General features: G+C 37.0%; 2 protein-coding genes and 1 non-coding gene across 3 annotated transcripts; 2 read left to right on the top strand and 1 right to left on the bottom strand.

The window, feature by feature from the left end:
• The first annotated feature begins 14,510 nt into the window (after window positions 1-14,510).
• Window positions 14,511-15,602, top strand: LOC140170752 (neuropeptides capa receptor-like). Its single transcript, XM_072193981.1, has one exon. The coding sequence runs from the start codon at window positions 14,511-14,513 to the stop codon at window positions 15,600-15,602; it is 1,092 nt and encodes a 363-aa protein (XP_072050082.1).
• Window positions 15,603-18,271: 2,669 nt separating this feature from the next.
• LOC140170751 (uncharacterized) lies at window positions 18,272-62,223 on the bottom strand. The gene is made up of 3 exons (XM_072193980.1): window positions 62,210-62,223; window positions 59,502-61,386; window positions 18,272-18,418 (listed from the first exon to the last, which is right to left on the bottom strand). Exons 1-3 carry the CDS (start codon window positions 62,221-62,223, stop codon window positions 18,272-18,274), a joined length of 2,046 nt encoding a protein of 681 aa, XP_072050081.1.
• Window positions 43,873-43,945, top strand: Trnaa-ggc (transfer RNA alanine (anticodon GGC)). The gene has a single exon. It is a non-coding gene; the product is annotated as a tRNA-Ala (tRNA).
• Window positions 62,224-72,089: the final 9,866 nt, after the last annotated feature.

Raw genomic sequence — 72,089 nt, 5'->3', positions numbered from 1 at the left:
ATCGCATTGCAAGTACAAATTGCAAATTTGATATGGTTGTATAATGCTTATAAGTACTATATTAAAAGAGTACATTCGAGAAAATGAATTCTACTCATTTATATGATGATTGCGACTTAGTGCTTTCAGAAGAAGAAGCTGTTCCGTATTTTTACACCATATATAAGAAGATCTTCATCTTAGTTGTCGTACCTATTGTGGCAGGATCGGGGATTCTCGGAAGTGCTGCGCTATTATTTGTTGTATATCGCGTGCAAGAAATGCGGACTGTTACCAACTTCTACCTATGTAATCTTGCTGTTAGCGATGCAACATTGCTAATTATAACTATAATAAGGTTTATGTGGACTTATTTCAATACTCCGATTGATTTTGCTTTATCGTCGTTTCACTCTGGTGCCGGTTGTGCTCTAGTCTGGCTTATCACGTACCTTTGTTATTTCACATCCGTGTTTTTAATAACACTCGTCACCTTTGAAAGATATTTGGCTATTTGTCATCCATTAGCGCATCGAATGCTCAAAGGCAGTACCTGGACTGTACGAATGACAATAAGTGCATGGTTGATTTCATTGGTTTCGGCTTGCGTGAGTTTTCATGTTCATGAAACAGAAACGATATGCATGGATTGGTCTAACAACACCACCTTTAAGAATATGGCGGCAAAATTCATTGTCTGCAAGTTTGACACAAGTTGCTCGTGGTGTTGGCCAACTCTTTTTGCAATTGACTTTGCACAGTTTAATCTCGCAGTGATCATGTCTTCATACATGTACGGTAGAATTATTTACGCCCTTAGTACAAGGACCGGTCTCACTGGAGAATGCGGCTCTGAACAGCAAACGACGGCAATGCTTCGCGCCAGAAATCAAATTGGAAGAATGTTGATTTTGAATGGCACGGTTTTCTTCATATGTATGGCGCCAAATGCAGTACGCAATCTTGATTATTTCAAGTATTGGTTGGTTGGTGAGAGAATGTTTGAAGCTAAAACGAAGACGTTAATCCTTTGGTGTAGTCGCGTTATGTGGCTGTTAAATTCGGCAGTAAATCCGCTCTTGTATAACGTAAGCAACGAACGATACAGGAGAGCATTTGCTGAAGCTTTTGTGTGTGTTGGTAAAGAAAAACAGAGGACTTGATGGCTCATTCTCCGATAAAGCGTTCAAGTTTGAGCTTGGTAATTGCAAAATTCCAACCACGAAGAATTCATGAAAATCATTCAGAATCGTAAACTTCATTAGTTTCAGAGCACAAAACAATGCATGGGTGATTTTTCAACAATACTTTATTTTTGAGCAATATTACGCATTGGTGGTAACGTATCAGTGGTAACGTATCTGTGAAGCCCTTTCACACTTTTGTCTTAATCGTACAAGTGTAAAAACTTACCGACTTAATACTCATACTTGAGCAGTCATCACCCAATGTACTAAAGTCTGATATGGTATTTGGCTTCATTTATCACAGCGTTTTTTCCGAGGGGAGTAGAATTTAGGTAACGTATCTGTGACGCCATGAACGTAACGTCAGGATTTTTTGCCATTAATAGACCTGATTTTTTTTACTTTGAAACCATTGTGTTATGTACCGCATATATAATATGACTATGGAGCCTGCTTGATCCATCACATATGAGAACATTCATATAGCTAGTTATTTTGACAGATTGCTATCCATTAGAAATATGGTAACGTATCTGTGAACAATTTTGGCGACATAGTCTCAAAGACCTGTTGGAAAAATTTAATAACCTGCGTTGTGATTTTTTATAATTTATAATTAGGGCATGATACCAGCTAATGAAAAGTACCTATAATCCATTATAATGCGCGCATGTATAGCGAACAGGGACACATTATACGGAACGCACCTTGGCTGGCGACATTGAGGAAAACAATGGATATGCATAATCAGCTTTATTGTTTTATACTTTCTAGGCATGTTACAACCTCTAGCCCCACATACTTTATAAAGCAACTCCTAAGTATTATATATATTAATAAAAGTCACTTCTTTCTAACGAAACAAGTCTGAATACGACTTAAAACTATGGGCGACAAAAATAGGTCACAGGTAGCAAATACAAAATCAACTTTAACCTGCATCAAAAACTTTCATATATAACATCATGGCATGAAGATGTTGGTTGAAGTTGCGTGCGAAAACCGGGGGACCATCCGATCGGGGAAAATAAAAGTAGGGAAACGTCGCGGAATACTCAATGCCGGTTTGAGGATTTCTTTATCTGTTAAGGTTTCGGGTGAACAATTATGACTGGCATTGGCATCAGGAGTTATAATAATTGGTTTTTTTCAGATTATCCTCTAGATGTTGATAAAGATTCTTCCCTTTTCCCAAAATACTAAAATCATTTATAGTCGGTTTAAATGTTGGTGGGCAACTGTTTTCATATTCTGATTTGAGACACAAACACGTGTATGTATTAAAACCGCCCATATAATACAAAATTTAGTTGGTTGTTATTACTTTTTACGACGTCTTTGTTCGCACCATCTAAACGAAGCAAGTTTCAGGGGTTACATTTTACTGGGTGTAATGTAAAAAACATGAGCTTTCTTCTGATATTACCTATATCTGCACGTGCTAAGCAGTGTATTGGGGTGAAAAAAATATACAATTAAATTCTGCGATGTACCTGGACTTAATCGGTTTTGATGAGGAAAACTGGGGATGCACAACATTGTTGATCCAGTCACACACCTTTAGTGCATGCTAGAGCAATAGAAAATTGAATTTGCAGATTATAATAATGGAGATTAAATAAGTATGTTGACACTAATTCAATATCGGGATTAATTCAATCAATATGATACAATCATACAAAATTAAAATAGTCCACGGCTTTATTGTACAGTAGTCTATGCATTGTTATGTTCTGTGAATCCATTGTTGTTTTTCAGGCCATATCTGTACTTTTATCTTACTAGATAATTTTATTTAAGACTTCCTGTTGACCTTTTGGGGAATGCAGAAATACAAATTCACGAGTACGCATAAATGTATTAGGCAATTTAGTTTATTATATGAATTGTATTTTTTTGAGAAATACAACTCTGCAGTCATGGCAGTTGAGCTAGTGCTATCTTGCTATAAGAAACTTAAAAGTGTACAATGTAATTGTAGTTATTGTACAAAAATGTTCTTCTGATTTGGTTCACACCTTTAAAGGTGTACAACCAAATTAATATGATATCACCATAATACATGTATTACAGTACCTAATTGTGATCACATCACAGACACAGCCTATATACAGCATATATCAGTTAATTAACACATTAGCTTATGGTCAGTAATTTAATTGATTATGGTTTCCCAAATATTTGTCCGGTAGTCACCCGCTATCTATCTAATTTGCATGTGAAATTTATCGGTGTGTACCCGGTGACTATTGGGAAGTTATCCGCAAAGGTCTAATTTTTTGATATGGGTTGTCTCTCTATCCCAGTATCCTCGTTTAGTTGCTTTATGTAGTCCTTTCGTGGCTGTCCACTTTATTGATCTTTTACCATCTGTAGGCTGCCATAGCAGAACTCTGGAAGCTGCCTCTGTTTCATTTCTGGCGCAGTGTCCAGCGAATCTCAGCCTTTTTGTCTTCAGTCTTTCGGAAATTGGGTGAGCTTGCAGTACAGCCCCTTAACTCCTTTCTCAGTAGTCTTGTGTAGCAACCATCAAGTGCCTTGCTAAACTAATTGTCCAGATTTCTCCAGGACTGATTTAACTTTGGTGGTGAAAAGCTCAATGTTTAGATTTCTAGGAATGTTGGCCTTCCATATCTTGCTCATGCTGTGGTAGCGCCCGGGGCAAGAAACAAAATTGGCGTCCCCACCCGAGAATATATTAGACCCGGGCAGTGGCGTAGCTAGGGGTTGTGGCGCCCAGGGCTAAAGGTACATAATCCCAACATTCTTGAAACAATTGCACGCGGAGCAATTGATTTTGTAGTGAAATGCGAATATTTTGACTTTCATCGCTTGATTGGGTGCAAAATCGATACTGAATTGATCAATTTTGCGCAACATAAGTTATACCTGAGATATGGCAAACGATTGTATTTATTAAATGCTTTTGCAAGCGGAAAAATATGAGACCACTTTTTCTTATCAAAATCAGATCATCTTTCATTTTGCCCCCCCTGTACTAGAGTACAAATTTTGACATTTGACTTTTTCCGTTATAACTCAAAAAAAGTACATCAGAGATAGGTCAAACTATACTTTTTCTGAATCCTTTACGTAACTCTTCATTGAGCCAGGGAGGATCTTCTGCCTTACACTTGAAGAGTTTGAGAGGGATACATTGGTTCATAACATCCATATAAAATGTATGAAAATGATCCCAAGCATAGTTGATGTCATTACCGTCTTGAGGTTGATAATCACTGAGTTGCCTGTTTGCATCAACCCAATCGGCCTTGCTGTATTGCAAGATGGTGCGAGAAACAGTCTTAGGTTTGTTTGGCCGGATGTTAAGACCACAATAGATAACCGAATGGTGACAGGCACCGATTGGAGAGAGGTTAGCAACTCCAGTGATTAAACCAGGGTCATTACTATAAATGTGGTCAATGAGGGACGGGTAAATACCTGGGCTATGAAAAGTGGGCTGCGAGACAAATTGATGAAGATTGTGGTTGGCAGAAAAATCTGACAAATCATCAATAAAAATTCCTTTAAAAGGAATAGGGTGGGCAAATGAAAAATTGTCAAGAGAAATGAAAGAATGAGTAAGGCAAGTTCACAATTAAAAACAGGGAAAATATGACACAACATCGATTTCCAATAGGGGAATAACACAAAACGTATAAGCAAAGTTAAAAGAGTTTTTAACTTTATACGTTTATAGGCCTACGTTTGTTATTCCCCCATTGGAGGTTGTGTTATATTTTCCCTGATTTTAATCTGATCTATGGCTTATCCAATGTTCTCTGCTGGTCAGTTGGAACAGATTTTCCCTGTTTTTATATTAACCCTTCACATCATAACACAAGACGTTTTATGTTAACATTTTAAATAAAACATGGTTATAAAACTTTTGTAGATAATAGTTATTTAAAACATTTTCGTAATCATACCTAGAGGTGTTTTTTTTATCATCAGATAGAAAGACATCTGCTCATCTTCTCTGGTGAGACAACAGGGCTGGGGTATCTTTCCATATCAAAGTTTAAAAATCTGTCATATCAATTTCCTCAATATGTTGTATTGCAACTTATGAGGGGAAATGTTTGATTTTACAATATTTCGATATTATTTTTTAACTTTGTAACTTTGTTATGATTAACATAACTGTATTTCAAAGCGTCAAACTAAATCATTATTTTGTCCCAACAAAAATAATCCAGGGAATAAAATATTCATTCATATGTTTATTTATTTTATTCAACCTGGGCCATTTCTACTGGTGCACATGCATTCTAATAATTTGTCTATAATACCTTATACAAGCATCACCAAGCACTATTTGTCACCAGATTTGAAAGTAAATAACCTATGTACACACTGAAAACAATGCACATACAAGCTGTGTGCAGTATAAAATGATATATATGACCTTCACGATGCTATTAATTTAGCCCAAAGATTAGGAAAACTAGCAAAACTGGTGAACTGGTACTGTTCAAATAAAAACATCTGCAAATCTTGCTGCAATTTCCAAATAGTATTTCTATTACTTAAATAATTATTTTTGTTATTTCTTTTAATACAAACACATTACTGCCTATGACGACTTTATCGTATTACTTACATATCAAAATCAAGTAATAATTACAAAACTCGCCGTAAACTATCACCTCTGTGGGTGTTTGGGATATAACCGGCACGAATATTTTCTCAACACTGCGGCATGTGAAAAAGTAGGTCAATAGTCAGAGAATACAGGGTGGGTGCGGCACGCCGCACCCACCCAAAAAGGTAGTGGCCTTGATTGAGGAGATTAACATTAAAGTCACCGATGACCAGAAGTTTAGAATCGGGGGAATTTGAGCGCGAAGCAAGCGCAATGCTATGACTTAAATCAGGAAGAGTGTTACTGCTGCGATAGGGAGGACGGTAATAACAACAGATCTTAAGGTTGCATTTATGCAGATTGCATTCAGCCCAAACCACTTCACAGTTCTTAGATAAGAGTTCATTACATAAGCGAGGTTTAAGAGAGTTCATAATTAGTAAGCATACACCACCGCCTCTTGTTTGGCGATCGCAACGGAAAACAGTGTATTGAACATTTATGGAGAATTCTGAGTCGTTTATGTTGGACGATAACCAGGTTTCTGATATGTCAATAATGGCAGGTCTAATATTGAAACTATAAACTAAATTGACAAGCTCATCCAATTTGTTGCCAATGCTGCCTGCATTGAGCAGGAGCATGGATAGATCATTATAATTAACACTACAGTCAAAGTAAGAGTTTGCTTCAGAGGAGGAGTCCATGGTAGAGTTTTCAGAACTTCCTGTCAAAAATGAAGCATCCGCAAAAGGTAGGAGTTGAGTAGCACACCGTGAACATATACTCTTCGGTACTGGATGATCCTTTAGTTTTAGAACAGAGTTAGGAAGAGAAGAACACTTAAGATGTAGAGGCTCGAGGTAAGTAGAACATAAAGATCTACGATGGTCATGTCGGATTGGTCTACTGCAATTGGCGCATCTGGGTCCCCCTTGTTGATTCGAGGGCCCGGGATTTAATTCGATGTCGCCACTAATGAGTAGAACTTGAAACGTAGACATTGAGTTTGCATAGTACGAGTAACGGCATTTAGTGAAACGGCCATAGGGTGAGAAGTATCGATGAGTTGGTATGGTATCGGTAATCAGGGCATTCATGCAATGGCGGGTAGGCCTATATGTAGGCCCACTAATAAGTTCATCAGGCAGAACGGTGACTGACCTGGAGTGGTGATTTAGTTTCCATACATAGATGCTGGTATATAATATAATAGTCCATACACAGAACAGCTTTACCCACTTGGATGGGTAAGGTTGATTGATAACAGTCATGGTGAGATTTGGTCAATTGATCAAAAGAGTGAAAATATTGATCAACACAGGATTTAGCTGTAACTGACCTTGGTTATTTGATCCATCTGATCTGCACATATAGTATAGCACTATAGTACTAGCTAATTAATGTTGATGAAAATATCCAACAAAATCCTTTCAAAATGTGGGTTTTGGGTGACGAACATTCAACAAAATGTATCAAAATGATCCATGTGGTAAGCAAAATCCATCAGTCATCACCAAAATTGTGAGAAATATGTAATTCCATCATTTGGCAGGAAAATGTGAGAGAGTGTCCATAAGGACACCTTACACCAGTAGGTGTTGCCAGTCAAAAAAAAAGTAATGGTGTTTTGGTCTTACCTGCGTTTAAGCATCACGAATATAATACTTAATACTAATCCTTACTCTAACAATAAACCTAACCCTAAACCATAACCCTGATCCTAAACTCTAACTCTAAGCCCTAAAACCTCAACCTTAGAATTCCCAAGGGATAATTATGGCTAACATGAGTACTCTTGCATAAATCTAATAACACCTTGTTTTAATGGATTGATCTCCAAGTCAAGAGAATTGATGCATTATATCATTAAGCAAAGATACGAGCAGGTAAGACACTTAAGGTATTAGATTTTACTCTCACTTTCTATAAGTCATTATGATACTTAATGTCTTAGTTTTTAATATAAATGTCTCCCATACTGCCGTTACCATGAGGACATCTGATTAAAATATAAATCGATAGTGATAGTGAGAGAAACAGGTAGAAAACCAAATGTCATTTAACGTCAATAATTCGCATTGTATCTATGTAAACATCTAAAAAAAAAAAGTAACTACCCCCCATAAATAATGGCCATTATTCAAAAGGTATTATAAATCTGAAAAATACGTTGGAAGCAGCATTTATTTCTGCGCATTTTGGTATCTGTTTTGAGACAACTTGTATAACATGTCTTTCTGTACGGGTGCGAGTCATGGGTAATCACTTATTCACCAAGGGCATGGAAAACAAGATCAATACAGGGTCATGTTAAACCTCAAGCGTGTGGAGTGGATTCCAAATGAAGCCATCTACAATCTGACCAACACCACCCCACTGATTGCCAGAGAGAGTCAAGATTCATCAGCTCAAATTTCTCGGCCATATACTGCTTCTTAAAGACGAGCCTGTAAAATTATTCCACCACATGTGAAGAGGAAACCAGGACGGCCGCGTACACTGTACTTGCAGTATGTCCAGCACCTCCTTGGAGATGCGGAAGGGATGCTGCAGCCAAACAAAATTGGTTCTCTTGTCCAAGCTCGCAATAGTTGGAGAAGGATTGTAGTCGCCTGCTCCGCAGCCGACTGATGATGATGATTTTGACACCTCATTTGATACGATATTCCAGAAAACAATAAAACACCGTTCAATTTAATGTAGTGAGGTCCAGATTTGAAAGTTGCTCTTTAATACATACAAAACAAAAACACACAGATATCATTACTCAGATTTCCTTCCTTTATACTGAATACAAAATCAATACAATCTACTGCAACTTTCAAATCTTGGGTTACATTGATTTAAATGTACGCTGTGACGTCAATTATTTAGTCAATTGCTGTAAATGAGGTGTCAAAATGTGCAGAATTAAATTCTGCTTCCAATTATTCTGGAAGTAATTACTTATTTCTTCTTGGTTATTTTATTGTCTTATTATGTTTCTTACTTTCTTACTTTGTTGTTTCTTGCTTTCTTTTTATTTACAACAAGTCATTTTTCTTTTGGGATAAAAGGTAGTCTTGACAAGTGCTGTTCGGTTTGCCTTTGGTCTTCTGAAGTGAGTTTACTGTTTTGCTCTGTCCTCAACCTGGATGCCTCCTTGGCGAATACAGGTTTCAGCCCTGCTCCTTATTGCATCATTTGTGTTGCGTGTAATCCTTGTGCGGCGGATACTTGCAACTTTTGGCGAGGCATTTGAAAATTTTACCAACCCACGGGCTCGTGATTATTGCACAGTCCCTTACTGTTTAATACACAATGTGTTCATCTATATGTCTTGAAAAGGTCTTTCAAAGATGCGTCATCTCTATATGCTTGAAAATGTTTTGTAAATCACACTGAGTGTGTGTAACATAAATAGCTGCAACATTACATGGAGACATAATGAAGAAAAAGTGATCTTATGGTAAAAAGCATGGATTCCTAAAGTTACATTTGAACTTATAAAAACAACATTTCTCAGCTTTTTCCTTGAAAAGGTCTCGCAAACCACACGGTGGATTTATCAATATATTCCTACACATGAATCAATTACAAAATCAATAGCTGAAACATTATAGAGAGACATCGAAAGTAATAGGGATATGCGTTATAAAAATACACGGATTCCTAAAGTTTCATTTTTTACTTATAAGAATAACTAACAATTTAATACAATGAAAATCTTTTAATTTTTGACCCTTATACAAACTAGAAATTGACCTCTGGCCTGTTGCGGCATGTAACTTCTGAACCATAAGTGGTGTTGAGAAATAAAATATATATTTGTGATCCTGGGCATAGACAAATAACTTTATATTCTTTGAGGTGATATTTGAACACTTTAATTTTAGACCCCTGTATATCCTTAATATTGAGTCATTTTGCACTTTACCATAATTCTCTATATTAATGATGAGGTTGATTTAATTCTTGGTTTTTTCATTCACCTTTCTGTCTCTGATCCTTCAGGCACCCATGCAACAATCATTCAGTGCAAAACACAGATTTGTTGAACTTAATTTTGACGTAAAATGAGATTTTCTTTGAAGTTTTTAATCAGTTTCAAAATGATAAAATCACTAGGAAGGAGAAATGAGCTCTCCACGCATACATTTGACATAAAGGGTAAAAATTTACCTGTATTGGGTCGGTTGAAGCATCTTACATTTTGATTGAAAATGGTGGCTTTCTTGGATAAAGGTGTAACACTCATGATGTGGCCACACGAGATTGGCTGCATGCAGTTAATTGGCTGGATGCTGACTTCCAATCTCTGTTGGCTATGTGTTCTTTAACATGTACGCCTTTATTCAAGAGAGCCATGCTATAGATCTTTGCAACTGTTTCCGTCCACCATTTTGCAAGTAATTTTTTCATCTCTTCCAGCCAATGAAAGAAATAAGCATGACACTACAAACCTTATTTCTACTCCTATAGTGATTTTACACTTTTTGAAACACCGACTGAAAACGCGATTCATGTCAAAATTCATGTCATGTCAATTCAAATCAATCAAAATATTGATCACGTTGATATCGAGAACGTTTTTGTACATTACATGTATAGGATGTTGAAAAGTGCAACTTTTTCTGAAAGCATCATTTTTGGAAAATGTGATAAGTTTTGACCAACAAAAATGATTTTAAAAAAAGAAGAAGAGTGGGAGGGTAGCAAAACGATTATTCTATTCCCAGGTTTTTTAATTTTTCAAATCAATAAAATGTATGTCAAGTTATGCAAAGAAATGTTTCGTAATTTTAAGGGGGGAGTTATTTCTTTTGAACCCTGTATTACCTATAACATACACTAAAACACCAAAGTACGAATATTTCCAAACATCTAAATTAGCTAAAAATTTAGGACATGTTACAAAACTATATTTTCTAGAATTTTAGAAGAGTACTTTTAATATTGGCCGGTTATTTTTCACACAGCGACGTTAACTAGGCAAATACCCATACTTCTAACATACGCTATTTGTAGAGGTTACGCGTCAATGGTAAGAGCACTGTGTATTGTGTATAGGAAAACGGACAGTAACTGCAGTATGGACCTTTTTGAGATTTTGTTGCGACACAGAAGACTACACCTTTTTCACACGTAGCCACGTACCCTGTATTCAGATGTAAAATTTGATATTGTTTCACTCACTAATAAAAGACCAGCCGAGAGGAATACGACATTTATGCAGATCCAATCTGCATTTTGTTGTTTGACTATCAGATATAAATTCTAAAAGGAGCATGTCCAGACATCAGCGTTAATTACATTTTAAGCTTAAGCTTAAAACGCATTGAAACGCCCAAATGCAGTCACAAAATATATAATTATCGCCGAATCTAATGGTAGCGTAGGTATGTCGCTTTCTTGAAATATCACCAAAAATATCAAATTTGGGGAAAACGCATGTACTTTAACCCTGCTCATTAGTTAGCCCTTAAAGTGTCGCCATCAGAGTAAATAAAATGACCCTTATTGAATAAATAATAAATATGAGATGGATGAAGAGCGAGAATCTTAATGCATTTTTCAAACAAGGTTTCGCGAGGATTGAAGAGCATACGATTTATTTATTTATTATTACTTTATTGCATGTATTTCTACAGGGTGAGTAAAAAAAGGGTTGTAGGGCAAAGAATCTATCTTGTTTTTAGAACCAGATTGAACTTTTAAGGTTTTTAAACGTTATGTAACTGATATATTCATCAGAGACTTTATGTGAAAAAGATAAAGTAATTAGCATTTTCCGTTCTGTTTTTATGATACATTTTACAGCAACGTCCAGTTTTAATGTTTGTCCACGAGACATCTGAATTTTGAATATCAGCACATGATGCAAAAGCGTCTTTGTTATATTGGGGATTTTTTTGCCCGTTGAAATTTGAAATCTAATTCTCTGCTAGGTAAATTGCACTATTGACTATTTCATTGTTGTATTATGTTCATTTTGTTTGTAGTTTTGAATTTGTAATAATTTATACCATTTGATCTGGACCTCTTGGGAGATCACTACTTATGTATTAAAAGTGCTTTGTGAATACATAATGTTTTTGTGTACAGAGTAGAGGACCGAGAGTATTCACTTTATCATAATAAAAAAGATATTGAAAGAAAGCAAAGACGTTTTCGGGTAAAAATTATAGTGTAATGACTGACTGACGTAAACAATAAAAATATCATTGCGATTCATCGAAAAACAAACCTTTAATATCGATTCTAAATTTAGCCTAAGTATGTCAACACCCGTTCAAAAACACGTACCATGGTCTTTTTCAAATGTGTGCCACTAATCGCGTTCTGTTTTTTTTTTTTGGGGGGACTTTGGGGATCTTGCATGACAAAACATGCTTTATTCTTTCTTTCCTTCTTTCTTTCTTTCTATTCTTTCTTTTTCTTTTATGTTATTTCATGGACTTTTATGCAGTTCATACTTTTCAGCCTGCTGTTAACAACGCCCTTGTACTAAGTAAAATATTCTACCGTACATGTATAAAGAAAATTACACTAAAATGAGCAAAATGTGCAAAGTCATTTGCAGTAAGGGTTCACCAACACCACGATCAATTTGTGTTTAGTTTGCAGGTGATAAATTTTGCCACCATGTTATGTGCTGTGTTGGTGCACCAATCTATGCACATCGTATCGGTTTCATGAATAATGAGACCCGTAAATACCGAAATCAACCAAGCGCTTATTGTCATTCGTACAGTCCAGGTTCTGCCTTTGGGTATTCGCTGCGTCAACGGGTAACAGATGCCAGATATCTTTCTAGCTGACGAGTGCTATCAAAATACAGATGTAAAATAACATATGTACATGATTAGATCTACCAGAGCTGTAGCAATACCTGATTGGAATCTATGTGTTGCATGAACCAAAGAGACGAAAAGCAAATTTGTTACAAAACTGGCACCAAGGATAATCTAAACTTAATCCAAGCCGAAAATCATACGATCCCGAGTAAGCATACTTTGGCTCATAATATGTTAGTTATTTTCAACGTAAACAATAAAAATGCAGCTTTATTAAAAAAGGGTTCAAGAGCATAAAATTTGTGACATTAAATAAATAAAGTTCTTGTGAGTGGTTGGTGAATGCTGCATTAAATTTGGAAAGTATCATCTGTGCGAGGATTTTATTCGCAAAGGATATAATTATACGTCTTCAGTGAACTTCGCTGGTCAGTGATCCTCGCAGGGTAAGTGAATCAGGATATACATCAGTCAATGAGTGCAACAGAACTTTGTAATCATCAAGACGAAGACTGCCTGAAAGTAACATTCCTAATCCATGTATTTGATTGATTATGAAGTGCACGTATTTATATTAATGTATCAGATCACTTTCAATCATATTTTACTTTTCGTTAAAGATTCAGATTATTGTTAACGTGTTTTTGGACTTTAAATCAACGACTCGTAACAATATGTAATTACTCTTTTTTTTTTAAATTTGCGTTTAGCGGCCTTATGTAGAGCTGGATTGATTTGAAAGTTTCCCGTCCCCGTGTTTTAGTAGATATTTTGTCATGATGATTACCAACTGACAAAATGTGTAGCTTTTACAATCTTTTCAAATACATAAAATGTTGTATCAAAATGGCAATTAATAATAATCTTGATTATCTCGGACTGTCTGTCTTTACAAAATACAACATTAAAACCACTTGAAATCTAATCTAAATATTATTTGTTTGGGACATTTTGCTACAGTAAGTCTCGTCTAACTGATGTATTTTTGGTCACATACTTTAAGAGGACCAGGGACGGGAGAGGCCTTCTTCGATCCAGAGATATGTTAGAATCGAGTAGTTGACAATAACATATTCCATGACAATTTAAAGTGAACCATATAGGTCGGTGTGCTGCATGCATGTGATGCATTGGTATGTTTCATGAAATTCGGAAACAAATGAGTTGCTAAATAAACCAGCAATTATGATTCCTCAATAATATCAACACTTAGTCTCAGACGATAATATCGCATTTTGTGATGCAATTCCTTGTATGGCGTGTGCGTTTAATTCGGAGGTGGTGTGATGTAGCATAGTCAGGCGTATGAGGTTAGTGTTTGATGTAAGTTATAGAACCGCTAATCACCAAAAGGTTAAACAACCAGATGCATTACATACACGTATGCTCAAAAATACTATAGAAACACATTTACGTCAAGAGAATGAGAACAAGGCAGACGGATGAACACAAAAATAAATAATAAATATAATTTGAATAATGAACGAGAGATAGAAAAAAAGGATTGAGAGTGGTATGCATTAAATACAGGTATGCTCAAAAATACTATAGAAACACATTTACGCCAAGAGAATGAAAACAAGGCAGACGGATGAACACAAAAATAAATAATAAATTTAATTTGAATAATGAACGAGAGATAGAAAAAACCAGATTGAGAGTGGTATAGAAAGAGAGAGAATGTTAATATTAAGCTCTGTTAAATCAAGATTTTGCGTGCATTCATATTATTGTTGCTTGATTGCGGACATTTCTGTTCAAGTTTGGTTATACCTGCATACAATACTTAACAAAATTTAGGCAAAGTTGGTTTGCCTTGATTTTACCCCACTGGATTCTAAAAATTGATGCACACTTTCCACTTGCTGTACATTAATTCAATTATCGAATAGTAAGTATAATTTGCAACAGTCGGCATATTTTAATATGGTGTTATAGTGCGTACAAGTGCTTAATCTAAAGGGTTCACTCGAGAAAATGAATTCTACTCATTCAGATGATGATTGCGACATATTGCTTTCAGAAGAAGAAGCTGTTCCGTACTTTTACACTATCTATAAGAAGATCTTCATCCTTGTAATCATACCCATTGTGGCAGGATTGGGCATTCTCGGAAATGCTGCACTTTTATTTGTTGTATATCGCGTGCCAGAAATGCGGACTGTTACCAACTTCTACCTATCGAATCTTGCTGTTAGCGATATAACGTTGCTAATTATAACTACAATAAGGTTCATGTGGAGTTATTTCAACACTCCAATTGAATTTGCTTTTTCGTCGTTTCACTTCGGTTGTGCTTTAGTCTGGCTTATCACATACCTATGTTATTTTGCATCTGTGTATTTAATAACACTCGTCACATTTGAAAGATATCTGGCAATATGTCACCCGATAACGCATCGAATGCTCAAAGGCAGAACCTGGACTGTACGAATGACAATAAGTGCATGGTTGATTTCATTGGTTTCGGCTTCTGTGTGTCTCCATTTTTATGAAACTGAAACGATATGCATAGATTGGTCTAACAGCACCACATTTCAAAATATAGCGGCAAAATTCGTTGTCTGCAAGGCAGTCACAAATTGTTCATGGTGTTGGCCAACTCTTGCTGCAATTGACTTTGTACAGTTTGTTCTTGCAGTGATCTTGTCTTCATATATGTACGGCAGAATTATTTACGCGCTTAGTACAAGGACCGGTCTCACTGGGGAAACCAGCTCTGAAAAGCAAACGACAATACTTCGCACCAGAAATCAAATTGGAAGAATGTTAATTTTGAATGGAATAATTTTCTTCATATGTCGGGGCCCAAATGAAATATACAATATCGATGATTTCAAGTATTGGTTGGTTGGTGAGAGAATGTTTGAATCTAAAACAGCGACGACAATCCTTTGGTTTAGTCGCGTTATGTGGCTGTTAAATTCGGCAGTAAATCCACTCGTGTATAGCGTAAGCAACCAACGATACAGGAGAGCATTTGTAGAAGCTTTTAGGCGTGTTGATAAAAGAAAGAAGAGATCTTCTTCGCGAAATGGGAATGAAAATATTATGATATCTAGATCATAGAAAGCAAATCAACTTTAGTCCGTAGCCAAAACATTCATATGTAACATCATGGTATGAAGTACCGGACTTGAGTCCTGTTTATTAAGAACAGTCTGTTTAGCTCAGCGGTTAGAGCGCTCGCCCGACAAGCGAGAGGTCTGGGATTCAAGTCCAGTTTTTTACTCTGGTATATCTGCCTATGCATGTCATGTTTCCATTTGTAAATTCATGTTTAATTGTTCTAGTGTGCGATGCGTAATTCTTCTTTCCCTGTATATTGGTATATTAAGAATAACGATGAGGCATCAATAATTTGATCTCGTGCGCTAGTTGTTGTAATGTTTGAATGTTTCCATGTTCCAGTGTATGATGCGTAAGCCTCTTCCTTTGTTTGTATGATTATATTAGGCTGGCGGTTAAGTATCATTAATTGATCTCGCACACTGGTATGTAATGTGTTGTTTGCTCATATCAATAAGTACCAGACTTGAGTCCTGTTTATCAGGGAGAGTCTGTGTAGCTCAGTGGTTAGCGCGCGCTCCCGGCAAGCGAGAGGTCTGGGGTTCAAGTCCTCACACAGGTAGGTTTGTCCGGAGTTTTTACTCTAGTGTATTTGCCTATGCATGTCATGTTTCCATTTGTAACTTGATGTTTAATCGTGCAACATGCGGTTATAAACCTTTCTAGTATGATATGTATGTTTGAGAAACCTTTGCCAATTTTAATTGTGCTAGTGTGCGATGTGTCATTCTTCTTTCCCCTGCATATTGATATATTAAGAATACGATTAAGCATCATTAATTTGATCTCGTGCGCTAGTCTGTAATGTTTGAATGTTTGAATGTTCCAGTTATGATGCGTAAGCATCTTCCCTTGTTTATTTATAGTCGGTTTAAAGGTGGGTGGTCAGATTATTTTATACTCTGTTTTCTATCTTTCATTGAGGCATGCCATTAAAATATTAGTTTTTATATGAGAGAGAAACACGTGTATAACAACATAATACTTCTGCTGGTGGTTACTGCTTTCTACGTCTTTTTTTTTTTCACATCAGCTAAACGAAACATATCTTGGGCGTTAAACTTTGCTTGGGTTATGATAAAATATGTGCTTTCTTTTGATATCAAAATTTCGGTAATAATGTGTGATGCATGAAGTTGTCACACACCTCAGATAGATGTTAGAAGAATAGATAATTGAGTTTTCAGATATTAGAGACATTGCGATTTCCAAACGTAGACATCGGACGTACGTTGATCTATTCAAAACCACTCTCCTGTATCGATGCGAGGTCACGTATTTAGCTATTTTTGAAGATATTCCACGTGCGAAATCGACGTAGATATAAAATTTACAAAATTTGTCCATTTCCCAATATATTAAAAACAGTCAAAGATAATGAACATATGAAGGAAAGTCTAATTATTATTATGTTCCTTTTTGTTTGTAACAAATCATTATATTAAAGGTACAGCGATGTGTTAAAAATGGACTAAATTTAAACGCAATATTCACACGCAGAGATTGCCCATTGAAATGTGTGTGATACTTTGTGTTAAAAAAAAATTACAATGTGATTTCCATTTTGGATTCCAACGTAGAATAAAAACGCAGATGCTACGTTGAAATATGCTGATTTTACCTCATGTCTAAGTCCATGCATCGCGCCCAATTTTCAGGACGTAAAAGTCTCATTTTGAAAGTAAAGCCATGATGTATGTATGTAGTGATCTTTAATCTACCAAAATATATGTTTTGGGGCAACTATAATATTTGGGGAGCACAAAAAACAATTAGGTTTAATCAGCATGTAGGTCAAAATTTTAATCAAAATCAAAAGCGGTCTGTTTCAATTTAGGCATATTCTCAGGTCACTGTTATTTTTTCAATCATTATGCCCTCTATCGACCTAGCGTAGAAGCTGTTAGATATTGAGCAAATATTATAGTCTTTATTCTGACTTTCTTGTTCTCCATCGTGACGAATGAGCACAATCCAGTCTGGAACAGAGACTAGCCATATTCAACACCGTATTAACGTACGCGAAAACGTACGCGAAAACGTACGTGCCACTTGCTGCGTTTGAAAAATCGCAATGTCTCTATTATATGGAGAATAATTTGGCTGTGTTGACACTAATTCAATATCAAGATTTAATATGAGCAAATTCATTCAATTGGTTTCAATCAACAAAATTAAAATAGATGTATTGTTATGTTTTGTGTTCCCATTGCTTTGTTCAGGCTATCTGTAATTTTATCTTAATGGATAATTTTGAAATATTTGCCACTTAAACCTGCTATATATCAAAATCATTGAGATACGTTTTGGTCTAGTAGGTAAAATGATGTCTGCAAATTTGCTTACGTATAGACACAAGAATACTTCACTATCGATGATTTTACCTGCGTACATAGTTATTCATTATTTATTACTTACTCATTATTTATATCATCTCAAGGGACTTCAGGGCCTCGTAGGTACGAGTACACATTATGTTTGCAAATGTGCTTACATATAGGCTGGTAAATAGGCATCACAAATACATCAACGTTAGTGATTTTACCTGCGTACACAGTTATTCATTTTTTTATTATCTTATTCATTATATATATAGCTACTCCAGGTTTTTTAAGGATGGCTTCTATATAGTCAAGTGTAAAGAGATAGAAATGGTAAGATAATGATTTTTATGCATTTCCCAGGAGTTGAGTAAAATGTCGATGGATGCGGGGGGTAGGAGATGAGAAATGTAGTGGTTGGTATTTGGCTGTTTTATTGTGTCGTTCTTTTCCCACTACATGACCCTCATCTTCCAGTCCCTTATCTCTAATCAACTGTGAAGAAAAACGAAAGTGTAATGTAAAAGAGAGACACAATCGTTTTGCTTGTAACTCTGGCACCTGACATTAGGTCTTCGGTTTCGAAGTCATATGATCAAGAGGTAGATGGATATGGTCTGCCAAAACTCTAGCGCCGGCCTTGGTAAAGATGATTATTCATATATCTTTAGCAAATATAGTTTTTACAACCGTATCACAAAACAGGCGAAAATAGTAACTTTTTGCACAAGATTGGGAATTTAAAGAGAATTGGTCATTGCTCATTAAAATGAGGCTAGTATATGGACAATATTAGCGCGCTCTTTCATTTAATGACATAAGATTTGGAACACTTGAGGTTTATACTTTTAAAACCTACATTTTGGTCAAAAATGTGCTTGGATAGGTAGTTTTCAACAGATATACCACATTCGTCTTGCTATAACATTAGAATTGTGTTAGCTGTTGACCTAATGGCCAAATGGGGAAAAGTGTTTTTAGGGAGAAGTGTTAGCTTTCGTTTGATATAAAATAAAATGTGATTGGATGAAGGAAACACTTGGCGTTTCGACAAAAACCAATCACAGAGGCCTGTTTTCTAGCTAGAACCTCACACCGCTCTAACGATGCTATGTAGAGATAGTTCACTGCTTGCTTGGAAGCTCTTGGACGAAAATGTGTGCTCATGTGTATCGAGGTGGAGACTGTGCATAGGCCGTTTGTAAGAGAATTGTTTTGTATACAAACCTTTCCATCTTGAGCAGGCAGCAGGAGCCGGAATGAAAAATGTATTGGTTTAATGGCATTATATTAAATTTGGACTGATTTCAAAAACGGGTAAATAAATTGAAAAGTGTCGGTATAAATACTCATATGCGACCGTAATGCATGATGAAATGTAGCTTCCATTGTGTAAGGGATAAGAAAAGTGTTATTGTCTTGCTTTGGAATTTTGGTTACAATAAAAAATAAAGAAAATATAAAGAAATAATTAAAGAAATAGAATGCAATCAGGCAAAATCAGTCGGAACTCGGAAATATTGATTTTGAGATATAGCCAAACAATATATTTCCTTTTGTTTGCAGTTGTTTTGGAAACTCTCTGACTGCTCATATCTTTGGAACGGGTTGTTCAATTTCAATGGATTTTGCTGCAAAGTCAAGCTTTGTAAATGCATTTTCTATCCTATAAGAAACTAAAAACTTAATATTTTCAAGTTCCGATTTTGCTTGATCACATCATATGTTTGAAACAGGGTATAAGAAAAGAAGACGAAAAAAACGAGCAATAATTACGGTTCTGAACCAGCGATGATCGTACAATAGTAGAATTCATTCAAGCGCCTTAGACCACTCGGCCAAGAATTTCTAGGTACCTGTAATGTTAGTACGTGCACCACCTGAGATGGATCGAAATACATGACCAACTTTGACACTAGAGATTCCATTGAAATTGACAATGAACCGATAGAGAAAGTAGATAGTTACATGTATCCGGACAATACAGTCAAAATGGAAGACAAAACAAGAGAGGAAGTCTATACTGAACACCAAGGCTGGCTGGTGTTGTTTTTGGCAGATACAAAGACACCATTTGCGATAAATAGCTACCAATGACATCGAGGAGGCGTATGTACAATCAATGTGTGTTACCCACCATAACTTACGGTGTTGAAACCTGGTCGACAACTAAATATCTGGAACAAAAACTCCTGACGACACAGCGAGCCATGGAAAGACACATGCTAAACAATCCAAGATAGAATTAGGAACAGTGACATAAGAAGTAAAGCTGAGTCAAAGACATCATGGAAAGGATTGATGAAGCGAAATGGAGATGGACAGGACATGTACTTTTAATGTGGCAAGAAAAATTACAATAGATGGACAAAAAGAGTCACTGAGTGGCAACCAAGAACAGAAAAGCGTAGAAGAGGAAGGCAAAGACGAAGATGGCGAGATGACTATACAGCATATAGGCAAGGGCATCACTTAAGCAAGGGATGAGCAAGACAGACAGAAATGGAAGATTCTTGAAGAGGACTTCATACTGCAGAGGATGATACAGCCTAGGTGAGGTGAGGTGAGGATATCTGAGGTGAACATGGAATTGGAGTATATAGTTACAATTAATTTTGTTTGCCATTTCTGATTCTCTGGCATGTCCTGGCAAATAATCCGGCTGGCGGCTGATGCCATTGAGCATTTTAAAATGTCATCTGAAATATAGGTAACTGGTAGTTTTGCTGATTAGCAGATGACATCGACATTGCCCAATGCTACTTGCTGAATGGCTGGGCATTATCAACTATCAAAGAGGCACCTAATGCAAGTGCCAATCACTGTACAGGTTTGATAAAAGTTTGATAATGGCCAACCAACATGACCAACGTATTCAAAGAAGTATAGTTTAGCCATACATGCAAGCGGGAAATATAAAATTAAACATAATTATTCGCTAGTAGTGGATTTTTTTGAGATGTTGTTGCGCCGCTGAAAATTACACTTTGCAGCCACATACCCTGTATTCAGATGTAAAATTTGATATTGTTACACTCACTTTAAAGTAATTATATGTTTAAAAGATCCACGAGAGGAATACGACACTTACGCTGATCCAATCTGCATTCTGTTGTTTGCTAGTAGCCGACCAAAGAGAATGTTTATATATCAGCGTTAATTACATGTGTTATGTGCCCCCCAAAATGATTCATAATATTTATATAATTAAAACACTTGTTTTGATATTTATCCCTATTGGTTTGTTCATGGAATGTTCTGGAACTCATATGGAAAATTTTAATGATTAAATTGATCAAGAAATTCATATATAGTAATATGGAGAAAGTTCTAGCAACATTTAGATCATACTCTAATGGTCATGATTACTTAATTACCACAGTAATAAAGTGCTGGCACGGTGCCAAAAATCAGGGTACAGTGTCTGATTGACTGTTGAATGACTGAGCAGCAGTCTTGAGGTGTAAGAGGAAACTCTGTGAAACTTATGTTAGCCAGTATTGGTACAAAGTTACCATTGAAGTCTTCAAACTTCGGTTCGTGGTTCTTGTGTGTGCGTGTTGGAGAGAATTCTTTACGCCAAAGGCGGTAGTGAAAGCCAATAGTGCTTTATTGTTTGTCGACTCAGAGAAGTGATAGACTGAAGTATCTCCATCACTGAACTGTGATATTTTGCTGGACTAGCATAGAGTGTTATCTGTCTGTCAAGTGGAGCAGAAAGCTTGCTCAAGAGATCTCCGAGAGAGGAGCTTAAGGTCAACATAGAAGACCATTTGGAGAACACTAGCAGAGTAGCTAGGGTTAGTGAAAGTATAGTCATCAGGACTTTGGACTGAGATTGTGGTAGATAGGATCGCGGACATTGCCGGATCTTGGATCAAGAACTGAGACCATCAACGGAATCTCATCAGAAAGCCAGCCAATCAAGATCTCCAGGCTTAGCTAAGTAACCATAGCATAAAGAAGTCTTTATCGTAATCTTACGTAATTGTTGTAATATTGTATTAGGATTGATTGATAGCCATACTGCACTAAATAAATAATCATAAGTGTTTTAAGTAATAAACAGTGTGTTTGTGTGTTTGGTGTTGCGTGAACCCGAAGCAGGTGATTTTGGCCTGGGTCATTTTGGGGACCATAACACATGGTAAGCTTAAGCTTAAAACGCATTGAACGCCAAAATTCAGTCCCAAAATATATATCAGCAAATCACCCAAACTAATGGTAGCGTAGGTATGCGTAAAAGCGCGGTATTAAAATAACAAAGTATATGCCCAAACATTTGTCTTTGGCTTGTCGCTTTCTGGAAATATCACCAAAAATATCAAATTTAGGGAAAACGCATGTACTTTAAACCTGCCGATTAGTGAGCCCTTAAATTTTATAATAAACCATTATCGTCACGTCATAAGAGTCATAGACCAACTATTTATACTTAAAGAAATACAATGACCCTTATTGTATAAGTAATAATTATAAGATGGATGAAGAGCGATTTATTTAGAGGACAACTATCATGGTTTACTGAGCTCAGCCAAGCGTCGCTGTCTTCGATAACACATTGCCTCATTTCAAATATTAAGTTTTAGTTTTGGTTTGTTTTGGTGTTGGTCACGTGGTTTCCTATTATCCTGCCTAACCTCTTGACTGACAAGATATTGATATCTTCTACCTTTTGTTAAAAACTTAACATTTGTATCAGGGAGATTCGGGTTTCATTTCAGTTTCTTATATAATGGTGTGAAGAAATCATTTGGCGGCCATCTTAGATTTCTGGGTGAAAATGATGCCGTAATATCAAACTAATGTCAAAATTGGAATCCTTGTGCTCGATATACCCGAAAAAGTGTCTTTGTACATGATTATAGGTGCTCTGGTTCAAACTGGCGGCGGCGGCCATTTTGGATTTTGGCCTCTAGTCCCTCGGGATTTTGCGAAGGAAATGGGGGCCACTTTTTTCTAAATAGTTCATAGAAGTCAAATCAATCGTCAAACCTTACTACCCAGAGAATGGTCACGGAATTGAGGTTTTTGGCCCAACTAAAATGAGGGATCGTAGCGAAGAGGTACCCGGCTTTTAGCAAAGCCCAAACCCATAAAAGCCTCTGCCAGGCTCCGCTGAATTTTATACACCGCTCGGATACCACCGTTGACCAAATATCGATTGAATCGATTTTACGACCATGCTTTAATTGACAACCCCGTGACACATAATTATACCAACTCGATGATTACATCACTTTATGTAAACATTTTGTATATAACGAGTCCATGTAGACCCATTCTTTTAATTAGATAATAATAATAATGATTGCGTCAGCCACATTAAAATTTAAGGTCTGAATAACTTTTAGAATGAGCCCCGTCATAACCGTAAAACAAACATTTGTTTTTTTTAATTTGTACCTTGGGCGAATCTATCGTGTTCAGCACGTCAAAACACTCCAGATAACTGAAATCTACCACTGATTTGGTGAATAATGAAAAAATGTTTTAGAAAATGGGTTGTAAATGCTCAAAATACACCTGAATTTAGATAAATATTACATGTTTAGTAGTTTAAATAAATAATTTGATGTTATTCAATTAAATAATTAACAGAAATAAGTTAAAAATAAAAGAAACCACGTGACTCGCCAAGATTTAAGTTTGCCTGATACAATACATCGAACTGGTCAGAAATTTTCTAGACCAAAATTTACCCTCAAGATGAATAATTTGACAATCATCATTCAAAATACAATTAAATTGGACAGCGCAGTAAAAAATAAAATAAAAATTAAACGGTAGTTGCGTTTCACTTAATTTTTTTTTTATAAAACGTGACTATTGAGGGCGGCATTTATAAAAACTTTCAACAATAGTAATAGTAACTATCTCACGTAAATATCAAATTATTTGCCCTATTGCCCTTTTTTTTTAACTCACTCTGTATGTATGTTTGTTTATACCTTCACACACCACGTTCTGTGTTAGGTTGAATCTTTCCATTACGTGCAGGTACTAGATAAATTGCACACTTAATACTTAGTCACCGGACAGCTAACAAAAATCCTTTAACACAGGACATATGGGAAAGATGGGATCTTTTGTTGACCAATCACCCATGCAATAATAGCTTGTCAGATTAAAGAAATGATGTTTTTCCTGGTGTATTGTAGTAATTTTGGGCAATGACTAAGTAAATAAAGGGTTCCCAAACCAATGCTCATTATTTAACTTTTACAAGGACAAATTGAAATAGTTACTTCTACATGTTATAAAACTATTATGTTCCATGCCACACACCAACTCTCACTGGTACTATAATACATGTTTTACTCTCCATGTACAACTTTGTAGTTGTGACTTTGCAGTACAAGGCCTAAAAGATGATTATAATAAAATAGGCATGATCATGAGTGACTGGTCTACTATCTACAAGCCATGATTGAAATTTTTATGCACTATAGACTGAAAATTACTACACTATTTATTTATTATGAACTTGCATGATGCAAGCAATTGTTTATTTTTGCATAGGCCTAATAGAAGTCTTTTGCAGTGAAGTTTCAGAGCTTTTCAGGTTGAACATCCATCCACAGATGGATATCATCATGTTATCACTCCTCATACATAGGTCTGTTTTAGGTAATCATACCACTGAACATGCTGAAAGCCATAATATAACTGTAGTTTTTGTGGGTAAGGTATTTCATAAAATCTACAGATCTATACACTGTATATAAATGTGATTTCTGGCATTGCATTTTACATTCATCTGTTTGTTGTTATGATCAACATTCTCAATGGTTAATCAGTCACCCTGTATGTATACCAGGTTTAAAATGTTGGGGTGGCATGCAAAAGATGAATCTGTAATGCAAGGACGAAATGTAATCAGTGATGCCATTCAGTAGAGTGATTTATTAACTTATCTAAAACTAACAAGTATCTATTTAAATGGCGTGATTGGGGCTCGAGCAAACTGGCATATAAAAATATTGAGAGAGAAAAAAATCAGGACTCAGCGGGGATTGAACCCCGGTTGCTGGATTACCGGTCCAGAGCTTTACCACTGTACTACCTGAGTTCACAGTCGGTACTCGGGCAATCTCAACTTAAATTCCCATGATAACTCTCTCATTGTGTCTCAGCGGCCAATTATATATTGTATCTGTTTACTAAGTATTGTTAGTAATATGTGTTAATAATAATATATATACGGTATACAGCAATCAATATATACAGCATTAGCATCTGACTTTAGCTTAAACATACTAATCATGATTTGTTGCCAATTAAGTCAATGTTTTAATTAATAGATAACTTTCTTTTGTTAATATTTCGTTATCATAATTATTCACTTGGCTTACTTTCCTGTTAAACAAATCTAATAACTAAATGTAATGTTTAAGAATAATTAGGCCGTTTGTATACATTAATTATGCATCTTTAAATTAGGAAGGACGGGTTTACATTTTGTTTCTTCATGTGCATTAATTTTTTTAAATAATATTTCTTTGGTTATAAATTTATCTTCACTTCCTTAAAATAACCTAATATTATAGAGCACAAAATGTATCTGTGTATTAGAATGCATATACTAGTCATGGTAGGATAAAATGCAAATCTCTTATTTGACTAGAAAAACCTCTTTTCAAAATAGCCAGCCAATGTTTTGATACAATTATCGTGTCACAAAAGGAGATTTCCAACTTCTGAATCACTTACAATAGAAAGACCTTGGGCTACTCTTAATACTTTCTGGGTGGAACAATGCTCCTTGTGTGTATTAAGTGGCAACACTATTCTGTTTTACCGGTGCTTCACTGTGCATGACTGCTAAAACTTAAGGACAATAATACATCTAAGATAATACATCTAATTTTGGGTGCTTAATACTCCCAATTCACTCCTACTTACAGTGAGACCTGTGGAGCTAAATACAAAAATATCAATAAACTGAGTCTGGGCCTAAATTGAGTATAATTTTTGAAAAAGAGACTGACAGGGCAAAATTCTATTTATATAGAAAAAGGGGTTTATATGGCAAGAGCTTATCTAAAATCTGTTGAAACCTATTTCCAATCGGGCCATTGGGTGACCGAAACACAAAAAGGAGAGTGAAAATGAGGGTAAATGCATCTTCTCTGGTAAATGTGGCCGCACAATCCCATCGCCCATTTCTAATTGGTACACCCCCACCCTGGGCTTATTGCTTGACTACTGAGTGGATCTTTTATTAAACAGGAATGTGAAACTTAACTTATCTACTTATCTAAAACAGAACATTCTAGTTGATCATGATAATACTTGCTATTCAACAGTTCAATAATTATTTATTGAGCTACTGATGTATGTTTGTAATATGTGGCAATTTCCTTCCAGCAAAAAACACTCAATCAATCTATCCATTCTCTCCACCACACAAAAGGATAAAAAAAGTCATATTTTACAAACATGTTTATGCAGCTCATGATCAGAAGGGAATCTCAAATCATCTTCTCTGCTCAAATAAACCAACATTTAGAAACCAGAATCCGCAATGGTCTGGGAAGAACTAAATTGCATAGCAAGCTATTATGATATTAACAACCAGCTATAAATATAAAAGAGTAAACCTATTCAACCTCATCATGTAATTTGTATCAATATTGTATTTTAATGCTTGAGTGGCAAATAATGTACTTATAAGGGCTGAATAGAGTTATCTCAACAAAACTAACATTAAACAGTTAAACGCACATCCACAATAGAAGCCTCCAGCTATTGACAACCCATTGTATTCACCTCTGAGAAAGTTTCCCTGTGTAGCACAGGGATACTTCTCGTTTTTTTTCTAAGTATTAAGTGTGCAATTTATCTAGTACCTGCACGTAATGCTCAGTGTGCGTATGTAATTCAATGTAGCTGTCTAAAGTGTTCATTCTATTTAAAATAATCAATTTGTAGAAGATCAACAGGGTTGTGTGGAACCGACTCAGGTATATACCGATGTAGTTTCAACAAAGCATTTTTAGTGTTTCGTAGTGAATTAAGGCTACGATTGCGGTGTGCTACCATTCATACTACAATTCATTCATAAAAAACATCAAACTCACTTGATAGTATAGACTATAAGGTATATTCGAGCCAAATTTGGAAACTATCCGGGCATTTTGCCTTCAGGTACCATGTAATGTTTATATATATACCACTATAATGCCCATTTTTGGCAAACCATTACACAAAGTGCGCTAGAAATTGATGTTTACTGAGGTATGGAAAGTGTGGCTATTTAGCATAATAAAGGGTTAGTTTCCGATACACTATGGAGCAAAGAAAGTGGTTATTTGCATAGTAAATACACTATTAAATCACGGCGAGATGTGATGTCACAGCTCATTAGACTTTTTCATTCCCCTTGTCTAATGCAAGTTGTTGTAATGGTGTGAACCAGTAGCTAAAGGTAATTAAGGTAACTATGGCGTATTCACAACGACTGACATATTTGATATAGTTTTGCTTTATTAAAAAGAGAAAATGAATTCTACTCATTCAAACGATGATTGCGACGTATTGCTTTTAGAAGATGAAGCTGTTCCATACTTTTACTCTATTTATAAGAAGATCTTCATCTTAGTCATCGTACCCATTGTGGCAGGTCTGGGCATACTTGGAAATGCTACGCTAATATTTGTTGTATATCGCGTGCAAGAGATGCGGACTGTTACCAACTTCTATCTATGTAATCTTGCTGTTAGCGATGCAACGTTGCTAATTATAGCTATAATAAGATTTACATGGACCTATTTCAATACTCCGATTGAATTTGCTTTATCGGCGTTTCACTCTGGTGCCGGTTGTGCTTTAGTCTGGCTTATCACGTACCTTTGTTATTTTACATCCGTGTTTTTAATAACACTCGTCACCTTTGAAAGATATCTGGCTATATGTCACCCGCTGGCTCATCGAATGCTCAAAGGCAGGAACTGGGCTGTACGAATGACGATAAGTGCTTGGCTGATTTCGTTGGTTTCGGCTTGTGTGGGTCTCCATGCTCATGAAACGGAAACGATATGCATAGATTGGTCTGCCAACACCACATTTCATAATATGGCGGCAAAATTCATTGTCTGCAAGGCAGACACAAATTGCTCGTGGTGTTGGCCAACTCTTGATGCAATTGATTTTGTACAGTTTATTCTCACAGTGATCTTGTCTTCATACATGTACGTCAGAATTATTTACGCGCTTAGTACAAGGACCGGTCTCACTGGAGAACGGGGCTCTCAAACGACGATAATGCTTCGAGTCAGAAATCAAATTGGAAGAATGCTGATTTTGAATGGAACTGTTTTCTTCCTATGTCTTTCACCACTTCAAATGTCCAATCTCGATTATTTCAAGTATCGGTTGGTTGGTGAGAGAATGTTTGAAGCTAAGACGATGACGTTAATCCTTTGGTTTAGTCGCGTTATGGGGCTGTTAAATTCTGCAGTAAATCCGCTCTTGTATAGCGTAAGCAACCAACGATACAGGAGAGCATTTGCTAAAGCTTTTGGCTGTGATGGTAAAAATAAAATAGATCTTCCTCGCGGAATGGAGATGAACATATTGTGATGTCTAGGTCACATGTAACTATAGCCTACAGTCAAAACATTACTATATAACATCATGACACGAAGTTACTGCAGTTGTGTGCGCATATCAGGAATTCTAAAATCGAAACGTATAAAGTACAATTTGCAACAATTGGCATATTTTGATATGGTATTATAGCGCGTACAAGTGCTATATCAAAAAGGGCACACTCGGGAGAAACGAATTCTACTAAAAGTACAGATGTTTACTGCCACCTAATGCTTTCAGAAGAAGAAGTTGCTTGAAGGTACATGAAGGTACATGAACCCGTATGCATGTAACTAAATGTATATTCATCACTTGCAACATAAGTTACATCAGTGTATACATTCTTTACTTTCTTATATTCTCCATCTTCTCAATAAAAGAGGTTAAAGACATATCAGGAAAGATTTATTATCAAAAGTACAATCAGGAAGTTTAGATGAAGACCCGTTGAAAAGGAAATTGATTGTACTATATCTGTCATGGTAACACTTGTAAATTGGGTTGTAAATTACCCAATTTTGCACTTGTTATTAAGCTACATACAAGGACCTGCTGAGTTCTGAAAGTAGTTTCATCAGCTTCTGCTCGGGTCTTTTTTCACCTACGCTCAAGGCGCCGCCGGGTGCGCCTAGCCTCATGGATTGTCTCATTATACCAGATAGCTCCAGATCAGTTTCGATCTCATAATTATTGCACAGCCCCTGAGAAAGGGACAAACCTTGTGCAGCACCGAGGATGTCAAAATCTCATAAGATTCAACTAGAAGGATCTTCACTATCGGGGAAATTGGCAAGCCGTTCACCAAGCAGCATATTTAGTTGTTCATGATCCATCTTCCCATATTCGCGGTAAGTTTTGGTGAAGGAGGTTTATCACATTGAATGACACAAAGTACAACATAATGACCCGATATATCAACATAGTGACCCGATATATCTGTCGGGCCTACAATGTGCTGATGAAACTGAAACCGGTATTCTTCAAGATATTGGTGTCATATTTATCGAGTTCATCCATATGGACGTTAAATTCCCCTAATAATGCAACCTTTTCGGGTGCCACACAGGTTTCATCAAGGAATTGGTCAAACTCATCCATAATGCAGAGGTAGTGAATTTATTCTCTCGAGATGGATTGGTCTAACAACTCCACATTTCAAAATGGGGCGACAAGTTTCATCGTCTGCAAGGTGGACACAAATTGTTCATGGTATCGGCTGCAATTGACATTGCACAGTTTGCACTGGCAGTGATATTGTTGTCAAGTATGTACGGCAGAATTATATACGCGCTTATTACAAGGTCTGGACTCACTAGAGAATGTGGCTCTGAAAAGCAGACGACAGCATGCAATGCTTCGCGCCAGAAATCAAATTACAAGAATACTGATTTTGAATGAAATTGTTTTCTTCGTATGCCTGGTGCCATTTGAATTAGTCAATTTTGATCACTTCAAGTATTGGATGGTTAGTGAGAGGATAATTTTTATATTCAGCAGAAACGAAGAAGTTTATCTTCTGGTTAATAGGTCGAGTTGTAAAGCTCTTGAATTCGGCAGTAAATCAGCTCTTGTATAACGTAAGTAATGAGCAATACAGAAGAGCATTTGGTAAAGCATTTGGATGTGTTGGTAAAGACAAATGAATGGAAAAGTTATGAAGTCTGTGTCGCAGATAGTGAATACAGAAGCAACATCAACCTTCCAGTGTTGGAGGACTCGGGACTCGAGTCCTTTTTTCAAGGACTCGGACTCGGACTTGGACTCGGGAGCTAAGGACTCGGACTCGGACTTGGACTCGGACCCCAAGGACTCGGGGACTCGGCTGCGAGTCCTCCTCGAGTCCGGCAAAATAGGGTCTTTTTAGGTCTTTTATTTTCATTCATTGAAAACTTCCTCTTATGCTTGATGATCAATGATCACAACACGTGATTTGCATGCAAATGAATTTAGTTTGTAAATAAAAGTACAACCAAAAAGCAAGATTGCTTTCAGTTACATCTTTAATTGGTTAAATGGATTTTAATCATGCTCGTTTGTTTTGACATGACTGCTTTGTTAGACACAAGTCTAGAATGTACATGAATAATAATACTCTGGGGCATTAAAGTTAAATTTTGGTAGGGGTGTACTATGCGAACTTTGGGAACTAAGAATTGATTTGGGGGCAAAATAGGGGCTTAATGAACTGAAATTTCAACATTTTTGTGGAGGTCTGTGAACTAAAAATTGTGCGAATTATAGGCTTTGGAGCTAACAAATTTAAAATGTTTCCAAATTTGAGCTAAATAGCTACAATTTTCAGAGTGTTCAGCTTAATGAACTGGAGCATGATGCAAATGTGAGTCTTAAGGAACAGTCGGAGAGCCTGAAAAAGGGACCCTTGACCGCTGCACATACCCGTACCACCTTTACATGTGAGTGACCCCTCCCCCACCCTCGGAATAATACTGCATAGGCCTACAGATCCAACACCCCTTCGTTTGGCACCTGCAGTTTGGTGAGTGACGTCATATTTTGATTGTCATATTGCATCTTATGCGTCTTTAAAACATAAGCCTAAGTTACTGTGAGTCTGTGATTATACTCTGTTTCAAGGCCCGGGGGAGGAGCACTCCCATTGACAAACGTCATGTGCCCATGAAATGACCCCATTATTTTTGGCAAACCCTACACCCAGTGACACCGTTTTTTTCAGTAGCCTACACTGAATGACCCCTTTTTTGAACAATTAGTCCTCAAAATTGAAATCCCCCCGGTTTCAAGGTATGCTACCTAGGGGCTTTAGAAGCAAGAATTATGAGCTTTGGTGGTGGGGAGGGAATTTTTTGGCCGATCGAAAGGGAGGGTGGAAGCAATTTTTGGCAAAGCGAGAGGGGGGAACAAGCAATTTTTGGCACATATGGAGCACCTTTCAAATAAAATGCTCTAAAAGGCTTATAGAAAACAGTACGGAAACGCTTACATATGCAAATTACCCTGCTCGCTGCGCTTGCAACATGTATCTAAATTGGGATCCCAAAAATGGCATGTGCAGAGAGGGGTGCAAAGATTTTTAGCAAATTATGTATTTACAAGAAAATATTATTGAACTAAAATTCTGGTTAAGTATAGGCCTACGTTGATAAAGTATTGGTGAAAAACCCGGGGCTTGAATTTGATACATAAGGACTCGGACTCGGACTCGAACATTGAGGACTCGGACTCGGACTCGGACTCGGACATCAGAAATTGGCAGGGACTTGGACTCGGACACCAAGGACTCGGACTCGGATGACGAGGACTCGACTACAACACTGCAACCTTCAGCAAAACCATAAATATGTAATACGGCATAAAGTTGTCGGTGAAGCTATTAGCTCATCAATTCCAGATACATACGTTCCATATCAATTACGCCTAGCACCTGTATTGTCTCACACTGAAACTATCGTCCTCACAAAGTCAGATTGAACATAAATTCTTGTTGTCACCGTGTAAATATATTATTTTATTGAATTAGTGTCTTGATGAATAATCCTGATAAAATTGTGCAATCTTTGCAAACTTATAAATAATGCATGATATATAGACAAAAATGTAGACAATTCAGCAAAATAAAAATAATTTAACACGTGTATCAATTGATTTGTGTTTTAATGGATTGCTTTTTTTCAATGGTTTAACAAGGTGGTGTGCCAGAGCAGGTGGTATAATGGAGTAGTCGTGATCCATGACGATTAAAAGTGAACAATAACGGCGGGTACTTATTGACCATGTCATCTCATTGCTTTTCTCTACTTAAATGTGTTGCATAAATCAAAGGGATGGAAAGCAATTCTCGCGATTCACAATACAATGCAGCGCCAGCGGTTGCTCTTGCTAGTTCAATTTTTGACCTCCAGGGTCGACACCGCCTTCCTAGTTACCATTGGATTTTACGCGAGTGTGATATAATAATGCTGAAAGTAGCTCCACGAGGGATTCTGTGTGATCAATAGATCAAAAATGGATCTACTACAATGATTGTAAACTGCTGTTTAGTGTACAATCGCGTAATTATATTGACATTTAAACACACAATGACATATTCCTCTGTTGTATTCGTATTACGCGGGCTTACGATGTCGACATTTTCCTATGATGCACTGCGTAGTTTGGCCTCTCCCAGCTACCACTGGAGGTGCATCATATTGTGAATCGACCGGATTGTGTCACCGAAATGGCACCAGGGATCATCTAAAAGCAAACGACGGCAATGCTTCGCGTCAGAAATCAAATTGGAAGAATGCTGATTTTGAATGGAACGCTTTTTTTCATGTCTGGCACCAAATCAAATATACCGATTATTGCAAGTATTGGTTGGGTGGTGAGAGATTGTTTAAAGCTAAAACGAAGACGTTAATCGTTTAGTCGCGTTATGTTGCTTTTAAATTCGACAGTAAATACTCTCATGTATAACGTAAGTAACTAACGATACAGGAGAGCATTTGCTGAAGCTTTTGGGTGCGTTGGTAATAGGACAAAGAGATCATCTTCGCGGAATGGAAGTGAAAATACTCTGATGTCCAGGTAACGGGTAGCCTGCAGCCACAACATTAATATGTAACATCATGACATGTAGTTGCTGCAGTATGCGTGCACAAATCGGGGGACACCCCGCCGGGTGGGGAAAATAAAAGGTGGGAAAACGACGCGGAATAAAGAGAGTCAGTTTGCGCATTCTAGTCTGTAGTAAGATTAAAATCTGTGGATCGGATGAACAGTGAGGAGTGTCATTATGACTGGCATTGCCATCACCATATAGCGACGCACTTTCTCTTTTCAGATTATCCTCTAAATGTTGATAAAGATTTTCCCTTTTTCCAAATTACTAAAAGCATTTATAGTCTTTCATTGAAGCCAACCATTAAAATAACAGGTTTCCAAATATTGAGTTATATTGATCCTGTGGTTTCGATATAGACACAAATACGTGTATAGCAATACTGGTTACAACTTTTTACAACGTCTTTGTACACACCATCTAAAGGAAACATATCTCGGGCGTTAAATTTGACTGGGGTAATGAGAAAAATATGAGCTTTCTTCTGACATCAAAATCTCGGTTTTGATGAGAACAAATGGGGATGCATGAGGCTGTTAATCTAGTCACACACCTTACGGTAGATGCTAGAGCAATAGAAAATTTAATTTTCAAATTATTATATGGAGAATAAAATTTGCTCTGTTAATACAAATTCAATATCAAGATTATTAGCGCATTCATTCAATTTGTTTATATCACACAAAGTTAATATAGTCCAAGACTTAATTGTACAGTATATATTATTATGTTTTATGTATCAATTGTTTTGTTCAGGCCATCTGTACTTTTATCTTAATGAATAATATTGAAATGCTAGGCGCATAAACCATGATACAGAGGATGATTTAAGCACTTCCCACCACGCCACTGTGTTGACTTGCGGTTAGCACAGCTGTGTGAGTGAACATGACACCACTGCTCGTACATTGCATTGACGGCATGGTTAAATCTGATTTTGGACTGATATATTTACAATAAAAACGCATTCAAAATGCCAGTCGATTTCACATTTTATGTTACCTACAGAAGGTATGAATTATCCTTTATGCATACATCACTTTAGATCTGAAATCGACCAAGTAATAACGACACACGCACAATTCTTAAACAACATCTTTTGCACAGAATTCAATGGGATTTGAAAAGTAAAGTGGCAGTTGAAACTCTAGTGATAACACGTTTGCAGTGCATGATGGGGCTTTCTTAAATCATCCTCTGATCATGATATATCAAAATGTCTGGAAATCAATCCTTGTTGTTTTTTGAAACAGCTTAAGAGGTATCATTTTACTTTGTAATAAAAAATAATTTATCGGCCTAGTAGGTAAAAATGATGTCTGCAAATCTGCTTACGTAAAACTATAGGCACAGAAAATACTTCAACGTATTTTACCCGGGCACACAGTTATTTATTGTCTTATTTATATCATATAAATAGGCCAATTAGATAAAAATGATATCTGCAGATGGCTTTACATATAAGCATATAAATTTTTCAACGTCGGTAATTTTTCCTGCATTCACGTTTATTCATTATTTATTGCCTTATTCATTATTTATACCATCTCAAGGACTTCATGTAGATCTTCTATTTAGTTGAATAATCTCACGAGTCAAGTGTAATGTAACAGAGATAAAAATTGTTGAGTCCACTAATCTTTGTAAAAGATCGTTGGATGCTCGGGGCGGGAGATCAGAAATGCATGGGTTTTACTGTTTTACTGTGTTGTTGCTTTTCCACTACATGATCCTCATTTTCCAGTACTGACTAATTTGATGACACTGACTGCTTATATTACTGACAACTGCCTTACTTTGATGTGCCAGCACGATAAATTTGACGACTGAAACCCAGTACATTAATTGTCTACTTGTATGATGGTCTACTGCCATGGTTTATCACAGCCGCCAAGCTTACCAAAGTTAAGACGCTTTTTGTGGCACTTGTCTATTGCTGGTCAGTTGGAACAGATTATTCTAGTTTATATATTTATTTGCCACAAATTGTACTACATGGTTTCAAATAACTGATAAATCAAACGAAACCAAAACCTTTCCAAAATTTGATATGAAACAAATCATATTGTAAGTAAAACATACACACTCTTCTAAAATTCCAATACATAATTCTCAAAATTAAAATTAGACTTTAGAAATTGGTCTAAATCTAAGAATATGTGAATTTACTGTTAAGATGTTAATGCTACGCAAATTAATTCATAACGGAAATCTGTACAAAATATAACAATCAAAAGAGGACGAGATAAAATAACATCTGGATGCGTTTTAACCCTACCAAAGGAAGTTTAATTGTGACTTTTTTTAAATTGACCAAATTACAAAAATTTAAATCTTGTCCCGAAAGTGACCGTTGTTTAATATCATTAGAAACAGAAAAAATATAAATAACATAATAACATGATAACATCTTTATTTTACGAAAAACGCAACTCCAAATTCGTCGGACGCATCACATACTGGTCTATCTCGAAAAACACGCATTTCGAGAAAATCGCAATTGAAAATCTTCGTATTAAGTTAACCTTTCTATAATTTATTTAGACTATGGATTTTAATGAAAGTGGTTTTAAATTAAAGTATATACTTAACAGATTTATTTAAGTGGAATCTTGAATTATATTTACCTTTGCAATATTGCTTAAAACTACACTAAAGTTGTAGTTCTGTATGTGAAATAGTTAATTTCCTGATATCGTATTTAAAGTGCATTTCATACTGGTCTATCTTGGGAGCTATCTCGATTTCGCGAACAATGACGTGATTTTAGACGCATCACATACTGGTCTATCTCGAGATAGACCAGTATGTAATGCACTTTCAATACGATATCGGGAAATTAACGATTTCACATACAGAACTACAACTTTAGTATAGTTTTAAGTAATATTACATACGTAAATATAATAAAAGATTCCACTTAAATAAATCTGTTAAGTATATGCTTTAATTTAAAACCACTTTCATGAAAATCCATAGTCTAATTAAATTATAGAAAGGTAAACTTAATACGAAGATTTTCAATTGAGATTTTCTATAAATGCGTGTTTTTTTCGAGATAGATCAGTATGTGAAAAACGTATTTTGAAAAAATCAGAGATAGTTTAAATTTAACATTTTATCACTAATTATCTAGGAAAAATTGAGGTATGTAATTTGTTGTATTGGAAGAGCTTCGTAAAATAGAATTTTAAACTAATTTTATCAAAAAAGTCAAAAAATCAAGATAGACCAGTATGTGATGCACCCGACGAATTGATGTCCATTTTCCCCCTGTGTTAACTTTTGATCTTTTCGCATGCAACTCAAGAACTGAGATAGATCAAACTATACTTTTTCTGAATCCTTATGACAAGGGAAATGCATTGGTGTGCTTTTAAACAACATTTGACGAAATGTTGAGGCACTGTTCTACTACTTGGATTTTCCGGGACTTCCGATATGTTTTTCTGTGAGCTTTTGGTATATAGATGGAAACCTGTAAAATGGATTCTGTTCCAATTAGTGGTGGGTCTATTAACTGTCGAATGAACATTAATAGCATATGGATTAATCGATATTTGCCTTAATAAAAGCAGCAAAGCTTAATAAAACCAAGAATACATTTAATGGGATAAATTGACTTGCACAAAGTATTGAAACACCATACAATTTACATTTATGAAATCATTCGAGAAGCGATGTGTACATTCGAGATGTCCTAATGTATTCATGTCATTATAAAATGTACAATGAGTTCGTAGGTACTAAAATATGTTATTTAAAGAACACTTTACTGTCTGTATTTGGATTGTACTTTAATAGGCATGGATGCAGGAAAGATGAACAAAGAAGTCACTTGGTACCCCCCCCCCCGGATTAAAACCTAGGGCCCCTCGCGTGGCAACAAGATCACCGACCGGTAGCCATGATTGCGTCATGGTATCACGTGGGATGCATGCATGCGCAGTTAGTGTGATGAAAGTGTACACACCATTAGTCTGTGGCACACACTGTGTAACAAGTGAAGCAGAATAATATACACTGGAAACAAAAACTCGGTTTTGGGGGTAGGTAGATCTGTTCAACTATTAAATAATGAATTTTGTAAATAGCAACGATTAAACATTTTCCGATGATCCTGACTTAGTAAATATACTTTAGTTGCAACAAACCGTAAATCATGCAGTTTTAGGCAGCCTGACTAAATATTCCCGATCCTATTTCGCTGTATGGTTGTTATGTCTGCTCAATTTGGGCGCACTTGGTCAAAACCGAATAATGACATTGCGGGACTAAAACTCGTACCTTCAAGCAATTACACACCAGAGTCTAGGGCATTATCGATTGACCACCATTTGAGGTAAAGGGACAAGAACTCTTCCAAGAACAGTTCCTGTCTCAACCCCATAGGTTAACAATACATACTGCAGTTACTGTCCGTTTTCCTATACACAATACACAGAGCTTTCACAATTCACGCGTGACCTCTACAAGTAGTGTATGTTAGAAGTATAGGCAATTGCCTAGTTAACGCCACTGTGTGCAAAATAACCGGCCAATATTTAAAGTATTCTCTGAAATTCTAGAAAATATAGTTTGTAACATGTCCTAAATTTTTAGCTAATTTAGGTGTTTGGAAATATTCGCACTTTGGTGTTTTAGTGTATATTATAGGTAATAGGACATTGCCTAGTTAACGTCACTGTGTGAAAATTAACCGGCCAATATTTAAAGTATTCTCTGAAATTCTAGAAAATATAGTTTTGTAACATGTCCTAAATTTTTAGCTAATTTAGGTGTTTGGAAATATTCGCACTTTTGTGTTTTAGGAAGGATATGTAAACGACAGATAACACCAACAAATATGAAGAAATTATTTCCAAGCCGTGTTAAGTCTGCAAACCATTATGCTTTTCATTTTCAAGAACGTTGGTTAACAATAAGCACACTATTGTCTCATTTCGTAAACAAAAGCGCACACAATATTGTTACCTTGCGTTCGCTTTATAATCGTTCACCCAACTGAAACTATAATACCAGCTCATTGCTCATTGCACAGGTAAAACAGAAACATGTGTCGTGTAGATTTAACCAGAGAAGATCTGATTTACTCAGTTGAGCTTGGGGTTTAAGTCCTGCACTGCAAAGGTAGTGGTGAATTCTATTGTAGACATGACTGCATCATGAAAATTGTTTAATTGTTTGTTGGAAGTGACTTACTTTGCTTCTTTATCTTTCTTCCTTTTCATTCTAAAGTGTAACTTCTAAACTGTAACTTTTGGGAAGAAATTTCGGTCAAATTTATTTCCAGGAGAGAAACACGGGGAATGATACTAAATTCACGGTTTTTTAACTACGACGAATTCCGTTGGTTTGTGATCTACAAAGTGAGGCAAACTGTTGATCGGTTTTGAATAATTCACATGCAACTCTCTCTTACTCGGCCCTTGTATTGATGTCACCACATAAAGGTGTCGTAAGTTTAGCGCATCTTACCTGTTGAAGAGAGTAAAACGCCTTTTTGGGATGGTCATGGCCGGGATACCAGAAAGACCAGAAAGCGGTCAACTACTATGATCCTATCAGCAGGAGTGACTTTGTTTTCAAAGAAAGCCTACCAATTTAAGTCGAAATTAGGACTTATTGTCAATAATACTAAAAGGAATACGTGTCATGTATAAAATATACCATATTAGTATTCAAAACAACGTCTTTTTCAGTCTCGCAATCTTTGGAATACTTCTGTCTTCTTTCTAGGTCGCCTTCTTCTAACCAATTCTAGAAATTGAATACATGAATCCAAAACCCACCCAAGTCCATGGGAAGTGATTTTCAGAAAAAAATCTGTGTATCATTTTAATTCCTTCAGTTAGATTTACCTGGTCAATATGGTAAGTTGTACGTGCAAATGGGTGGGTTAAACTGTATTAGGTATGACGATTAGCATTTCAGGGACTTCGTGGGCTTCATTTTAAATTCTGGACTTGGGTGGTTTTTTGAATCATATACAAAGACAATAATGTTTGAATGAGATTACCACTAGCAAGATAATACAAAATAAAGCACACAGTTATGTATAAAGGTGATAAGCATTCTGCCATGTAATATAAACCACACACTTTCCTTGAATAAACCCATTTTTTTTCTTCAAAAGTCACTCTCCAGCAATGAAGATGTTACAAGTGGACTTTTATACATACTGGATTTCAATCAATGTGTTACAAGACTTAAATCATGGACTTGGGTTGATTCTTTGATACATGCTATTTTTCACATGCTCAATAGATACAGAGGATGAATTTGAGTTGTTCTTTCATACATATGACAGGCCTATGTATAGCAACACTTTCCCATGCTTAACTCAATTTGGCCAAAGTATGGACTTGGGTGGCTTTTGTATTCATATATTCAATTCTTCTTTCTAACGTCATAATACCCTGGACACCTTATCCAAGCCAAATAAACCATTTGACTCCTATACTGAAGCCTTCCGGATATTCTATAAACCAAAAGCCTCATGAGAAGAATCTGTGACATAATTACGTAATGTAAAATTAAGCCGATTGAGTGTTAACTCATGTGTGACAGAAAACCTCTATTTTTGAGATGCTGTGTGTAGAACATTATTTGAATCTATTTGAGATGTACTTTCGAGCCAACCTGTCAGTAGACACGACTATCGCCCTCATACAAAGTCGGGGTATCATTTTAATAAGAATACGCTATTTGAATATCAATTGGATATATATATTAATTACGAATTTGCCGCTTTTATAAACTCCTCAACAAAAGTTTGGAAAGTTTTTTCAAGCATCTGTATCTCAGCCGTGAAAAATGTTATTGTTTCAACATATTCATATCGTGTAGCTATCCAGTGATATGCAACACGATATGAATATGTCACAAATAATTTGAGATACAGATGCTTGAAAAAACTTTCCAAACTTTTGTTGAGGAGTTTAGTTATATATCTTGGAGAACCCAAAGAGCCACGTAGACTACATCGGTAACTATCATTCATATCACATTTTTGTAGTAACCTTTATTTTTGTACTATTGATTGATGGGCTTATATTGACTCCACACTGTGAAGTAGTTTTCCTTTCCCTATTTTGGACAACAGTCGAGGTCCAATGCTATCTAAAGCCATATTGTAACATTTTCTGAGGAAGACACCCTCAATATTTTTCAAACTAACCTTCTAATGTTTTTCATCCGGCATAAAAACGCGCTTATTGACGCCCAAACGACGTGATCTAATCGTAGATCCCACCTTTGCGGTCATGTTAGTGATAAACTTTTTACCCAAGGACCTTACCCGGGGGTAGGGCCGATCATCAAAAATAGCAATTAGGTAAGTGGGACCCACCATAAGTTTCTAAAGTAAAATCCATGATTTTGATTTTGCTCTTGTAAAATTACTCCAAGAGATATCATCTTTTAATTTGATAGTTGAAAAAGTCGTTTCCTTTCATATTTTAGGAGAAAATCCGGAGAAAATCGCACAGTTGTTAGCCAAAAACCAGTTTTGCCTATACTTTTGTACATAGCCAGAATTTCCTAATTTTGCTACGGCACACTCGAATAATGATTTCATATTATGTGAAGAATGTTCGTACTTATTTTTGGTATTGCTGGATAGAGGAGACCCATAGCTATACATCAATTGCTTCCCAATATTATAACGGTATATCACGTTTGGTATCGAAATTAAGAGGGTTGCAACAAGATTAATCTTATACAGCGGGAGTATGAATTCAAATGGAATGAACACTTTAGGCAGAACCATTTGCATTTTATACACCCTCTGTGAAAGATGCAACTTGAATCATCTACAGAGGTGGTGAATTTCAAATGTTTTTTTCAGATGTTTAATGTGGTAATTCCATTTGAAATTATTATACGCCCCACACGGGGAGTATAGACTTTAAATGGATAAGCCCAATACTTAAAAACCACTATCAATTTGTTTGCTTCGACAATACGTTTGATTGATATCAAATAGTAAGATTAATTTTCGCAACAGTCGGCATATTTGATATGGTAGTATAGCGTGTACAAGTGTTTTATCAAAAAGGTGGACTCGAGAAAATGAATTCTACTTATTCAGACGATGATTGCGACGTATTGCTTTCAGAAGAAGAAGCTGTTCAGTACTCTTACACTATATATAAGAGGATTTTCATCTTAGCTGTCGTACCCATTGTATCAGGATTTGGCATTCTTGGAAATGTTGCACTTTTATTTGTGGTGTATCGCATGCCAGAAATGCGGACTGTTACCAACTTCTATCTGTGTAATCTTGCTGTTAGCGATGCAACGTTGCTAACTATTGTCGCGTTTAGGCTCTTCTGGACTTACTCCAACACTCCAATTGAATTTGCTTTATCGTCGTTTCACTCTGGTGCTGGTTGTGCTTTAGTTTCGTTTTTCACCTACCTTTCTTATTCTGCATCCGTGTTTTTAATAACAATCGTCATCTTTGAAAGATATCTGGCAATATGTCACCCGATAGCGCATCGAATGCTCAAAGGCAGAACCTGGACTTTACGAATGACCATCAGTGCATGGTTGATATCATTTGTTTCGGCATGTATGGGTCTCCATGTTAATGAAACTGAAACGATATGCATAGATCGGTCTAACAACGACACATTTCATAATATGGCGGCAAAATTCATTGTCTGCAAGGTGGACACAAATTGCTCGTGGTGCTGGCCAATTCTTGGTGCAATTGACTTTGCACAGTTCATTCTTGCAGTAATACTGTGGTCATACATGAACGGCAGAATTATTTACGCGCTTAGTACAAGGACGGGTCTCACTGGAGAACACGGGTCTGAAAAGCAAACGACAGCAATGCTTCGCGCCAGAAATCAAATTGCAAGAATGCTGATTTGGAATGGAACGGTTTTCTTTATATGTCTCGCGCCAGGTGAACTATACAATTTCGATGATTTCAAGTATTGGTTGGTTAGTCAGAGATTGTTTGAAGCCGAAACAAAAACGTTCATCTTCTGGTGGGCTCGCGTTACGACGCTGTTAAATTTGGAAGTAAATCCGCTCATGTATAACGTATGTAACGAACGATACAGGAGAGCATTTGCTGAAGCTTTTGGATGTGTTGTTAAAAGAAAAAAGAGATCTTCTTGGCGGAATGGAAATGAAAATATTGAGATGTATCGGTTACATTTAGCAAATACAAAATCAACTTTAGCCTGCAGCAAAAACATTCATATGTAACATCGTGACATGAAGTAACGAGCGATACAGGAGAAGATTTGCTGAACCTTTTAGGTGTGGTGGTAAAAACGAAAAATATTATGATATCAAGTTCAATTTGATTATAATATATAGGTAACAGGTAGTGAATACAAATTGAAGTTTAGCCTGCAACAAAAACATTAATAATTATGTTATATCATGACATGAAGTTCCTGCAGTTGTGTGCGCAAATGAGGGTGCGCAAATGAGGGAGCGCCCGGTTTGGGAAACGAAAGGTTGTAAAACGGCGCGGAAGACAGGAATATTGTATCTTAGACACATTATTTTACATCCGTGTTCTTAATAACAATCGTCACCTTTGACAGATATCTGGCAATATGTCACCCGATAGCGCATCGAATGCTCAAAGGCAGAACCTGGACTGTACGAATGACGATAAGTGCTTGGTTGATTTCATTGGTTTCGGCGTGTGTGGGTCTCCATGTTTATGAAACTGAAACGATATGCATAGATTGGTCTAACAGCACCACATTTCAAAATATAGCGGCAAAATTCGTTGTCTGCAAGGTAGACACAAATTGTTCATGGTGCTGGCCAATTCTTTATGCAATTGACTTTGTACAGTTTTTTCTTACAGTGATCTTGTCTTCATACATATACGTTAGAATTATTTACGCGCTTAGTACAAGGACCGGTCTCACTGGGGAAACCAGCTCTGAAAAGTAAACGACAATGCTTCGCACCAGAAATCAAATTGGAAGAATGTTAATTTTGAATGGAACGATTTTTTTCATATGTCCAATGAAATATACAATATCGATGATTTCAAGTATTGGTTGGTTGGTGAGAAAATGTTTGAATCTAAAACAGCGACGATAATCCTTTGGTTTAGTCGCATTATGTGGCTGTTAAATTCGGCAGTAAATCCACTCGTGTATAGCGTAAGCAACGAACGATACAGGAGAGCATTTGTAGAAGCTTTTAGGCGTGTTGATAAAAGAAAGAAGAGATCTTCTTCGCGAAATGGAAATGAAAATATTATGATATCTAGATCATAGAAAGCAAATCAACTTTAGTCCGTAGCCAAAACATTCATATGTAACATCATGGTATGAAGTACCGGACTTGAGTCCTGTTTATTAGGTACAGTCCGTTTAGCTCAGTGGTTAGAGCGCTCGCCCGACAAGCGAGAGGTCTGGGATTCAAGTCCAGTTTTTTACTCTGGTATATCTGCCTATGCATGTCATGTTTCCATTTGTAAATTCATGTTTAATTGTTCCAGTGTGCGATGCGCAATTCTTCTTTCCCCTGTATATTGATATATTAAGAATAACGATTAAGCATCAATAATTTGATCTCGTGCGCTAGTTGTTGTAATGTTTGAATGTGTCCATGTTCCAGTGTATGATGCGTAAGCCTCTTCCCTTGTTTGTATGATTATATTAGGCTGGCGGTTAAGTATCATTAATTGATCTCGCACACTGGTATGTAATGTGTTTTTTTGCACTGTTTACCCTGACTGCTCATATCCATAAGTACCAGACTTGAGTCCTGTTTATCAGGGAGAGTCTGTGTAGCTTAGTGGTTAGAGCGCGCGCCCGGCAAGCGAGAGGTCTGGGGTTCAAGTCCTCACACAGGCAGGTTTGTCCGGAGTTTTTACTCTGGTGTATTTGCCTATGCATGTCATGTTTCCATTTGTAAATTGATGTTTAATTGTGCAACATGCGGTTATAAACCTTTCTAGTATGATATGTTTGTTTGAGAAACCTTTGCCAACTTTAATTGTGCTAGTAAGCATCATTATTTTGATCTCGTTCGCTAGTCTGTAATGTTTGAATGTTTCCATGTTCCAGTGTATGATGCGTAAGCCTCTTCCCTTGTTTATTTATACAGTAAGCCAAAAAATTAAGTTACCAGTTTTGTTCACCCCTGTATATCCTAAATAAAGAAAAAAGTGTCAAAATTAAAACAAGCAGCCAATACCTGTACTCATTAGCTCTGATTTATGACCTCATTTGTTGAAATTGGTTGAGGATTATAGAAACGGTGGTCTAAAACCTAATAAAGAAATAAAATCAAAAGTTGCACTTTTGTGTTCTAATCAATGAAAGCACGACGCCAGTTTTAACGTGTAAAATCAATGGAAGCACGGTGATACTTCTCTTGATCGTGAACGCCTTGTGTGCAAATCAATAGGGCGCGAAATGGAGCAAATGCAACTTTTAAATGGGCATCTTCCTTGGGTTTTTGGATCGTCATATCTTTATTTCTTGAACAATATCAAAAAATGAGGACTTAAATTCGAGCTTAAAGATGCAGCTATAGGCTACCGGTTCCACTTATGACATAGCTGTCTTTGTTTAGGATAAACAAGGGGTGAATGCAACTGGTACCTTAATGTTTTGGCTTACTGTAGTCGGTTTAAAGGTGGGTGGTCAGATTATTTCATAGCCTGTTTTCTACCTTTATTTGAATCATGCCATTAAAATATTAGTTTTGATATGAGAGAGAAACACGTTTATAACAACATCATACTTTTGCTGGTGGTTACTGCTTTCTATGTCGTTTTTGTTCACATTATCTAAACGAAACATATCTTGGGCGTTAAACTTTGCTTGGGTTATGATAAAAATATGTGCTTTCGTTTGATATCATAATTTCGGTAATAATGTGTGATGCAGGAAGTTGTCGATCTGATCACACACATCAAATAGATGCTAGAAGAATAGATAATTGAGTTTTCAGATAATTATATGGAGAATAACCTGGCTCTGTTGACACTAATTCAATATCAAGATTCTGAGCACATTCATTCAATTGGTGTCAATCAACAAAATTAAAATAGATGTATTGTTATGTTTTGTGTTCCCATTGTTTTGTTCAGGCTATCTGTAATTTTATCGTAATGGATAATTTTGAAATATTTACCACTTAAAGCTGCTATATATCGAAATCATTGAAAATCAATCATTGTTTTTTTGAAACATTAATAACGACTTACAGGTGTAAGAAGCATCATTGTAATTTGTAATACGAGATAAGATGGTCTAGTAGGTAAAAATGATGTCTGCAAATTTGCTTACGTATAGGCACAAGAATACTTCACCATCGTTTACGTATAGGTACAAGAATACTTCACTATCGATGATTTTACCTGCGTACAAAGTTATTCATTATTTATTGCTTACTCATTATTTATATCATCTCAAGGAACTTCAAGGCCTAGTAGGTACGAGTACACATTATGTTTGCAAACGTGCTTACATATAGGCTGAGAAATAGGCATCACAAATACATCAACGTTGGCATGGTTGGTGATTTTACCTGCGTACACAGTTATTCATTTTTTATTATCTTATTCATTATATATATAGCTACTCCAGGTTTTTTAAGGATGGCTTCTATATAGTCAAGTGTAAAGAGATAGAAATGGTAAGATAATGATTTTTATGCATTTCCCAGGAGTTGAGTAAAATGTCGATGGATGCGGGGGTAGGAGATGAGAAATGTAGTGGTTGGTATTTGGCTGTTTTATTGTGTCGTTCTTTTCCCACTACATGACCCTCATCTTCCAGTCCCTTATCTCTAATCAACTGTGAAGAAAAACGAAAGTGTAATGTAAAAGAGAGACACAATCTTTTTGCTTGTAACTCTGGCACCTGATATTAGGTCTTCGAAGTCATATGATCAAGAGGCAGATGGATATGGTCTGCCAAAACTCTAGCGCCGGCCTTGGTTAAGATGATTATTCATATCTCTTTAGCAAATATAGTTCATTGTATTTACAACCGTATGACAAAACAGGCGAAAATAGTAACTTTTTGCACAAGATTTGGAATTTAAAGAGAATTGGTCATTGCTCATTAAAATGAGGCTAGTATATGGACAATATTAGCGCGCTCTTTCATTTAATGACATAAGATTTGAAATATATTGTAAGGAACACTTGAGGTTTATACTTTTAGATAGCTTGGATAGGTAGTTTTCAACAGATCTACCACATTCGTCTTGCTATAACATTCGAATTGCGTTAGCTGTTGACTTAATGGGGAAAAGTGTTTTAGGGGGAAGTGTTAGCTTTCGTTTGATATTAAAAAATCTGATTGGATGAAGGGAAACGCTTGAAGTTTCGACAAAAACCAACCACAGAGACCTGTTTTCTATATAGCTAGAACTTCACGCAGCTCTTACGATGCAATGCAGAGACAACTCAAGTGTATCGAGGTGGAAACTGTGCATAGACGGCTTATAAGAGAATTGTTTTTGTATGCAAACCTTTCCATATGGAGCAGGCAGCAGGAGCCGGAATGAAAAATGCATTGGTTTAATGGCATTATATTAAATTTGGACTGATTTCAAAAACGGGTAAATAAATTGAAAAGTGTCGGTATAAATACTCATATGCGACCGTAATTCATGATGAAATGTAGCTTCCATTGTGTAAGCGACAAGAAAGTGTTATTAAACAATAAAGAAAATATAAAGAAATAAAGAAAGAAATAGAAAAGAAAAATCAGTTCTATTATGTAATGCGATCAAGCAAAATCAGTCGGAACTCGGAAATATTGATTTGGAGATATAGCCAAACAAAGGATATATTTCCTGTTGTTTTGGAAACTCTCTGATTGCTAATATCTTTGGAACTGGTTGTTCAATTTCAATGGATTTTGCTGCAAAATCAAGCTTTGTAAATGCATTTTCTATCCTATAAGAAACTAAAAATTTAATATTTCTAAGTTCCGATTTTGCTTGATCGCATCATATGTTTGAAACAGGGTATAAGAAAAGAAGACGAAAAAAAGGAGCAATAATTACGGTTTTGAACCAGAGATGATCGTACAATAGTAGAATTCATTCAAGCGCCTTTATAGACCACTCGGTCACGAATTTCTAGGTACCTGTAATGTTAGTACATGCACCACCTGAGATGGATCGAAATACATCGAAATACATGACCAACTTTGACACTAGAGATTCCATTGAAATTGACAATGAACCGATAGAGAAAGTAGATAGTTACAAGTATCCGGGCAAGACAGTCAAAATGGAAGACAAAACAAGAGAGGAAGTCTATACTGAACATCAAGGCTGGCTGGTGTTGTTTTGGCAGATACAAAGACACCATTTGCGATAAATAGCTACCAATGACATCGAGGAGGCGTATGCGCAATCAATGCAATCATAACTTACGGTGCTGAAACCTGGTCGACAACTAAATATCTGGAACAAAAACTCCTGACGACACGTCGAGCCATGGAAAGACGCATGCTAAACAATCCTTTACGATATAGAATTAGGAACAGTGACATAAGAAGTAAACCTGGAGTCAAAGACATCATGGAAAGGATTGGTGAAGCGAAATGGAGATGGAGGGGGGAATGTACTTTTAATGTGGCAAGAAAAATTACAATAGATGGACAAAAAGAGTCACTGAGTGGCAACCAAGAACAGAAAAGCGTAGAAGAGGAAGGCAAAGACGAAGATGGCGAGATGACTATACAGCATATAGGCAAGGGCATCACTTAGGCAAGGGATGAGCAAGACAGACAGAAATGGAAGATTCTTGAAGAGGACTTCATACTGCAGAGGATGATACAGCCTAGGTGAGGTGAGGTGAGGATATCTGAGGTGAACATGGAATTGGAGTATAGTTACAATTAATTTTGTTGCCATTTCTGATTATCTGGCATGTCCTGGCAAATAATCCGGCTGATGCCATTGAGCATTTTAAAATGTCATCTGAAATAATAGGTAACTGGTAATTTTGCTGATTAGCAGATGACATCGACATTGCTACTTGCTGAGTGGCTGGGCATTATCAGCTATCAAAGAGGCACCTAATGCAAGTGCCAATCACTGCACAGGTTTGATAACATTTTGATAATGGCCAACCAACGTATTCAAGCAAGTAAAATTTAGGCGTACACGCAAGCGGGAAATATATAATACATAATTATTCGCTAGTCATTGATTTTTTTTTAGATATTGTTGGGACGCAGAAGACTACACTTTTTTCACACGTAACCACGTACCCTGTATTCAGATGTAAAATTTGATATTGTTACACTCACCTTAAAGTAAATATATAATTATTTAAAATACCTACCAAGAGGAATACGACACTTATACCGATGCAATCTGCATTCTGTTGCTTGCAAGTAGCCGACCAAGGAGAATATCCAGATATCAGCGTTAATTACATGGTAAGCTTAAGCTTAAAACGCATTGAAAACGCCCAAATTCAGTCCTAAAATATATATCAGCAAATCACCCAAACTAATGGTAGCGTAGGTATGCTTAAAAGCGCGGTATTAAAATTACAAAGTATATGCCCAAACATTTGTCTTTGGCTTGTCGCTTTGGAAATATCCAAAAATATCAACTTTAGGGAAAACGCATGTACTTTAAACCTGCCGATTAGTGAGCCCTTAAATTTTATAATAAACCACTGTCGTCACGTCATAAGAGTCATGCACCTACTATTTATACTTAAAGAAGTAAAATGACCCTTATTGTATAAGTAATAAATATAAGATGGATGAAGAGCGATTTATTTAGATGACAACTATTATGGTTTACTGAGCTCAGCTAAGCGTCGCTGTCTTCGATAACACATTCCCTCATTTCAAATATTAAGTTTTAGTTTTGGTTTGTTTTGGTTTTGGTCACGTGGTTTCCTATTATCCTGCCTAACCTCTTGACTGACAAGATATTGATATCTTCTACCTTTAGTTAAAAACTTGACATTTGTATCAGGGAGATTCGGGTTTCATTTCAGTTTCTTATATAATGGTGTGAAGAAATCATTTGGCGGCCATCTTGGATTTCTGGGTGAAAATGATGCCGTAATGTCAAACTAATGTCAAAATTGGAATCCTTGTGCTCGATATACCCGAAAAAGTGTCTTTGTACATGATTATAGGTGCTCTGGTTCAAACTGGCGGCGGCGGCCATTTGGATTTTGGCCTCTAGTCCCTCGGGATTTTTGCGAAGGACATGGGGGCCATTTTTTTTTCTAAATAGTTCATAGAAGTCAAATCAATCGTCAAACCTTACTAGCCAGAAAATGGTCACGGAATTGAGGTTTAGAAAACAAAAAGCCACCATGTCTCTCGCAAAAAATCCCGGCATTTGTCGCTAGAGGCCAAAATCCAAAATGGCCGCCGCCACCATTTTGAAAATTTAAGTTTTGAACCAGAGCACCTATAATCATGCACAAAGACACTTTTCGGATATGTCGAGTACAAGGATTCTGACATTAGTTTGACATTACGGCATCATTTTCACCCAGAAATCCAAGATGGTGCCCGTCTTGAAAAATTTAGTTTTGAACAAGAGGACCTAAAATCGTGTATTGGATCGTGTATCGTCTTGGATAAGTCGACCACAAGGATTTCAAATTTGACATTACTTTGACATTACGAACTCATATTTACCCAGAAATCCAAGATGGTGGACGCCGGCGCCATCTTGAAAAAAATAAGTTTTGAACCAGATTACCTAAAATCGTGTACAAAGACACTTTTTCCGGTAAGTCGACCCCAAGAAATCCGAATCTGACATTAATTTTACGTTACAACATAATTTTTGCCCAGAAATCCAAGATGGCCCCTATTTGGTAGAGCGTAAATGTGATTTTTGAATGAGAGCAGAAGCATAAGTGTGTCATTTCCGCCTTATCTGGGTTTAAACTGGCTTATCTTGGGTTTACATCCCTTATCTAGGGATAGGCGCCCTACCTGTGGTTTAGACGGCCTTATCCTGGGTTTACGTTCCTTACCTGTGGCTAAGATGCCTTAACCTTAGCATATCGCAGTCTAAACCCAGATAAGGCATCTAAACCCCAGATAATGCGCCGTAACCCCAGATAAGGGACGTAGACCGCCGATAAAGCAGTCCAAACCCCAAGTAAGGCGCTTTAACCCTAAATGAGGAACATAAACTTAAGATAAGGCATCTAAACCCCACATAGCCCACCAGGCTACGCCACTGGAAATACGTGCAAATTGTAATAGATCAAACACAATTTCCAGGTAAAGTTGTACATATTGCGAATGGGAAAACTGGAGTTGCGGTCGGGTGAAGTATGAAAGACTTGATTTAAGTTAAAGGCAGATTCAGATCTTGTGTCTTTTTTGCGCATTGTGTGCTCTCATTCAAAATACAATTAAATTGGGTAGCGCAGTAAAACTAAAATAAGAATTTTCATAAAAACGTGACTATTGAGGGCGGCATTTATAAAAACTTTCAACAATAGTAATATTTCAATATTTCAACTATCTCACGTAAATATCAAATTATTTGCCCTATCGCCCTTTCTTTTTTTTTCTAACTCTGTATTATGTTTGTTTATACCTTAATACACACCACGTTCTCAGAGTGTGTATGTAATTCAAATGGAGCTGTCTAAAGTGTTCATTAAAATTTATCCCTGTGGAAGATCAACAGGCTTGTGTGGAACTGACTCAGGTACCGATGTAGTTTAAACAAAGCATTTTTATAATTAAAGACAGAGATAAAAATTTTTTATTTATTTCTGATGTCACTGTCAATTACGATCCTTGATTGGTTTACACAGGTTAATCAGCGCGTAAAAGGAAGACCGATCTATCTGGTGCTGATCGGAGAAAAGGAATAGCAGCAAATGGCAAAACAGTACGTACTTTTACAAGGCAAAAAGTAGCTTTTCTAGGCATTGTGGACATGGTGCCTTCGGTAAAGAAAGTTTCCTACTATAAAGACCTAACGTTTGAGATGGTTTGCATGTCGAAAGGTGCAAAATTAACAATAAGGCGCCCGGTTATAAATCCGCGTTCAGTAAGTCATCATTATGACACTTGTAAACAAACCGTGCTCGAGTTTGATTGACAGATGACGTCAGACGCGATAAATTCTCTTTATCTTTGTCTTTCATTATAGTGTTTCGTAGTGAATTAAGGCTACGATGGCGGTACTACAATTCATTCATAAAAATATCAAACTCACTTGATAGTATATAGACTATAAGGTATATTCGAGTCAAATTTGGAAACCATTCGGGTATTTTGCCTTCGGGTACCATACAATAATCATAAATATACCACTATAATGCCCATATTTGGCAAACCATTACACAAATATTATTGACAAGTGCGTTAGAAATCGATGTTTACTGAGGTATGGAAAGTGTGGGAAGGTTATTTAGCATAATAAAGGGTTAGTTTCCGGTACACTATGGAGCAAAGAAAGTGGTTATTTGCATAGTAAATACACTATTAAATCACGGCGAGATGTAAATTGGGTGATGATGTCACAGCTCATTAGACTTTTTCATTCCCCTTGTCTAATGCAAGTTGTTGTAATGGTGTGAACCAGTAGCTAAAGGTAATTAAGGTAGCTATGACGTGCTCACTACGACAGTGAATGTCTTGATTAATACACACTTTTATGAGTTTCATCGGTTATTATTTGCTATGCATTAATTCTAATATGGAATTGTAAGTACAATTTGCAAAAACTGACATATTTGATATAGTTTTGCTTTATTAAAAAGAGAAAATGAATTCTACTAATTCAGATAATGATTGCGACGAATTGCTTTCAGAAGATGAAGCTGTTCCATACTTTTACTCTATCTATAAGAAGATCTTCATCTTAGTCATCGTACCCATTGTGGCAGGATTGGGCATACTTGGAAATGCTACGCTAATATTTGTTGTATATCGCGTGCAAGAGATGCGGACTGTTACCAACTTCTATCTATGTAATCTTGCTGTTAGCGATGCAACGTTGCTAATTATAGCTATAATAAGATTTACATGGACCTATTTCAATACTCCGATTGAATTTGCTTTATCGTCGTTTCACTCTGGTGCCGGTTGTGCTTTAGTCGATCTTATCACCTACCTTTGTTATTTTACATCCGTGTTTTAATAACACTCGTCACCTTTGAAAGATATCTGGCTATATGTCACCCGCTGGCTCATCGAATGCTCAAAGGCAGGAACTGGGCTGTACGAATGACGATAAGTGCTTGGCTGATTTCGTTGATTTCGGCTTGTGTGGGTCTCCATGCTCATGAAACGGAAACGATATGCATAAATTGGTCTGCCAACACCACATTTCATAATATGGCGGCAAAATTCATTGTCTGCAAGGCAGACACAAATTGCCCGTGGTGTTGGCCAACTCTTGTTGCAATTGATTTTGTACAGTTTATTCTTACAGTGATCTTGTCTTCATACATGTACGTCAGAATTATTTACGCGCTTAGTACAAGGACCGGTCTCACTGGAGAACGGGGCTCTCAAACGACGATAATGCTTCGAGTCAGAAATCAAATTGGAAGAATGCTGATTTTGAATGGAACTGTTTTCTTCCTATGTCTGTCACCACTTCAAATATCCAATCTCGATTATTTCAAGTATCGGTTGGTTGGTGAGAGAATGTTTGAAGCTAAGACGATGACGTTAATCCTTTGGTTTAGTCGCGTTATGGGGCTGTTAAATTCTGCAGTAAATCCGCTCTTGTATAGCGTAAGCAACCAACGATACAGGAGAGCATTTGCTAAAGCTTTTGGCTGTGATGGTAAAAATAAAATAGATCTTCCTCGCGGAATGGAGATGAACATATTGTGATGTCTAGGTCACATGTAACTATAGCCTAGAGTCAAAACATTACTATATAACATCATGACACGAAGTTACTGCAGTTGTGTGCGCATATCAGGAATTCTTAAATCGAAACGTATAAAGTACAATTTGCAACAATTGGCATATTTTGATATGGTATTATAGCGCGTACAAGTGCTATATCAAAAAGGGCACACTCGGGAGAAATGAATTCTACTAAAAGTACAGATGTTTACTGCCACCTAATGCTTTCAGAAGAAGAAGTTGCTTAAAGGTACATGAACCCGTATGCATGTAACTAGAAGTATATTCATCACTTGCAACAGAAGTTACATCAGTGTATACATTCTTTACTTTCTTATATTCTCCACCTTCTCAATAAAAGAGGTTAAAAACATATCAGGAAACATTTTATCAAAAGTACAATCAGGAAGTTTACATGAAGACCCGTTGAAAAGGAAATTGATTGTACTATACGTATCTTTCATTGTAACACTTGTACATTGTGTTGTAAATTACTCAATTTTGCACTTGTTATTAAGCTACAAGGACCTGCTGAGTTCTGAAAATAGTTTCATCAGCTTCTGCTCGGGTCTTTTTTCACCTACGCTCAAGGCGCCGCCGGGTGCGCCTAGCCTCATGGATTGTCTCATTATACCAGATAGCTCCAGATCAGTTTCGATCTCATAATTATTGCACAGCCCCTGAGAAAGGGACAAACCTTGTCCAGCACCGAGGATGTCAAAATCTCATAAGGATCTTCACTATCGGGGAAATTGGCAAGCCGTTCACCAAGCAGCATATTTAGTTGTTCATGATCCATCTTCCCATATTCGTGGTATGTTTTGGTAGATTTCAATGAAGGAGGTTTTTCACATTGAATGGCACAAGGTACAACATAATGATCAGAATAGTGTATTGTCTGCCTCAAATTGTCTGCCTTGAATCAGATCATCATCAAGACGGGACATGACCAAATCCAGGGTATGACCCGATATATCTGTCGGGCCTAAAATGTGCTGATGAAACTGAAACCGGTATTCTTCAAGATATTGGTGTCATATTTATCGAGTTCATCCATATGGACGTTAAAGTCCCCTAATAATGCAACCTTTTCGGGTGCCACACAGGTTGTATCAAGGAATTTGTCAAACTCATCCAAAATGCAGAGGTAGTGAATTTATTCTCACGAGAAGGATATATTGGTCTAACAACTCCATATTTCAAAATGGGGCGACAAGTTGCATCGTCTGCAAGGTGAACACATAGTGTTCATGGTATTGGCTGCAATTAACTTTGCCCAGTTTGCACTGGCAGTGATCTTTTCGTCATACATACAGAATTAAATACGCGTTTAGTGCAAGGTCCGGACTCACAAGAGAATGTGGCTCTGAAAAGCAGATGACAGCATGCAATGCTTCGTGCCAGAAATCAAATTACTAAAATGCTGATTTTGAATGAAATCAGCATTGAATAGGTCAATTTCGATCACTTCAAGTATTGGTTGGTTAGTGAGAGAATATATTCAGCAGAAACGAAGAAGTTTATCTTCTGGTTAGGTCGAGTTGTAAAGCTCTTGAATTCGGCAGTAAATCCGATCTTGTATAACGTAAGTAATGAGCGATACAGAAGAGCATTTGCTGAATCATTCGGATGTGTTGGTAAACACAAATGGACCTATTATTTCATTAATGGAAAACTTGTGAAGGTTGTGTCGCAGATAGCTAATACAGAAGCAACATTCAGAAAAACCATAAATATGTAATATGGCATGAAGTCGTCGGTGAAGCTATTAGCTCATCGATTTCAGATACAGGGTGAGTAAAAAAAGTGCAATAGAGAAATGAATCCATTTTTATTTAAGAACCGAGTTGAACCATTTAGGTTTTAAAACATTTTATAAATAACATATCAATGAGTGATATTGTGTGAAAAAAACAAGGAATTAGCATTTACCGTTTTGTTTTTATGACATATTTTATAGCGATACCCAATTTTAATGTTTGTCCAAGAGACACCTAAAATTTGATTGTCAGCCCACTCTGTGTATGGTAGATTTGGAACAACTGCCAGTTTCTTAACCTCATTGGCATTGAAATAAAATGGAGCACCCAAAGTGTTATTGCCATTGGTCTTGTTTAAGGAGCAGAAACATTATTTGTTGTTATTTTCATTTTCCCTTTATTTTAAAGATGTTTATTCTCTTTCAAACCATATAAATTTGTAGGCGGGTTTTTCAAATGTCGAAATGAAATGCGTGCAAATTGGAGTGGAGTGAATTACATCCAGTAAGTTGGACATATTGGGATTATAAAAAATGGAGTTGGAGTTGAGTGAGGTATAATGAAGGACTTAAAGAAATGTTAGAAAGTTTGTTTGAACAGAAAAAAAAGAAATAAAAAATAACGCAAAAATTAACCTTATTTAAAGGGGGTAACCCTATTGGTTTTGGATATGGATTGTCTTTAAAATTACATAATAATATCAAATATCTCCCCCTTTATGCTGCTTTGTGAAACATCGAGAGCATTTTCAGCGTAAATGTGAATAAATAGCCAAATTTGCAATCCAATACCTTGTATACGTGAATTGCATTCTGGGTAGGCATGCAACAACAACAATTCCCGTTCGTATGACGAATGCTGACATGCTGCAATGCCCGGCCCGTATTGAACGGAAAATATTTGTTTTTTTTTGTTTTTTCGTACCGTTTCAAAAAAAAGGAAACAAAATATATTTCCCCTTGCAATATGTACATTTCAAATGAATATTTAAAAAGTTTGGGTTAAAAATGGAGAGGAAAAAAACCTTCCGATACCGGGTTTTGAACCGGGTACCTCTCGGGTAAAAGAACGGCGCGCTAGCCAATTGAGCTATTTCATCAACTGAAATAATCAAGGAATTGTTTTAATTATATACGGCGGACCGTCTCCTCAGCACTTAGCGTAGTCTCCTACACAGCCAGTTTGCGTCGGTCTGACACTCGTCGATCCTCGTGATAGCCACATACAGTCTGGCCGCGAGACTACACTTAGCGTAGTTCGCTTTTTTCTCTTCCCATGATCCGAAGAAATTTTTATTGTTTACAAACTGGTAACCTGTAAAAACCGCTGTGATTCATGATTTCTCCGGAAATACATCGACTTGGAGCGTCAAATTTCAGGATAGTAAATGAGAAAAATAGTATCTATTATGTGATACCAAAACCTCATCAACAATGAAAAAAATCGGGGGGATGATGCTGTCGATCGGGTTACGGACCTTTAAATTAAAGTCAGTTTCAGAGCTGGTGCATTTATCGTGCATTGTGTGCTACATTCAAAATACACGGTATCTCGTGGACAAATAATGAATTTGGGTATCGGAGCAAAAAGACTCATAAAATTAAACGGTAGAAGCGAGGCACTTCATTTTTTCACACGGTGACTATTGAGTGTGGCATTTATAGAAACCTTCAATAATGGGAAATTTCAACTTGGTTCTTACATAAATATCGATTCTTTGCTCTATTGCATTTTTTTTTACTCACCCTGTACATACGTTCCATATCAATTACGCCAGTATAGTCTCATACTGAAACTCTATCGTCCTCACAAAGTCAGATTGAACATAAATTCTTGTTGTCACCGTGTAAATATATTATTTTATTGAATTACTGTCTTGATGAATAATCTTGATGATTTAATTTTGCAATCTTTGCAAACTTATAAATAATGTATGATAAAAAGTGCAGGCTATATTAAAATGATTTGATACCTATAAGTTTCTTAAAATACATCTTCCATATAGGGTTGATATAATCTTGTATCAGGATGTTCAATCCATTATTGGAAACTGATGTATACAATTGAACTTGGTAGAGCTTGTATAGCACACTATCAGTAAATTCTAGCACCTCAAATGCACATTGTAAAGCAGAATAGCAATATATTATCACTAATTCGTTTTGTCTGAGTCTGTTATAATTGACGTTTGATAAGTGCTTATTGTTTTAGATATTGCAATATATTAACAAGATTTAAGACTCAATCAACACATGTTGATCGTTAACATTCAATAAAAAAAAACACATGTAAACAATTCAGCAAAATAAAAATAATAAAGTTTTTTTAACACGTGTATCAATATATTGAAAACAAAACACATGTAAACAATTCAGCAAAATAAAAATAATAAAGTTTTTTAACACGTGTATAAAGTGATTTGTGTTTTAATGGATTGCTTGTTTTCAATGGTTTAATAAAGTGGTGCATGCCTTGATATATCACAGACGCCAAGCTTACCAAAGTTAAGACACTTTTTTGTGGCAATTGTCTACTGCTGGTCAGTTGGAACAGATTTCTCTAGTTTATATATTGATTTGCCACAAATTGTACTACATGCTTCAAATAACTGATAAATCAAACGAAACAGATTCCAAAGCCTTTTCAAAATTTGATATGAAACAAATCATATTTTAAGTAAAACATACACACTCTTCTAAAATTTCCATACGTAATTCTCAAAATTAAAATTGGACTTTCGAAATTACTGTTAAAATGTCAATGCTACGCAAATTATTTCATAACGGAAATCTGTACAAAATATAACAATCAGAAGAGGACGAGATAAAATCACATCTGGATGCACCACACCCTGCCAAAGGAAGTTTAACTGTGACATTTTGAAATTGACAAAATTACAAAAAATGTAAATTTGTCCCGAAAATGACCTAAAAACAGAAAAAAAAATGTAAAAGACAAAATAAAGATTGATACTATTCACTTTCGACACTTTTTGTGATAACATCTTTATTTTTACGAAAAACGCAACTCCAAATTGATGTCCATTTCCCCCCTGTGGAATTTTAACTTTTGATCTTTTCCCATGCAAGTCAAGAATTGTGCGTCGGAGATATATCAAACTATACTTTTTCTGAATCCTTATGACAAGGGAAATACATTGGTGTGCTTTTAAACAACATTTGACGAAATGTTGAGGCACTGTTCTACTACTTGGATTTTTGTTATTTTTTTCTGTGATCTTTTGGTATAATATAGATAGGTGCCTGTAAAATGGATTTTGTTCCAATTAGTGGTGGGTCTATTAACTGTAGTACCGGTTTGTTTAATGAACGTTAATAGCATATTGATTAATTGATATTTGCCTTAATAGAAGCAGCAAAAACAAAGAATACATTTAATGGGATAAATTGACTTGCACAAAGTATTGAAACACCATACAATTTACATTTATGAAATCATTCGATAAGCGATGTGTACATTCGAGATGTCCTAATGTATTCATGTCATTATAAATTGTACAATGAGTTTGTAGGTACTAAATTATGTTATTTAAAGGGCAGGTCTATACCAAAAACAACATCATATCATTGGCAAGCTAATATTATGAGGACAATGAAAATGACTCCTTTTATGAGAAAATAAGACGTTTAAAATTGATATTCCGCAAAAACCAACTTAAGCGGTGAGTTCCTTCGAACGAGACAGATTTGGCATAGAAAACCGGTGACGTCATGAAATGAGATGTGCCCGCTGTGAGAAAAGGGACTATATAAACGCTCTCAATGGACAGAACGTATACTGTTGCTGTTCACAGAAAAAAATTCCAAATTAAGTATTACAAATTTCATGGTTTTTAAACATATGGATAAAATCAGCCGCTTCTTTTTTATATATTAGACAATTGTGATATTACAATTCATATGTATATCAATATCATGAGCAATATTAGGCCTAAAAAATAAATACATAATTTCAGCTTAGAATTTCATCTGAGACTAGCATATAAACCGTGTTAGTCCACAAACTCATGTATCTGATTTCCCTGTATATTGCAACGCTATAGTTTCAGTTGGATGAAATATTACAAAGCAAATGCATAGTAACAATTACTGTGTGGGCTTTGTTCCCGAAATAGAACAATAGCGTGCATATTGTTATGCAGCATTGTTATGGTAAGTGATAGTACAACTCATTGTTGATAATGTCAAACTTGTCAAAGTGATTGTGATTGTATGATGAGAGCACGATAAAGTGTCCGCTTCATTTACCTACGTCATCAGTCAAACGGGGGAGAACACGTACGCTTCAAACGGGGGAAGAACACGTACGAGGCTGAACTTTACCCACACAATTTCTCCTTTTTCAGGAGAAATACGCACAAAAAAATTGCAACAAGTGTCAACTTGTGATGTAATAATTATTCTCTTCGAATAAAGATAAACTTGTTTTTGCTATAGACCTGCCCTTTAAAGAGCATTTTACTGTCTGTATTTGGATATACGGTTTCTTCTAAACAAAACCAAAATTTACTCACTAGTTTGACGGTTTCGCTTTTCATGGTCGAAAAGCATCATCAGAATATTGATTGATGATCACTTCTTCCGGTTGGACGATTCCTGAAACACAGAGGGTGTAGAACTGTCACTAAGTAGAGGATCATATACGTGACTTAGATAGTGTGCCCCCTCGTCCCTGTTCATGACGTTGGGTCCTCTTCTACGAATCCATATTGATTCCTTGATGCGTCTTATATTTGCATTACACTCCTTGCTAAGGATTTTTGAATTGTCCCAATCTATTACGTGGTTCTGTTGCACTGCATGGTCTGCAATATCCGATTTTGATTGTTCAGTTTCTGACTGTTTGCGTGTTTGACGCGTGTAGTTTTGCTTTGTCTTTTCCACCCTCATAGTTTCTTTTTGATGTTCTTTGAGTCGCGTTGCAAACCTCCTTCCGGTCTCACCCACATAAGTGTGGTTACAATTGGTATAAGGTATCTCATAGACGCAATCCGTGCTGTTATTGGGGTCAACCTTGTCCTTGAGGTGGACTAGAAGTTTGCAGAGGTTAGTGTTTGGCTTCACGGCTGTGGCTATGCCATGCTTTCTGAAAATCCTATTGGCTTTTTCCGCAAGCCCTTCCACGTAAGGAATGACAACTAGTCCTTTCGTTTGGATGTCAGTGTCCTTTTTCTTTTTAGGTTTCTTTGCCTGTTTCTTATCCATTTTAACTTGCTTAAAAGCCCAATTTGGATATCCACAGCGGCCGAGGGCCTCTTTGATCTTAGTTTCCTCCAGTTTCTTATCCGCGTCCCCAGTTACGATGGAATTCAATCTATCAAATAGAGTCCTGATCACCCCAAGTTTTTGGTGGATAGGGTGGTGCGAATTAAAATTGAGGTACTGGTCAGTGTGTGTGACCTTTCTATATACAAGTAACTTCACTGACCCATCTGGCTTACGAACAATTAATGTGTCCAAAAACGGTATGGTACCCTCGTGCTCTTTCTCATAGGTAAATTTGATGTTCTCAGTGGGGTCACTCTGATTAAGGTGCTCTGTAAGATTGTCTACTTGATCTTTTTGCACTATTTCCAATATATCGTCCACGTATCTCTTCCACAGCCGTGGCTTACATGTGAGAGGGGCAGATGCTATGGCCTTTTGCTCTAAAAATTCCATGTAGAGGTTAGCTACAACTGGGGATACGGGACTACCCATCGCAGCACCGAATCGTTGCTTATAAATAGTGCCGGGGAAAAGGAAATATGTAGTAGTAAGTACAAACTGTAGTAACTCCAAAACTTTGTCAACCGAGAGTAGGGTTCTTTCTTTCAGCGTAGTGTCATTCTCCAAGCGCGATTTTATAACTTGTAAGGTTTGCTCAATTGGAGTGTTCGTAAACAGAGATACTACATCATGAGAATTAAATATCTCCTCCTCTTCAATCATGACCTCAGCTAAACCCTCAGCTAAATGTTTGGAGTTTTGCACGTGATGTTCTGTACCTCCAACCAGAGGTGACAGGGTGTCTGCTAAAGCACGGGAAGTCTGATATGCGATAGTACCCGTGTAGTCAACTATGGGTCTGGCTTTATTTCCAGGCTTGTGGATCGTAGGTGTTCCATAAATCCTCGGGATGTTTTCCGCTGTCGGAAAAAGGAGGTCATATTGAGATCTATTAATTTTACCATCTTTCTTTAGCCTACTTAATATAGCCACTAACTCTCTTTTATAGCGTTGTGTAGGATCAGAGGCGAGGGTTTCATATGTTCTTTTATCATTAAGCATCTCAGATAATTTCTCCTCATATTCATGGACATCCATAATGACACTAGCTTTACCTTTGTCAGCTGGAAGTACAAGCACTGACTTTTCATTTTTGAGCTCATTAATTGCTTGTCTTTCTTCCCTCGTGATGTTGGATTTGGGGGGTTTTGAACTACGTAACACGCCGGCCATTTCTGATCTAAGTACTGTAGCTTCATTATTATTATTTAACTTACGGCATGCTAATTCTGTGGCAATGATGTAATCCTCGTAAGGAAGCTTACTCGGTGACGGTGCGAAATTGAGTCCTTTGGCCAGAATGCTCTCTTGTGGTTTCGTGAGTTTGTGTTTGGAAAGGTTAATCACCCATTTCTTCAAATGCTCACCTCCTAATTCCACATTATTGGGTGTATTTCTCCTTTGAATTGGAACATAATGTTGTTGTAACCGATCCAATTTTCGTGCGTGCCGGCATTTTGTTTTGCAGAATTCACTTTCCGATTTTTGGTCACATGATCGGTCACGTGTTTCGCTATATCCGAATCCTGTGGCAACCGCGTAAACAAAGCATTCTCCGCTCGCGATTTTTCCTCCTTATAAGAATCAAATTTGTTGTTTATGATACGGATACGCTCGCGAACTAGTTGTTGTCTCGCTTTTTCCACAATATTCCTGGCTTTCGTTGTGTTGATGGGACGTTTTAGTTGTAAACTACGAGGTGTAATATGTAAATCCTTGCATCGGAGTGTAAACACAAGGTGATTCCTATGTCAGGCGATCTTCTTGCCTAAACTCTCTAAATCTCGTACTTTTTTGACAGTTTCTTGTCCATAAGTTGTTCTCAAGTCACTGAATAGATTCATCAGGTTTGAAGATAAATAAATATACGATTTCTTCTAAACAAAACCAACATTTACTCACTAGTTTGACGGTAGCTACTGAGTGACAGTTCTACACCCTCTGTGGTCAGGAATCGTCCAACCGGAAGAAGTGATCATCAATCAATATTCTGATGATGCTTTTCGACCATGAAAAGCGAAACCGTCAAGCTAGTGAGTAAATTTTGGTTTTGTTTTAAAGAAATCGTATATTTATTTATCTTCAAACCTGATGAATCTATTCAGTGTCTGTATTTGGATTGTACTTTAATAGGCCTGGATGCAGGAAAGATAAACACAGAAGTCACTTGGTACCCCCCCCCGGATTCAAACCTAGGGCCCCTCGCGTGGCAACAAGATCACCGACCGGTAGCCATGATTGTGATCACGTGGGATGCATGCATGCGCAGTTTGTGTGATGAAAGTGTACCCACCATTAGTCTGTGGTACACACTGTGTGCTACTCGCCAAAGTGCTAGAGATGACTAAGGATGTTCACCTCACCAGGCTTCTACAAACCCTGCTCCAGAACAGAAGGTTCTTTGGTGAACTAGGAGGGAAGCGAAGCCGATGGCGCAGACAGCGAAACGGATGCCCCCAGGGAAGGGTCCTAGCTCCTCTGCTATACAACATCTATACTAACGACCAGCCAGTTGACAGCCAAACCAAGCGGTTTATATATGCAGATGACTTGTGCGTAACCAGCCAGAGTACAAGCTTTGAGGTGATTGAAGACACTCTGACAGATACACTGACTGGACTAGGAGAGTACTACGACGAGAATCAACTGCGCGCAAACCCAGGAAGGCCCAGGCCTGTACCTTCCACCTTATCAACAAGGAAGCCAAGCGACAGTTGAACATCACCTGGTCTGGTACCAAGCTCCCTTTCTGCCCTAACCCAGTGTACCTAGGGGTCACACTAGATCGATGCCTATCCTACAAGGCCCACGTGGAGAAGACCAAGGCCAAGGTCAGCACACGCAACAACATCTTGCGCAAACTTGCCAACACCAGATGGGGTGCTTGCCCAGATACCATCAGATCAACAGCACTGGCTTTGAGTTTCTCCACCGCGGAATACGCATGTCCTGCTTGGGAAATATCATCACATGCTAGGAAGCTGGACTCTGCACTCAACGCAAGCTGCCGCTCCATCACATGATGTCTAAGGCCTACCAACATGGACAAGGTCTACCTCTTGGCAGGTATCGCACCACCTGACATCCGGAGAGCTGTGGCAAGCAAAGAGGAACGCCGTAAACAGACCACGGACGTAAGACACCCCCTCTTCAACCACACACCACCATACAGACGGCTGAAGTCAAGGAAAAGCTTCATCACAAGCACCCTCCCTCTGCAAACAACATCATCAGAGGCTCGCACCCAGATGTGGAAAGAAAGGCTTTCATCTGAAGCAGTCACCACTGAGATGGGGATTTAACCCACAGAATCACTACCTCCAGGAGCAAACGAAGTCTGTGCAAACTGGAGATGCCTTAACCGCCTCCGAACCGGTGTTGTACCTTGCAAGGATACCCTTCACAAATGGGGATACATCAGTGGCCCGACCATGTGTGATTGTGGACAAGAGCCACAGACGATGCAGCATCGGCTGGAATGCCTGCTTTTGGAAGATCCTGTGACGACACACGATCTGGCGCAATTTTCTCAACGGGCACAAAAGTGTGTTTCTCAGTGGATAAGTACAGTTTGATGTAAGGACACGAAAGAAGAAGAAGACTGTGTAAAAAGTAAAGCAGAATAATATACATTGGAAACAAAAACTCGGTTTTGGGTTTTTTTTTGGTAGGTAGATCTGTAACAAAACCTGTTTTCTCTTATCATACTTGTTATGATGGACAACAAGGAGGAGACCGTCCCTGGTAGCATCTTGCATGTAGCATGTAGTGTAGAATATAGAGTAGCACATAGTGTAGCATATACAGTGAGGGGACGACCGACTTGTGAGTTAATGGGTAAACGTCTTGGTCTACCTTCTCGACGGTGGGGGTTGTGAGCCGACTGACTTGTTCAGTAGGTGACGGACAGACCAGGGTGGCTAGGAGAGGATTGTCTCATCCGCCTAGCTAGTTATGAGCGAAACTGTTTCATGATAAAAGGAAATTCCAGCACTCTGCATCAACCAGTCCAACCAATGGGCCTACCTACTGTAGTGCAGCATGATGCTGCAACTCTAATCGGAAGATTTGAAGGTCCTCCCAAAGCGGGACTAGCACCAAGTCGAGCCCCAATTAGCGGAGTATTAATTGATAGACCACTGAACAGGATGGCTTTATTAGCTACAAAAGCAACGATTGATATAGGAACGTGGAATGTTCGAACTTTACACCAATCTAGCAATCTTGAGATATTGCTAAACCAAATGGAGAAATTTGATTGGCAAATTCTAGGAATCTCCGAAACCCACTGGTAAGACTCTGGAGAATTAATCTCGGAAGGATACAAAATGTTATGCTTTGGGAATGTCACAGCTCATCGTGCTGGAGTAACCCTCATTCTAAACAAGAAGGCACAAAACGCACTCATGGGATATAGCCCTATCTCACCAAGGGTTATAACAGCAAAATTCTAAATTAAACAGGAGGCATTACAGTAGTGCAAGTATATGCACCAAACACTGCAGATCATGAGGAAAAGGTAGAAGGATCCTATGACCTTCTCCAAAGAACCATAGACAAGATTCCCAAAAGCAGCATTCAAATAGTCATGGGAGATCTTAATGCAAAAGTTCGAACAGATTGGACACAATATGAAAATGTATTGGGGAAACATGGATATGGTGAATCAAATCACCGAGGTGAAAAAATACTAAACTTCTGTGCAATGAACGATTTATTCATCAGCAACACCAAGTTCAAACAGAACAAGGATAGTGGACATGGGAGTCCAGGTAGAGAAATCAAAAGGAAAAACGAAAGGATACCATGATAAATGACTACAGGATTTTGTGTATCAAAGTTGACAATGCACACCAGGCTGCAAAGTCCAAGGAAGTGTACTCCACAATTAAGAAAGCATCAACCAAGATGCAAACCGTCAAAAGTAAGGAGGGGGGAAATCCTGACTGAAATGGAGGAATCAAGATGGAAGGAAAACTATCAAGAACTTTATGACAAAAATAATCCAATCAACGAGAACAGTGCAAACAGTGTTCCCCAAATGCCAAATAATGACACTGAACCAGATAATAGGCAAGTGGTATAAAGAAGCTCTCGGAAGGAAAGGCACCAGGATACGACAGCATCACCGCTGAGGAAATAAAGGCAGCAGGAGACATAAGAATTGAAACTTTCCACCAATTCTGCAAGAGGATATGGGACACTGAAACCTTTCCCGATGACTGGGGGATTATCACACACATCTACAAGAAGAAAGATAAGTTGGACTGGCGGCAACTACAGAGGAATCAGCCTTCTCAGTCACGCATGTAAAGTCTTAACCCTCATCCAAAGGCGTATCATGAATAAAACAGAGCAAATTCTCTCTGAATCACAAGCAGGATTCAGACCTGTGAGATCAACCATCGACCAGCTCTTCACACTTCGATTTTGAAAAAGCCTTCGACTCCGTGTGGTAAGAGGGGCTTTGGAAAGCACTCAGCTTCTTCGGCTTCTCCAGCAAAATCATAAGACTCCTGAAGAAATCAGAAATCCACAAACGCAGTAAGAGTAAATGGCGATTGGTTCAAGACACTGGTAAGATTGCGTCAAGGCTGTATAATATTTCCACAACTATTTAACATCCTGCTGGAACTAGCAATGCAATACCCCCCCCTTCACGAGAGCGACAAAGGAGTTACTGTCCAAGGCCAGATCATCACCAGCCTACGGTTTGCTGATGATATTGCACTTATTGCAGAGAAGAAAGAAGATCTCCAAACACTTTTTGTTCACCACAGTAGTTCAGCATTTGGACTAAAAATCAACATCACCAAAACGGAAGTCCAGATCATCAGCAGAGTACCAAAGTAAATCAACATCAATATAAATGGGAAACAACTTGCTCAGGTTGAAAGGTTCACCTACCTGGGAGGTACAATCAACCAACAGGGATCCTGCACAGATGATATCAAACTCCGGATAGGAAAAGCAACAGGGGCTGCTCAGAAACTCCAAAACAAGGACATCCAAACACACACCAAGAACTATACAAAGTCCTCGTCTTCTCAATATTTACTCTCTGGACTGAGACCTGGACATTGAAGAAAGTCGATGAGGACAGACTTCTCGTCTTTGAGATGATATGCCTAAGAAATATATTGGGTGTCACAAGACTGGACAAAATCCGAAATACAGCAATCAGGAAGCGCCTAAACATTGAGCAATCTGTTGTCGACAGGGTAGTTAAAAAAAAAACCTCTGCTACTTTGGTCATATGAGATGATGACATCATCTCATCGCTCTGGTCTAAGTGTCCACTTTCTATTTGTGTTGCCTGATGAAGACTTAGTCGAAAACTAACAACTATCAACATCAATAAAGTTACAGCTACGTCCGTCATATCAAATTTCTCACGTGCATTTATTATCTCGATATGACATCCTCAGCGTGTAAACACATCAAATTTCTCACAATATTAGTACTAATAAATACGTATATAATCTCCGATCAATAATGAACCTGATCCTCATCCTAACCCTAACCCAAACCCCAACCCTAACTCTAAACCCTAAAACTAACCCAACAACTCTATCACTTAACCCAACAACCCTATCCCCTAAACCCTAACCCTAAGACTCTAACCCTAACAATGATGAACCATACCCCGTCCTTTGCGGTTAGTGATATATTGCGGCCCATTATAGTTGCAGAAAGAAATTAAGCGTGCGGGACACTTAGTTCCAATAATTGGAACTCACGGCTACAACCGTGATTTCCAAGGAGCTACATGTATGTGTCGCCGCGATTTAGCGTGCATTCATCACCATATACACATGTACATAGTCGTGGAGTGGACTTCTCGCTGCTCATAAAAATCACTCAAAAATCATCTTTTTAAATATTTCTATAAATAAAATCGTTAAAGTGTTGCCTATACTTTTGTATATAGCCAGAATCTTCCAATTTTGCCACGGTACACTCGAAGTATGATTTCATATTATATATGTGGGGAATGTTCGTACTAATATTTGGCATCACTGGATAGAGAAGACCCTTATCTATACATCAATTGGTTCCCAATATAACGGCATATGACGTTTAATATCGAAATTAAGGAGGGTCTGCAACAAGATTAATCTTCCACAGAAGGATAATGAATTCAAATGGAATGAACACTTTAGGCTGCTCCATTTGAATTGCATACACCCTATGAGAAAGATTCAACTTGAACCATCTAGAGAGGAAGGTGAGTTTCAAATAGAATTGCTTAATGTGGTAATTTCATTTGAAATATTGTAATCCTTCACACGGGGAGTGTAGATTTAAAGTGAATTAACCCAATACTTAACCTAATATAATTCCTGTACTTTAATTTGGCCCTTGAACATGGATAAAGCCCTGTAGGCGTAGACTTTATATTGAATTGGTTGCTTCATCCATGTTCAAGGGCCAAATTAAAGTACATGCAGGAAACACCTCATTTACTTTTGGCCCTTGAACATGGATAAAGCCTAGTATGTGTATACTTTATATTGAATGGTTTGCTTCATCCATGTTCAAGGGCAAAAAGCATGTTTTTCCCGCCCAGTGACGACATACTGCCATCGGAAACTACTTGATGTCCATTAATTCAAATATCGCATTGTACAACAGTCGGCATATTGTGATATGGTAGTGTAGCTCGTGCAAGTGCATATCAAAAGGGTGCACTCGAGAAAATGAATTCTACTCATTCAGGCGATGATTGCGACGTATTGCTTTCAGCAGAAGAAGCTGTTCCGTTCTTTTACACTATGTATAAGAAGATCTTCATCTTAGTTGTCATACCTATTGTGTCAGGATTGGGCGTTCTCGGAAATGCTGCGCTATTATTTGTTGTATATATGGTGCCAGAAATGCGGACTGTGACCAACTTCTACCTATGTAATCTTGCTGTTAGCGATGCAACGTATCTAGTTGTTGGTGCAATTAGGCTTATGTGGCTTTACTTTACAACTCCAATTGACTTTGCTATTTCGACGTTTTACTCTGGTATCGGTTGTGCTCTAGTATGGCTTATCACGTTTCTTTGTTATTTTACATCCGTGTTTTTAATAACACTCGTCACCTTTGAAAGATATCTGGCTATATGTCACCCGCTAGCGCATCGAATGCTCAAAGGCAGAACCTGGACTGTACGAATGACGATAAGTGCTTGGTTGATTTCATTGGTTTCGGCGTGTGTGGTTCTCCATGTTCATGAAACTGAAATGATATGCATAGATTGGTCTAACAGTGCCACATTTCAGAACATGGCGGAAAAATTCATTGTGTGCAAGGTAGACCGTTGCTCGTGGTGTTGGCAAACTCTTGCTGCAATTGACTTTGTACAGTTTACCCTTGCAGTGACCTTGTCCTCATACATGTACGGCAGAATTATTTACGCCCTTAGTACAAGGACCGGTATCACTGGAGAACGCGGATCCGAAAAGCAAACGAAAGCAATGCTTCGCGCCAGAAATCAAATAGGAAGAATGCTGATTATGAATGGAACGGTTTTCTTCATATGTCTGGCGCCAAATGAAATATACAATCTCGATTTGTTCATGTATTGGTTGGTTGGGGAGAGAATGTTTGAAGCTAAAACGACGACGTTAATTCATTGGTTGAGTCGCGTTTTGGGGCTTTTAAATTCGACAGTAAATCCGCTCATGTATAACGTAAGCAACGAACGATACAGGAGAGCATTTGCAGAAGCTTTTAGGTGTGTTGGTATCGGAAACAAGAGATCTTCTTCGCGGAATGGAAGTGAAAATGTTATGATTTCAAGTTCAACTCCAGTATGATATCTAGGTAACAGAACAAAATCACCTTTAGCCTGGTACCAAAACATTAATATGTAACATAATGTCATGGAGTTGTTGCAAATTGAAAGGTTTGGAAACGGCGCCCAAGGCATGAATATTATATTGGAGGAGTACCTTTACATTCAAATAAATGGAATTCTAGTTCCCAATGATACTGGAAAAACCTTGGAAATGCAATTAAATAAATATATATTCTGCTGGTTTTTTTGCCTTTGGACACTTTTAAAGTCTAGATTTCCAACAATCATGACTGGACTAAAGGTCCGGAAATCCTCTATAGGGGTGTGCATCTACTTTTTGGAATAACCAATATCATGATATGGTTTATGAGATTGGAATCCTCAGTCGCGGCTTTCTTCGCGAAGTTGACTCGTTTTGATGTGCATCATAAAAACTAAACAGTTAATTGAGTCTCATATTGTGCGCAAACGTATATCATAGGTGTTAATACCAGAGTAATACTGTCTTCATACATGTACAGCAGAATTGTTTACACCCAACAAAGGATAAGTCTCACTGGAGAACGCGGCTCTTAAAAGCAATCGACGGTAATGCTTCGCGCTAGAAATCAAATTGAAAGAATGCTGATTTTGAATGGAACGGTTTTCTTCATAATGTCTGGCGCCAAATGAAATATACAATCTCGAACATTTTAAGCATTGGTTGGTTGGTGAGAGAATATTTGAAGCTAAAACAACGACGTTAATCCTTTGGTTGCTTTCTGGTGGAATGGGAATGAAAATATCACAGGTAGTAAATATAAAACACACTTTAGTCTGCAGCAAAAACGTTCATTATGTAACATCATGACACGGGGTTGTTGGGGTAACGGCACGGAAGACAAGAAAACTCAATGTCGATTTGCGGATTCCGTCCTCTGTAGTAAGATCAAAATCTGAAAGTAGAACCATTATGACTTGCATTGCCATCAGGTGTTGTTTTCTTTTTTTCAGATTATCCTGGATTGAAAAATGTGGTAAAATCGTTGCTTAATTGATGGGGGTAATCATAATCAGGAACGGAAACACGAATTCTTGTCAGCAACTCTGGAAGACATGTTTAAAGTTCTAGTTAGTACTAAAAGAATATTAACTGACTCAAGGTCTGCGGTTTGAATTTCAATTTTTCTTTAAATAAGTGAAGACATTCTGTCGGATATCTTTCACATGCGGTCCATAGGTTGCCCTCCCCTGTAATAAAGTTTCGATCTCTTGTTTATTATTTGTATTTGTTTCTGTTAATGTTAAGAAGATTCTTCCTCTTTTTTTAAAGTACTAAAAGCATTTATACTCGGCTTAAAAGTGGGTGGTCAGTTTTTTAATATTCTGTTTCCTTCCTTTCATTGAAGCCTACCATTAAAATAATCTGTTTCCAAATTTTGATATGTATTGCTCCAGCGGTTTTGATATAAGACAAAAACACGTGTATAACAAAACCCCACAGGATAGTACATACTTCCGTCTTTTTGCGACGTTTTTGTTCACAACATCTAAACTAAACAACTCGGGGGTGAAATTTTACTGGGGTAATGTAAAAAAATATGAACTTTCTTCTGATATCAAAAGCTCGGTTTTGAAGAGGAATAATGGATACGGTTGTCGATCTGGTCACACACATTTAGCTAGTGGATGCTAGAGCATAAGAAAAAATTCAAGATTCAAATGTGATGCGATCAAACAAAATCAGTCGAAACTCGGAAATATTGATTTAGAGATATAGCCAAACAAAGCAAATATTTCCTTTTGTTTCGTCTTGTTTTGGAAACTCTTTAATTGCTCATATCATTGCAACTGGTTGTTCAATTTCAATGGGATTTTCTGGAAAATGCAGCTTTGTTAATGTTTTTTCACTATCCTATAAGAAACTGAAAATTTAATATCTCCGAGTTCCGACTGAGTTTGCTTGATCGCATCACAAATTAGTATAATGGAGAATAAAATAAAATTCAATATCAGGATTCTGAGCACATTCTTTCAATTTAATTCGATCATATACTAAAGTACAGTATACATTGTTATGTTTTGTGTTCCCAATGTTTTGTTCAGGCCATATGTACTTTTATCTTAATAGAAAATGTCTGCCACTTATAGAAATGTCTGCCACTTAAACCTGCTATATTATCAAAATGATTGAAATCAATCAATCCTTGATGTTGTTTGTTTAAACACAAATAACGACTTATAAGCGTAACAAGAGGTAACATACTTTGTAATAAACAAGATGATTTATTGATTTATAGTAGGTAAAATGATGTCCGCAAATTTGATTAAGTATAGGCATGCAAATACTTCGGTAATGCGTAAGGCCAAGAAAAAAACAATGTATGTCTCAGACACCCGCGCGCATTGCTATGTGAAATCCAATTTAGCGCTTAGCGCTACGCGTTGGCCGTAATTTTGTGGGTTTTTTTCCCCATATGTTCATTTCTTTAAATTATTTTTCAGTATCGTATAGCGATCTAATTTTGTCTTTTTTTTTGCAGTTTGGTTTTGTTTTTGTACACATTTCGCCATGATTGTAAAAGAGACAAAGAAAACTATTCATTGTGTATGCATATTACTATGTTTCTGTATTTGAATATCAAAAAGTGCATAAATATTGTGCCTTGACTGTAAAAAAAATCGCATATCGCATAGCTCATTTTCTTAAAAATTTTTAAAAAAATAAAAAACGCATAGCACTTAGCTTTTTTACCAATTGTGTCTGAGACATACTTTCTTTTTTTTTTTGGCCTAAACTATTCGACAATTACCCAGTAAATCCGCTCATGTATAACGTTAGCAACGAAAAATACAGTGGAGCATTTGCAGAAGCTTTTCGATGTGTCAGTATAAGAAACAAGAGCTCTTCTTCGCGGAATGGAAGTGAAAATGTTATGATTGATTTCAAGTTCAACTTCAGTATGATATCTAGGTAACAGAACAAAATCAACTTTAGCCTGCAGCCAAAACATTAATATGTAACATAATGACCTGGAGTTGTTGCAAATTGAAAAGTTTGGGAACGGCGCCCAAGACATGAATATTATATTTAGTCACATTTTAGTTCTCAATGCAGTATGGATTATGGTGGACTCTGCAAACATACAGACATAAACATCAATTATGCAATTTGCTATTCCACAAAATAAGTGCGCACTGGAAAAACCTTGGAAATGCAATTAAATAAATATATATTCTGCTGTTTTTTTGCCTTTGGACACTTTAAAAGTCTAGATTTCCAACAATCATGACTGGACTAAAAGTCTGGAAATCCTCTATAGGGGTGTGCATCT

The sequence above is a fragment of the Amphiura filiformis genome, chromosome 15 (genome assembly GCF_039555335.1).
Source record: "Amphiura filiformis chromosome 15, Afil_fr2py, whole genome shotgun sequence".
Classification (NCBI taxonomy): domain Eukaryota; kingdom Metazoa; phylum Echinodermata; class Ophiuroidea; order Amphilepidida; family Amphiuridae; genus Amphiura; species Amphiura filiformis.
Note: the sequence above shows the minus strand (reverse complement) of the source record. Positions and strands in the feature narration are given on the sequence as shown.

Bases quoted from the DNA above. Each gene is read 5' to 3' on its own strand.
- LOC140170752 (XM_072193981.1), top strand. From the start codon at position 14,511: ATGAATTCTACTCATTCAGATGATGATTGCGACATATTGCTTTCAGAA.
- LOC140170751 (XM_072193980.1), bottom strand. The intron at 18,419-59,501 runs GTAATAGATTGG...TTTTCTTCACAG, and splicing joins ATGCAGTGCAACAGAACCAC to TTGATTAGAGATAAGGGACT.